The following is a 72,089-nucleotide window of genomic DNA, read 5'->3' on the forward strand; positions in this document are numbered from 1 at the left end:
TGCCATACTGTAGCAAATCGCCCAAATTTTCCGAAAATTCTTACATTTTTGGAAAAATATTATACATAATTGGCCCATGCCACAGGTATGGCGTATCGAAATTTCTATTTCTGACTATAAAAATAACTGGTGGAAAAATGTATAGGGTGTAGCAAATCCCTCAAATGATTAACAAAAATGACATCTTTGTGCCGGTATGGCGGCTATGCGGGCCCGTCGCTGCGGTATGGCAGGTTGATTTTCGTGAATGACTGATTGAGTACTTGATGCTCATAAAAAAATGAGCTTGTAGCAAATCACCCAAAAAAAGAAAAAACAATCGACACGTTCAAATGAGTATGGCGGGGTATAAGGCCCACCGGAAAAGTATGGCGTTTCGTTTCCGTAATTTGTTTTGTCACCGACTACCAGAAAATCCAAAGAATTTTGTGTAGCAAATTGTCCAAAATCATTAAATTTTCCGACATGTTTAAACAATCGTCACGCAATAACGGCCCCACTCCCAGAGAGTGAGCACCATTTTCGTTTTGAGGAGTACTTAATTAAACCTTTGAATGGTCGCCATACTTGTAGCAAATCACACCACAAAAAGTGTCACCATCTCCCGGTCTATGTACCTATACTCGCATTTCATGATATGAAATAAAAAATAGACCAAACAGAATATATCTCTCTCAAGTTCATATTACCTACATTACAACAGAGCATTATCGTCAATGGGTTCTTATGCCAGACGTTTTATTATTTTATTTATTTATTATCTCTCTCTTGTTCTGGGCCCTCAACAGGTTTCCGCCCAATTACAGAGTGACCCGCATAATGCTTTTTAGAGGTGTCTCTGCAGAAGGTCTAATTCTCATCTCTGCCACAGATGAAAAATTCACCTCAACCCAGGTTGGAACACCCGACCTCCGGATTTATAGCCCAACTCTCTACCACTGAACCGCCATTGTAAGCTAAATGCCTAGTTAACGTTTTCTTGGAACGTGCTTAAGTCGTCCACAAACAAATGCCCACTAAAAGGGATTAAATTTCTTTGGGATGCGCTAAATGAGTCAGTACCTTACATACCTAGTTTCTACGACTGGCTTGCAGAGAGTGGAAATGAACCACCACTGAAATTTTGCGTCTTATTCAGTTTCATCAATAAATTTATTTGTTATTTAAAATCTCATCTTTTTAAATTTTTATGTCTTTTTTGCGAAATTTTGTCGTAATTGCATTTTTTATTTTGCATTTTCGCTGATTTTTAACGTCATTAACATTCTAGCACTATTTATAAGTATGTGCTGTATTTAGTTTCTTGCACCATTAATAAATTATTAACACGTTTCTCTTCTGCAATTAAAAAAAACTATATTCTAATTGATTTTCGAGAAACGAATACTATAAAATGAAGCAAAAAAATTGGCCGGTAACCTATGCAATTACACCTGGTCCGTAAGTACCCAGTCCGCCCCTGCGCAAAGGGCACTGTGCATGCTGATCGATTAGGCTCAATTTTTGAAATTGTGTTTTATATGGTTAAAGCTATGCGCATATTGAATTTCATGCAATTCGGTTCATAACTAACGGAGGTGTCAAAAGGGCCTACTTTATTTTTTGGTCTACATACCAATTCACGAACTCCGATCTACAAATTTGATAAAGAATCCACCTGCAAAATTTCATCGTAATCGGTCCATTCGTTTATGACTTATCGTGCTAACGGACGGACGGACAGACGGACAGACACCGCAAAATTATAAACTCGCTAGGAGTTCGTTAATAACTGTTTTACGAGTATAATGACATGATAGTCAATTTAGAAATAGAATATTGGATTTAGATAATACAGAGGCTGATGTAATCCTGCAAAATTTTCGCTAGTTCTTCGATCCTTCATGAGGTTGCAATGAATTATAATTATAGGTCTATAATCTAATTCATTTATTTAATTATAAAGGTTTAAAAATGAAATGGTTAGTACTTTAGTAGGTAGTACAAAAATTTGCTCACGAGCATGAAATGGAATACGCCGCAGCCCGGAATTATTAAAATAAATGCACTGTTGAACGAAATGTTTTTACCAAACTATTTACAGCTTTATTTACAAATTTTTGCTAAGGTGCGCTAAGAACTTATACCATTTTCAAATTTTTGAGATCTAAGTGCATATAGTAGAATTCGGTGCTACATCCTAGTTACTCATATAGGATGTAGCGCATGCCTAAACGAGGGTGCAAAGAAAATTGCGATAATTTTTGACATTCCCTATTCAATTTCGTACAAGGTCAATTTATTATTTTGAGAGAAAATAGGTATTTTTACTTATTTGGGAAGATAAAGCACTTGGTAATACAATTAATTATAACGAAATTAATCGCGGTAAACGTCAGCAACCGAGAAAGCGGAATATGAATTGAATACAAATGCTAAAAACCCAGTTCTATAAATTACAGATATCAAATTACAGCGATCGTCCTCGGTATATTATTATCTCGACAGTTGCGCCTTATCTGTTTATTTTTACGTTCGAATATGGTAGGTAGCGGAATCTTGTGGTGGATAGCGACACTATTCTAATATTGCGGGCGGTGCGGGGAGTGATTTCCAAATTCTTCAATGTAAACACCACCTTAATTAGTAAGTTAGAGAGTTGATGAAGTCGTACTTGAGTAGTAGATCTCAGCAGGTCTATATTGAAAACAGCAATGGTTCTGGAACACTGTCAGAGACATAGTTTAAACAAAGGGGTGCCACAAGGGTCCATTCTTGGCCCATTGCTCTTTTTACTCTTCGTCAATGATCTAAAACCATCACTACAAGTTTCAACACTTATTCAGTATGCCGATGACACATCATGTTTGTTTGCGAGTGAAACTGCTCAGGAATTGTCCGACAGTCTAACATTAATATCAAAAAACATGGTAGAATGGTGCAATAATAACAATTTAATCCTTAACACACAAAAAACTGCTCTTGTAGCTTTCACATACTTTAATGACCAATCCTTACTTGTAAAAATGTCTGGCAAGTCCATTCAACAAACTGAAGTGACTAAATTCTTAGGGGTGCATATTGACCAAAACTTGAAGTGGTGCAAGCAGGTTGACTATGTTGTGGGCAGACTGAATAGTGCATGCTATGCTATCAGATATCTCAAAGAGCGCCTAAGCCTTAACTCAATTCGAGCGTATTACTTCGCAGCTGTCCATTGTGTACTAGCCTACAGCATACTACTTTGGTTCAATGCGTCTGATACACGTCGAGTATTTATAGCACAAAAACGCATTATTAGGGCTATGGTTGGTCTTCCAAGTGCAGCTTCTTGCCGAACTTCATTTCAACAATTGAAAATTTTAACTCTACCCAGTCTTGGTACATACGTGGCGAAACATAAATGATTTCAATAAAAATAGCCATATTTACAGCGCAATGAGTACAAGGAATGGTGACAATTTGAGCATACCCACTCACCGAACAACGCGTTATGAGAGAGGTTATTACTATAATTGCATCAAAGTATTTAATGCTATACCAAAGGCAATAAAACAATCAAGGAATATTCAATTGTTCAAAAAAAACTTATAATTATATCTACTTGAAAAAAATTACTACTCCGTGGGCGAGCTTGATGCGAATTAAACCGGACACACTAACATCTTATTTTCCTCAATGTATAACGTTTGTCCTCTTTATGTTTTTAGTTTGTCTTTTTTTCTATATTATTCTACATTCATGACAATGCCAATGTAAAGGAATTTATTCATGGCAATAAACTATTATTATTATTATTATTATTATCGTAGTTTTGCCAGAAAGATTTTAATTAGTTAGAAATTGAAATTTTGACTCCTGTACCATTTCTTCAGAACGGTTCAGAGTTTTTGAGTTTAACTTTTTTTCTATTTTTCCTTCATTTTTGAGTGGGCGGGGATTCAGCCAAGGCTGCTCTACCAACCCAACCCACTATACATTTACAAATATCCATGCCCTAACCCGGATTCGAACCAGGGACCCTTGGCACCACAGTTCAGCGAACTGCGCCACACGGCCGGCAAACTATAACGTGTAAAACGTTTGCAGGCTCTGAAATATCTTCCTTATTATTCAAAATAAGTTCCCGACAACATCATCGATTGTGTGACCAAATCTTGCTAATTTCCAGCAACGTGAGTAAGTTACAGCATTCGTGAAACGAACAAAAAAATCAACACTGATCCGCATTGCCCTAGATACAAACCACGCACGACTCGAATGTGTTTGGAAATCACTACTTACCTAACTGCATTGTAAAAAAATACTTTCTAATGCCTGTTAGTATTCGGCTGTCTACAGACGCGTTAACTATAGAGTATTATTACCAGATTTATCAGCCTCCCATCATTCCCTCAAGCTCACATAACTATACTATAGTGATATTATCTGCGCATCTGCCCGTGTAAGGAGACGTGTCAATATTTGTACACTTTGAAATTAAGGATTTTCAACAAGAATTGGGAAAACGTTATATGTAAGTGTAAGAACGATATTTTATGCTTGTAAAAACCCGTCGCACATATCCGGACATATTCCTACGAATTCCTTCGAGAGTGGACGAGTCGTCATGGTGTCGACCCAGTACGAAAAATTCAAGGCCTCACTGCTAACAAAAAAAATCGGATTGAGCTTGATCTGCAGGTGTTGGCAGGGAGGACAATGAGAGGCAAAGATCGACGGCGGTTGATCTATTGGCCAAAGGTCCTACTCATAGGGCACATCCCAATCGGAGTGTTCGAAGGGCCAGGAGGCTCAGCATTAGCTCGGGATTCAAAGCTCCTAGGCGAGTTACCGAATTAATTGGCGAATATTGCGGATAAGCGGTCGCAATTTACAGTAAATTTGTCGCATCTTAATAATGAGCTCTGACAAACCCCATTTAATTAGCCGCTTCCCCTATTAAAAATATCACATCTCGTTACATAAGTACAGAGCGATTTGCTTTGCTTTATTCGCATTCGTTCATAGAACTATTAATATAAGAATCTTTTTCCTTCTTTGTCAAATTTGAAATGAATAATGTGTCATTTTTTAAGAGTGGGCTAGATTTGCAATATTGCATCACTTTTTCTCTCCCGCTTCCAAATGTAACGCCAGTTTCCAAATTTAGTGTTGCGCATGCGCAGTGCCAACTTTCTTATTTATGGAAGAAATTAAATGAAATTTCATACATATACACAAATAAAAGGAATACTAACACCAGGTTCGAATTCTGGTTTTGCGCATCTTATAGCCATACCCAGGAGCTCGTTTTCTATATTTGTTTACACGTTTATTTAACCTATATCTTGTATACTCTAACGATATCACTATTAATGTTTTCTATGTAGGTATATTAGATTTTAATGTTTTCTTATGCAAAATTACTTCACATTTTCATTTTTAATGTATTATACTACTTATTTAATCAAGAATTAAAAGACTTATATGTTTTACAACGTGTAAACAGTCCGTATCTTAATTATGGCCAATTTCTTTTGACTTTCTTGATTACCGATCTGGTAATTTTCCTATTTTCGATGAGCGCAACCAAGATAGGTTGATTTTTAAGACAGAAACAGCGCGAGAGGGTAAAGTAATAATAGTAATATGCCGTCACAATAGACGACGTCATTTTGAAATTCACACAATTCATTATCAATTATCGCAAAATACCGCAGTTGATTACAATTTTAATTTAATTTAATCCACGAAATAGGTAATCTCGTAGGTAATGAAATCAAAACGCTAATTGACAGATGCGAAACAAATAACGTAAATAAATTCCTCGATCGATTTCATAAAGGGGACAATCGCGTGGCCACACCCACAAATTCATCCGATTGCCAAAATGAATGTAATTGACCTTGACTGGCCCGACGAATTTAAGGAGTGGGGGAAAAGTGCACTCATTCTATTTATGCATTAATAAACTTGTAACAAATAGCAAAGGAGCTCCTTGGTCACTGAAAATTAAATCAGTTCTTCCTTGGGTGATGATAAACATAATACTGAATTCTGAAAACAGAATTGGAAAATTCAAAACTGTTCGCCAGTTATCATGTAGACCGGCGGACGAATGGACAAAATCATGAACTCGCTTAGGAATTCGTTAATAAATAAACATTCATTAGTAACGAGCGGCAAAGCTCGTACATGATTTTGAACTTTTGTCCGTCCGTCTGTGTACATGATAACTCACGAACGATTTCCAATTATTCTGTTTTCAGTAATAGGTCAAGGGACGAACTGATTAAATGTTAAAATGAAATCATAAGCGTTCTGTGACATCGTTTATTTGAGAGACCGAGTATTACCTATTTTAAACGTTTTACATTAGTAGTACCTTTAGCCGATAGATGGGAATGCTGTCGCTTTATTAAAAATGTTAATTTTTATGTACCAAGTTACAGAACTCGCCCAAAGATCAGAATCTACTACTGCCTACTTTCCTACCGACGCCTTCTAGAAAATGAGGAAAATGTATCACAAAGCAGTTTTGAAATTTATGTATAGCGTGATGTGTAATTAACAAGTAATTGGAATGCAGCTAATGAGCTAATACTGAATTGATAGTCAAATTGTTAGTCGAGTCCTTAAGCTACATTGTCCTCTAAACCCTCCAACACATATACTCGAGTGTTTTAAACCGTTCACAATCGACAGTCTTTAAAAAGCGTGGTAGATTGAGGTGCTTAAACGATGAAGCCGCCGGCATGTAAGTAAAATAGCTCTACAGACGGTGGCGCGTATCGATGGGGGAACTACCCTTCTGTGCATTTAGGATTCAGTAGTAGCATGTGTGCGATCCGGCGGTACAACTAACTACTGAAGTATCCCTCGCACTTTTTTTTTACAGCAGAACGAAATTTTGAAACTCCGTGTAACCTAAATCGATATGGCGATCCCCTATTAACGAAATGAAATACAAGAATTTCTTCGTTACCTACCCGACTAGGGGCGGAAATCTTGCAAAGGGAAACTAAGGTGCCGTAATTCACGTAACATCTGGTCGGTCTCACTTTCAATCGATACTCGACATCCTCGGTTACACCTCAGCTTTAGGCGCGCTTATCCATTCCGCCCTTTACAAAACCGTACGCTTCGGTTAAGGAAGGGTTCGGCGACGGTTTCGCGTCTTTTAGCTCGGATTACAATTCGAGAATGATCAAAAGAGAGGAGACGGCGATCGCTGATGAACCGAAAGGACAATAATCTCGCGTAATCCGCGATAATTATGTTGGGGCGTTAATTAAAAATTAAAAATTTGCCCAGATCATTCATGTCAAATCCAGAACCAGGCCAACATTTTTCATTTTGATTTTCCATTGGTCGAAACTTTCTCGGCATTGTTACAACGAAAAGCGAATTTTACTGGTTAGTTTATCAGGGGGTTTATAAAGTTAGTTGCCGGAGGTTATACACATTTACATTCCCCTCTTGACTATGTTTGGATAATAGATGAGCTTTTTAATCCACCTCTCGCCCTCCTCCGGCTAATTTGTTTGCAATTCTCCATCCCAACAAAACAATTTTTACGACAATTTTTATGGCCGTTTTTATTTTCTGTCCACCGCGATTGTGACCAAAACAGTCACGTAGCGGGAGAATAAAGGCCACTTAACCGTGCCCCAAACAAAGACGAAACCGTCCTTGAACTTTTTTATGCAACTGCCACTTCGATGGCTCGATCTGTTTCTGTTAAAACAAAACGCGCTCTCCTTTTTATATCCAAAAAACAACAAGCAAACGCCCTAAAATCCTAAATTCTCCATAGAGAGATATACCTTTATTACTCGCTTTTATTTTTATTGGGCTGTTAAAATTTTATATACACATGAGAAATGGGGAAAATAAAAGGCCTTACCTAAAACACGTGCACGTCGAACTTGAACACGTGGTCTTGAAATCCTCGCCTAGTAGATCAGATATTCGAGAACCCTTTGCTTAACGCGTATAAGCCAAATCTTTGTTTAATAATCCCCTGTTTAGGAATAGTGAAGAAAACAGTTTGTTACATCTCCGTTACAAACGACGCATTTCCGGTAGGCCCAGGAAGCAAAATCGTCAATCGATAAATACTAGTAGAAGTCACACAAAATTGAACCATAATTGGCTTTTTTTTGTTAAAGTCCTTTTAATCGACGAATTCGACGCGACTTACAAGTCCAATCTTTCCATCAAACTTACAAAACGTCTACAAAATATAGGTGTACTAGCTAGAAGTCCAGGAATTGAGTCTTATGCGTTTGTCATATGTGGGGAATAATTTTCGAGAGGCATGACAATACTCGTGTTTTAATCCGAACAAGTTGTCACAAACTCGACAAACTGCGCATCTCAAAAACAATTCCACATGAAAAATTTTCACCTCACCTTCACCAAGTATTCTTTGCACATTCGTGCCATTTTCTATTTGTGAGTACCCTCTTTCGACACCTCGTTCTCAAGGTATTTGCATCTGAAGTTTTGACTCCACGGACGGATCCATCCCGTCCCTATCCTTCACTTTCCCTTCTTAAAGTACCCTCTTCGCATTTCGAATTTGCAGTTTCAAAAACTATACCTAGAAACTAGAAAAAGTGTAATCGTTAACGATATAAGCTGCAAAGTTTTTTTGTCATTCAATATTTTCCCCAGTTAAATATTCATTTCAGATAGTCACTGTACTTTCAGACACTCGCTACGCCATCTGTATATTTTTTCTGTAAATTCCTTGTATAGATTATTGGTATAGAATTAATTTCGTACTTCATTATTCTGCCACTAGAGGTCACGCAAAGTATCTTTCAGTACAATAATATTGTTCGATTTTCCTTTCCTTGATCTTTCGCTTGTGCAAAGCCGATCCTGTAGAAGAACGAGAGTTGTTGCGGTTGTGACTTGTAAAACATAACGTCACCATATTTTTTTCTTTGGCGGGTTTGTAACGAAACACCCCTTTTCTTTCTTGAAGTTTACATACTTTTATGACCAGCTGGTACGATGGACATTAAGTTGGGCGCTTCGTTACGAAAAGTGTCGCTCCCAAAGTATTGGTGTTGGTTTTCGGAGTTGAAGATAGAAGGTAAAGGTAATTGATTTGATTTCTATAGTTGTGCTTCAGCCGCCGGTACCGTAAGCAAAAACTGTAGTCAATTCGCCGTTTGCAACCGTTTCCGTAAAGATATTTCAATTCACTTTCTTGCGTTCGAAAGCTCTTGCTAGCTATTTACAAGACAAAGGCAAATTCATATTTTAGAATTTCACTCCCGTTAAGAATTAGATGATTTTGGTCTCCAATGGTATATGAAAACCAGTTTAAAACCAGCCGAAGCGTGCAGTGTAGGTGTTTATCAACTTGATATCGCCGACCCCACCGGTTGATCCCAACATTCCAATTAACAATAGGTGTTAATTGAACTACCAACTTCAGATATTTCAATTCGGCCTATTAAGTAAGTGTAATTAACAGTAACTAATGAAATGTGTTGCGGTAAACGTTGTGGAAATCAGTCGTAAGAGGTGTCCCTGGATGCGCTCTAATTTTTCCAGATGTTTACAAGTTGTTTCCGGTTGTTATGATTACCAGAAGTAGAGTAATTAATTAAAGAAGTTTTAATTTCTGGACATTCTTATCCGAATACACTAGGTAGGCTGGAAAACCGTCGATCCCTTCATGAAATGGCTGAATTCTATAAAGGGTAAAGCCGTTGTTTAGAGGGGACCGTGTGCCTTTTGCATTTTCGCACGTGGGTGCTCGTAAGTACCTACCGTATACTTATTTTGTATTCGTACCGTTTAATTTTTGCTTTTACATTAAGTTTACCGCACCGTATCTACAGCTTTTGCTTTTTCTTGGACAGTAATTTCTATCGCTCCGTTTTATTGCAAAGTAAGCTTTTTGCTAATTCGTGTTCTACTAATTATAGGGGGGAGGGGAAGGATGTTGATTCGCTTTCCTGCATTTACTTTCCGGTAGACACCGCTAATTAACTTCTGCCTTGTGTTGCTTTCAGTTGATTTAGTTTTCTGATGCGAGATGTCACTGTCTGGCACTTCGTATTGGTTTTCGTACATTCAATCTACCAGCTTTAATGGACACCCGGTACATGGATGGCATTGAACGAGAAACTGTACGTTCCGGACCTATTTATTTATATTCTAGGAGCGGGAAATAGAAGGTAGAATGAAGGGCTTCAGTGTTCAGTGTCGTTTAACCGCCGATAAGGAAAACAAGATGCCGTATCTAATTGTTCCCGTAGAGCCCCCGAAACCTCTCGTCGTTTGGAAGACGAGAGCAAATTAATATTGTACGATTTCAGTTCCCATCACTCATTAATAACCGATTTTAGTCTCCAAAATTATAAGCGAAAAGGAGTATTATAGCAAGCAAGATCGCCGTAGTACGATAGATAAGCATACGTCTCGCTTGATCCGAGAATTCCAATTACTTACTAAGACTACTGAATTTTGAAATTTTAATCCGGCCAATTAAGTGAGTATAATAACTGTAGTTAATTGTGTTGCAGCAAACGATAAAATTTTACGACACCGCACCATTTAAGTTCGAGGCATTTGTGCGCGGAGTACGGAAGTTCGTCGCATCGTCGCCATTTTGAAACAGTGCGACAGAATCTAAAAAAAAGGAACTTGCTAACTGAAACCTTTCAAATATAATCACAATTAATAAAAATAGTTCCAGTGTACACTAGTCCATAATTGAAATAGTATGTATACCCTTCTTTTACACGTTCCGAAAACTATTAGACAATCGTAGTTTCGGATCACTCCATAATAGCGCCGGTGCGAGCTCCATTTGGTTTTTGTTGTAAATGTCATACCAAAATATATTTCGTGCAATAAATGTCTGTATACCGTTATAAGATTGATTGACAAACGATTTTATGGGTTTCTTATTTACATAGCAATTAGACTCCCGCAGTGTCCCGAAAGAAACACTGCATTCTCGAATTGTTAAAATAATAATGAAGTATAAGTTTAAAACAACGCAAACTTTACAACGAAATTCTTTCGATCACCTAAATTCGTACGTATATTTTTGGATTCGAAATCACTTATCCTCTTTAAACCTACCATCACAATCTTTAACCTAATCCAAATTAATTGCTAATAAAAGTGATTAATGATCAATGCCGTTAAGTAATTGACCTACGGAGTGTCCAACAACGAATGCCGGTAATCTACATCGCGAAAAAGTTTCTAGTTCCGGTACATCAAGCCAATGTGTTTAGCTATTTCCTCCACGAAATTGGAGAATAATTAAAAATGGCCAACGTCCCGAAGTGATTAGGAAAGCTTCATCTCTTGCTTCAAATGAGACATCAACGATGTTCAGTCACGGTATGAGATCAAGTAGATTTGAGGTAGAATGTAAGGTGACACACCGTCACTTCTGCCAAATTGAAGACTGGAAACCTTACACTCCAAATCGTTAAATAGTAATTTATTCCTAATCAGTCTTGAGTTTATATCCAGTATTTTAGAGTGCTCTCGAAAGGTTTTCACTGGTTTCCATATTTAGGCCTCCATTATGGAATTTTTCAAATATTTCTGTAAAAACGTACTTAATAAATACTTTAGGGGTTCTAAAGTATTTCAAACTCTCCATATTCTTCAGATGTCTTCTCGAGATTCTTAGCGAACGTTCAGATTTTTGAAGAATTTATGAAAGAAAAAGAAATTCTGGTGTCACGTTTCAGAGGTTACATAGAGATTACTCGGTGATTCTACTTGTATACTTGATCTCTTCTGATCGGGACCGCTTTACCATGTCAACCCTCTATTCTATTAGAATTTCTCTACTTCACTAGACGAAGCTCGCTCACAAGCAAGCCTGATTTCTTCCTAAAGAATCTCTTAGAATCGTACCGAAAATGTTTAGAAAGATTGCATACCGGTACCGTAAACAAACGCTGTAGGTAATTCGCCGTTTGCGCCCGTTCCCGTGAAGATATTTCAATTATCTTTATTGCGTCCGAAAGCTTTTGCCATTTACAAAACGAAGACACATTAATATTCGAGAATTTCAATATTAGCTGAGTTTGGTTTCCAATGATATATGCAAACAAGCTTAAAACTAGTCGAGACCGTGCAGTTTAGGTATTTATCAGCTTGATATCGCAATTAACAGTAGCTAATAAAATGTGTTGTAGTAACCATTCTCGAAATTAGGCGTAAGACGTGCCCCTGGAACAGTCAATTAACGGGGATCGAGTCGACTTTCAAGCTATAAGTATACAAGAAACTTCGTGTTTTTGAAGTCCAAGATCTTATAGTTTTCATCATTTAAATTCCGCATCCAGCTCAGTTTCATCTACGACATATTATGATAATAGTTTACGATCTGGATAATCGAGCTAAAACTTTTAAGCACACACTACCCACGATAACAGTCTAGATGAGATCATAACACGAGTAACGTACACGAAAAAGTCTTTATTATGGAAATAAAAGTCCCGCAACTGCATTTAAATAAATGAATACCAATGAAGTTTCCACAAATACAAAATAAAATCTCAATAATCGGGCTAAAACGAATTAAAGTCGCATACATTCATTTTCGGATTATGCAAATTGGTGCCCTGAGAAAGTGCAAGATATCTATATTTGGATCTTATTTACGAGCATTACTGCGTTCAGGTGTTGAAAACAACCAATTGGCTGCAAAGTGCATTTTCCAGTAAGTCCATAAAGCTCGCTGAGATATTTCGACAAGGATTGCCTTTTTTTATGTGGCAACATTTAAATTGTCTTATTAAGCTTCCTACCGAGCGGTTAATCCAGTTGTTTAAATAAAAAGGCGAACTTACCCCATTAGTTTTCGTGTCATACACGTCGGAAATGCGCCGTAATGATTTTTAAACGTAGTGCGATCGAGGGAGAGAGAAAGAGTAGAAATTAGAACGAAATTTAAGTTCGCTGCTTGCTTGTGTAATTTAGTTAAAGCGATTATGCAAATGGCGAAGTCACCCCCATTCAATTCTTAATTAAACTGAGACACTTAAAATCTATATCCCGAGGAGCACCTCGGAATATATTGCGTCATTGAAATTGCCTTGAGATAGGGCTTGCAGTCAATTACTGCCGGGCGAAACTTAAATCTTTCCCATGATCTTCTTATTCCCTTCTTGTGCCGAAGGTGTCTGAAACGACGGCGTTTTTATGAAGGTCGTTGAACGCGTTTTCTCGTCTAAAGTTCTGATCGTAAAAAAAGGCAACTTCCTGCAAGGAGAAAAAGTCTACAATTGTTTCTCGGCACTTCATCATGAAAAAGTCCGAATGATTTCCAATTATTCTCGGTAACAGAATGTAAGAAAAATGGAGAAATTATCTCCCGATTCTACGAAGGGGCTGCGTCTGTAGAAATCCGAAACTTTCTCACATGTGGCGTGTTCCGTAAAATCAAAAAAGGAAGTCAAATGAGCTTATTAACATTAGGGTCACCACACTACGAGCCGTCAGCAACAGCACTTTTTGACCAATCTTTGCTGGTAGGAATTAATGTCCTGCGACGATTCAATAACGGCGATCTAAGACGCAGATTGTTTAATTGTCCGATTACTTTGCTTACAGTACCAGAGAAACATCTCTCCGAAGCCAGCAGAAATGACGTTTCTTTCAGTTCCGCAGATGAAGTGCGACAACGCGTCTAAAAGCGCGAGCATCCTGTTTATATGCACCGTCATATTATCCATAATGACCGTAGCGTTCTTATCTTAATACAACTGGAACCATATAAGAAAGATATTCGCAATAAAAGCCAGTTTTCCCTTTTCAGAGTCCTTCGAACATTCTCTCCAGCCGCTTTCCGAAAGGAAGATTTGACATCGGTAGCTCTGTACCAACAAGAGGAAGTATTTCTGGTGGTAGAAAAATCAGTGAAATTTAGTGACTAATAAAATACCGGTGTTTACGATTTGTTGATGCTTAATTTCACATACCCTGGACCAACTGTCGAAATATGATCTCGTACCCTGGGCCAACTGCCAAAATTAGGTGGGCCTCCAGAATTTTCTAACGGTCCCGAGTATTTTCTCGTGGTCAAGTGCTGGAATGCTGACCATACTAGAAAGTACCAAATGAAAGCAGTTTTTGTAAAACAATTTAGATTTAAAAAAAGGGACACTTGTTTAGAGAACAGTGTTCAAATATATTTGACACGTTTTTTTTGCTACAGCAATGTTTACATCCCTATCAAAAAGGACTCGATACTTCTTGATCCGTGTTATGGTTCTCCAGAAAAAAAGAAATTCAATTCTGGGGATTTTTTAAGGGTAGCTTCGAAACGAAGCATTTGAAACTTTTATGAAAAACATTTTGGTACTTTCTATTCTGATTAGTTATTACTTTCTTCTTCGGTTTTTAGTGCTTTCTGCAACGACTAGGTCACATCACTACTACTGCGGGCACTTTTCAACAACAACTTCTGCTTTGAGAATTTTCCTAGTATTGCCAACCCTTTTCGAAGGGTAAGCGTTTACTTGCATCTGCTTCAACCACTCTTAGACATTTTTGCATGTTTCCTCCATAGATATCGGACGGACGGATTGGAGTCAAAGGATGACCTATTTACAAAAAAAAAGGTAAAAGAGTTACCTATACAACACTGTGTAAATACCGTTTAAGTTAAGTACAGAATGTACCGTATCCGGCGTTAGGATCAAAATCGAATATCTTGAAAACGGACTATCAAAGGAGCGTACTATCAAAGAGAAAACGGTAGGTCTAGACGAGACGCCTCAGCTTTAAATCCGAATATCATGGAAATATCGCATATGATTGGTGATTTTTTGGATTTTATTGTTTATAGACTTCCAGCTTGTTTTTCCAGGTATGATCCTCGATAAAAATTTGTTCCAAGAGACTGTTGTATACCTACTTAATTTATTTATTTTTAGTTTATTATTTTTGTTTGACTAATTAAGTGGAATAACGCGACTTACCAATACCAAGTACGAATGCGCTCATTGGTAGTGAAAGTTCTCGATTATAATCAAAGGACTCACCTGAAAAAAAAGAAAAACAGGTTAATTTTGTAACCAAAAACATACTGATTAAGTGGCTAGACACGATAAGCCACATGACAACACATATAATACAATCAAATATGATAATACAAGGGCAGTTGATTAGTAACATCTTTCCTCATCGCGCGGTCGCGCCTCTTGCTGTAATCACACCATAATAATAAATCTCAACTCACAAGTTTTAATGTCAAGCTGAGTGAGAACAACTGTTTTTATTTAGTTGTTATTGGGAATTATTCATTTAACTGTGTTATTTCTTATTTGAATTTAAGCATAATGCCTATGGAAAAAGGGAAAGAAAAGATGAATCAGAAATGAGATAAAATGTATATTGAAAGAAGCCAAATCTAAAGATTGACGTTTACCACATATTTAAGGTTATAACCATTTATATTAGTAGTACGTTCTTAAGAAAAAACTTTTTTAATCTTCAAGCAGCAGGGAGGGTACAATAACGGAGAGAAGAGTAGTGATAAATCAGAAGAAAGTGCGAGCTTCTAAGAGTAAGAAGAGAACTACCGAGATGTTTTGAGACAAGGTGCAAAAACTGATAAATTAGCAGGGAAAGCGCATTTTTTTAAACACCCTTACGAAATTTCTTCCATAAATAAGAAAGTTGGCACTGCACATCTTACACAAAACCAAATTTGGAAACTGGCGTTAAATTTGGTTTTATTCCAACTGGCTATGTATCAAATTTTATTTAAATGCCTCCATAAATAAGAAAGTTGGCACTGCGCATGCGCAAAACCAAATTTAGGAAATGGCGCTACATTTGCTTTTATTCCAAGTGGCTGTGTATCAAATTTCATTTAAATCCCTCCATAAATAAGAAAGTTGGCACTGCGCATGCGCAAAACGAAATTTTGAAACTGGCGTTAAATTTGGTTTTATTCCAAGTGGCTATATATCAAATTTTATTTAAATGCCCAATGGTTATATTTCTTCCAAACGTCCCAATCGCCCATTGTAGGTACTTTCCTTTGACAATTCACTCTTAAGATATAAGGAATTATAACCGATCACGACAAGGGATCGAGGAGGAAGACTATGGTTAGTATAAATTAAATCCTTTCATAGAGGGCTTTCATTAGAGTACCTACTAGTTCCACTCCCCCCCCTTCCCCCTCCCGCTGTACTTTGATAAGAGAACAAAAAGAAGGGCAGTAGTTTGTAGAAAACTGTTCCTTTCGTTGAGACCTTTAATTAGAATACAATGAGAGATAAAATTAGTTTTTAACCCCCTCCCCCAGGCTCCGTCGCTCACTGATCTCGAAAAAGAGTCGCACGGGAAAGTTGTAGTTTGTACAAACCAATTTATTTCGATGAGACCTTTCATTAGAATACTATGAAGGGTAGAACATGTGCTTACCCCCCCCCCCCCCATTTTATAAAGTTTAATTTGGCACCACTAAAGGCATGCGTATGTTACATTTTTTTAATTCTTAAAAAATGCGCTAAAAATGAATAAAGGCATTTGCCATGAATTGATCAGTACCTCCCTAAAGACCATGCAACGCACTATTTATTTGTACAAAAGAAAATGACTTATGGCACAATAAGAAACTTGGCATTGCGCAATCTGAAATGATAGTACAGATAGACAGACAGACCGAACGACTGCACCATCGAGATTTTGTTTGATTCGGATTCCTGGTGCTTCAAAACGTGTATTTTCGTAAAAAAAAGTGGGGGGGGGGTCATTTTTTACCCCAATGCAATACCTACCTCCCTTACTAACGTATAAGGGAGTGTGTAACGTAATTAATAGGTCTGGTGAGAATAATAAATGAATAAACGGAGATCTAACAGATAAAAGAAAATAATATTTAATAATCTGGTCTGGAACATACAGATCTGAAATATTATCCGAAAAATGAGCTACGGTGAACCACAAATTCAGTCTTTTATAGGGGACGAGGTAGAGCCAGTGGCGGATTAAGGGTGTATGAGGCCTGGGGCGATTTTCAGAGTGGGGCCCCACTTGCCCTACTTTTCTAACCCATGAATCACAACAAACGAATAGAAAAATGCTATGAATGTGAATAAGGTTTTATTGATACATAACAAATGATGAAATCTTAAAATTTATGTTTCCGCGCTTTTATTCTGCTGAATACCGACCCGACGCCGTCGCCGACCGCCGCTCGCCTCCCCACCGGCCACCCCGGCCAGCCAATACTAGGTCTTTTTTTTCTCTCTTTGCAGTTGCAACGCATCGGGGGCCTACTCTAGTGACGGGGCCCGGGGCGGACCGCCCCTGCCGCCCCCCCCTTAGTCCGCCACTGGGTAGAGCTGGAACAGGTGGAAACATAAGATGAGAAAGAATTCAGATTGGACGGAAGCAGGCATCTAACGCAGGAATTTTATACCACCCCTTACAGAGATTTACAAACAACAGGGCTTCGTTGCCGATTTTAAGTCAAATTGAAAAACGAAACACACTCATGAGTCATGATGTACCATGCACAGACAGGTATACAACACACGATGCACATAGTAAGTTTAATTTTCAACAGTTAAAACAGATTTTTAGTGAATTGTATTCGAATTTTCATTTAGTAGAGTGTAATTAAATGATTGTGCGTACTACGGCATTATTTCCAGAGAAGTGTTCTGAAGTAATTTTGGTAGCGATCTTTTCGGAGGGTTTTGGGATTTGTGCAATTGCTTTTACACTTTACGTTAATATAATGTTTTGATCACATTAAATTCTGATTAAAATACATTAAAAGTTTGAGGATTTATTTTTTATTTAATTATCCCTCTTTTGTTCTGGGCCCTCAACAGGCTTGAGTCCAATTACAGAAAAAACTTGTCTGGTACTCTGGAGAAACTAGCCTTTTCGGAACTAGATTTTCATAAAAAAACGCAAATGTAGAATTGAATACAGGATCAGGTACATTCGTTCATTTTCGAGCCGCCCATTTGTCTCGGCCAACTTCACGGGAGCAGATTTGGTTACAAGTGTTTAAAGATTCGTAGGTGTAGTAATTCTAAGTAAAAACTTTCCAAACAAAATGCATGAATGTGACTGCGGAAAACAAATATAGAATATAGAGAAGCCCAAACTCTCTGATCTTTAAAAATTGTGCATATACTAGATAAATCTGTAGCGAATTTTCTAGAACGTTATCAAGGCGCCATAAAATCAATAATTTTCGATCATCGGTTAAAAGGCTAAATTAGAGCGGATGTGACTAATCCTTTCTATGACATATGATATGCCGACGTTGGAAAGTGGTCCATAATTGTCGAGAAGCTTTTTGTGTGTTATTAAATTGTGTTTAGACTTAGTCTTAACATCGACGTCGAAGTGATAAATAATCAACTGCGCCCTCGTGTTGAATTTAAGTGTGGTTACAAGAAACTAATCAATTAAGTGTTATAAATCATTCTATTTAAGGGCCGTTTTAAATGTCATTAATAGTCTTAATAAATATATAGGGATTTAAATAAATCACTATCAACTATTTATATAGCATGGGTAGCAGAAAATGCGCAAGAAAAATTACCTTTTTGCACTCATTGTAATATTTTCCCCAAATCCAGGACAGGTTTCAACAAATCTTTCAAAATATTATAAAACCTACTATCGAGAGAAATTATCGCCTTCCGTAGCAATTAGACTTTACAACGTTAGTAGTAATTGGACTATGTCTCAAAACATATTCTGGGAATTCGAGATAAGATTGAATAACGACATGACCCGACAAGGAAAATACCAAAATGAAATAATTCGAGTTACAAGCACTACAAATTACGATAGCTCCATGTTTCGCTCAACTTCACATGAGCTGGGTGTCATTTTTTTACGAAGTCTCTGTTGAGCACTTACGAGGAATACTCTGATGAATTACAAGAATTTAACGTCAATATCTCCATTGTATTGTTTAATATTATTGATTACGGGGTCACTGCGATCCACATTGCATTTTTATTAGTACACAGTTTCCTATTATTTAATGTTATTGCTCTGTGCTTAAGCGAACATGGCGGTCGGTAGCCATTTTGAAGGGCAGCGTGCCAAATTTATCTTGAGCTATCGTGATTTTGGCTTTTATCTAAAGGTAAGGATCATCGCGTGTCGTAGAGTTAATTGCTGTTGTTAAAAAAAAGGGTTGACGCCTTCGTTCGCCATTATCTAAATCTAAACCGACCTTCTTAATCACTACATTGTCGTTTGTCGTTAGAACAAAAGGATCGATTCGGTGCGAGCTGCTGCAATTTTGTTTACAAAACAATGTAGTGGGTACACGTGTTCCATATAGATTGTAAAAGCACGCCATTGTAACATCAATTCCTGACCCGTCCGCACCTACACCCGGTCCCATTACCACTCTTCAATATTAAAACATTTGCCTCTCCCTAAAAACTCGCCGCAGCCGCTCCCTTAAGCGGAGGGATGTGTGCGTATTTTTGTTGCCCAAACGGCGATGTGCGTAGATTTTCATCGGGAAAAATATCAGTATTTTTCAAGCTACCTCTACCCCCTAATGTCGTGGTATAGATGTGCAAACTACGACGTAACGGTGAAATTTTAATACGAACCAGAAAGCGGCGAATGTAAAGGACTTTGTAGGAGGACATATAAGGATGTGTTCTCCGTTACGCCTTGGAAATGCTCTCTCTTGTATGTCTTCGCTGGCACATAACATATTTCATGTTGATTTTGAATTCTGAATGTGCGTGTTTCTTTTTAAATTTTATAATACGGACTCTAATATTTCCTTTGCACCCCATTGTTCTGTACGTTGTAAGAAAATCTATTTTCACCTCACTATTTATGTCAAACTTTATTGCTCTTTGTTGGGGCTCTTTATATTTTGTGCTTAATTAAAATAATGAATGTGTCATAAATGGTTTATTGTTTTATGATCTGGCGTGTTAAGTGTTTGCAAGGACACGAGTTGAGAAACAATGAAATTTGTTCTATAATTTAATGGTAATTGCTCGTCGCTCATGTGCAATTAGATAACATTATTTGTGATTTTGATATGCCAAAGTCAATTATCGAAAAAGGCTTTTGGTCGATTAACTGTTATTTCACATTAAGCACACACTCTACATTATTATTTGTAATGGCCTAGTTACTTATTCACTCAACATTTTTATCCAATGGTCTAGAATAATCCCTCGAAGTGCAACCAAGTTTTCAATATACAGAACATGACGGAATATCAGAAAGACATTTGCATCTCGAGTTTATGTGGCCGTTGGATTGCCTGCATGAATTTTACGGCAAACTTTTTTCCACATTTAAATAAGCATATACATTTTGCAAGTGACCGCCGATTGGATACTTGCGCTGATGGACGTGTTAAGCAGGGTACAGATCAAAACTAGGTGTTATTGCGAACTCGACGTCTACACTAAATAAACATGTTCGTAGCAGTATCACAACAAAGGCTCGCGAATTATCCCTTTGATGTACCGTTTCAAAAGCGATTCCACTGCGAACTCGGAAACTGTCCTAGAACGCCTCGCTAACATATTGAGAACAGTCCGCGAGCCTGATCTGTACCCGGTTTTAGAATTCAGTAGGAAATTCCCGTGAAATTGGCCGCGTCTCAGATTAATCCTATATTTGCCAAACAGAATATATTATCAATAATCCTCTGCAAGAATAAGTTATCCCTGATATTGGATTGCATAATTGCTTATACCTTACAGCTCGTTTATTTCTCGAAGAAGCATGAGAATTTCAGTGTAAGCCCGCCTACTAGATGCGTAGTAAACAATGGGTGGGACCTTCCCAATTACATTGAAGGTATTACGAATTATTAAAGATATCTTCTATAATTATGACAAATCCGCCAATATAATTGGAAATGGTTATTAATAAATGTCAAGTCAATTTGTTTGTTGTCAAGTTGTTTTAAGGCAGTCGTCGCGCGTCGAGGTTATCTTTTTCTTTCCGAATGCTTTCCCACTCGCTAGCTTTGCGCATCGAGTGAAATTCGTCTGCTTCTTCGAGGAATAAACGAGCTCTACTATATTTACCGTTGCTAGTTCAGGAGACCTGTAGGATCAGCCGGAAATATACTGGGTGGTCCAAAATAAACGTTAAACTATTATACGTATGTATTAATAAATTGTCACTTTTATTGATGGTCTTAATGTAAAAAAAAGCAAATGGTGGCGGTTTCCTGCTGCCAAATTTGGCAGAAGCGGTTGCAATTGACCGCCTCGACTATCTACTAATACTTTATTACCAGTCTGGGCCCTATTCTTTAAATAATGAAAAATAAAGATCCGTATCATAACACCTGAAATTTGGTCAATAGTCATGGAAAATGATATGGAGCATAACCTTGTCAAAGAGAAAATGTCCACGATTTGCAAAACAATTACTCGCGTGAAGTCAGCAATAACGATACATCAATAAATATCCAAAAATAGGCATGTTCAAAGGGAAGGTACGGATACCGGTACGTTAGAAGGCGAAAGATGACGCATCCCCACTATTCATATTCTATTAAGTAGTGTGGCAAGGAGCTAAATTTCACGTTTTGAGTTTTTAGGTGATATCTCGGTTATTTTCAAATGCGTTTTTTAGTTACAAAAAGGGGCGACTTTGTCCCCATTTAATCTACACTGCATCTCTCACCGTCATGGAGATCCCAATGATGGGCCACGAACTTGAACCACCCGTACAGATGATTATGCCTTTTTATTATCTTATTAAGTATTTATTTTTATGTATATTCATGTGGGAGTACATTATCAGTGTGATATTGCTCTGTATGTGTCAATTAATCGTTTATTCCTTAGAGGGATTACCTCATACAGTTCCAATTTTTCGCTGTATATGTCGCTTCCTGGCTCGTGGGTACTGCAGGTCTTGTGTCTTAGCAATACAGAAGAGGGGACCCTCTAATTAACATTTTTTCGGTTTAGTATGTGGCTCAACTTGAGATTAATACTTACTGATACATGAATACTTACTGATTGCATTCTCACCTATACTTTTTCATATGAAGCCGATGATGGAGTACAGCCATGCGCATTTCCAAGTTTTTTTATGCGCATGCAATTTATCATTTTACGAGTTGTTTGTCAAAATTGATCGTGTTGTGTTCTTATACTAATTTAATTTATCGTGTTTTTCAGTTGTATTTATGATGTCTCTTGAGTTGCGTTTTTTAAAATTGTTTAACTGCATTTGAATGGATACCTGATTTGTATTGTCCGATTTAAAATGTTTGATTTGTGCATTTTTCTTGCATTTTGTTGTTGTAGTTGACTTATTTCTTTCATTTGGGTTTCTTTTATTTGGCCAGGTTTTTTTCCAAAGAAGGTTTTATTTTATTTACCATTAAATACCAAGTTTCAAGACCTAAAGACCTTCCATTTGAGAGTTATTGTGCGTGCAGATCAACGCACAGACATGCGGGGGGGGGGGGGGGGAACAGATTAACAACCTCATGATTTCAAGAAGAACCTGTGGGTACCCAATAAAGCGTAAAAGTCCTTTCACAAATTCCAAAACCCTCCTTTCTATGAACTGCAATAGAGATTTTTATTACTCTGCTCCGCGAAAATAAATTTTTTATAGTGACGCACTTACTGTTTCGACTTATTCTGAAAATCGACTTCAAATTCAGTTTTCTCAATTGGTCGCTTGCAAAAATAAACCCAAAGTAATCATATAAAAAAAATAAATAAATGCAATTTTTACACTTCCCTTTTACTTACAGGTTTTCTATTTATAATTTCTCTATAAATGTCTAACTCACCAAATTTATTTTCGTGTTGTGAATTACCCCTAACTTAATATCAGTTGTTATTGTGAACTGTAGGGTTAATACGTCCACAGCTCACACGAATGTATCAAAACATTTCTTCCTACTATCCCTGCCTTATAATTTCTTTGCCTACGAAATAGCGAATTTTTAACGTAAACGGCCATCTTTAAATGTTAATTCGTTTGCTTAATTCCCACCCTACGAATCCAACAAGAGCCAGGGCAAATAAATCATATCCCACATACGACCAACATATGCTACGTTGCAGTTTCCGAGATGCTGAGATGACATCATGCCGAATTCGCAGTTGTAATCAAATAGCCCTATGATATGCAATGCCCTTCCTAAAATCTCTAACTTCGCAAAGAAATTTTGAAAAAAATGTAAATGAAAATTAGAGCTACCGTTACGTCAACATGGCTACCGGCTGGATCTGATCCCCCCCCCCCCCCTTCGGAAAAGATTGTATCCCCGACATCACTATCATCGATAATAATCATTGTTCCCATTAGCACCTAGTCGATTCCTGTGTTGTCAAACATTGAGGGCACCAGTCCGCCATTTATTTTTGATCGATCAAATGAAAGCGTATTTAACCTCATCTTTATAACACTGTTGGGGTCAAAGTTGGCAACAGAATGCATGCACAGCTACAGCCAGGAAGAAAACCACAAACTGTAAAGTTGCCTACTACTTACTACACAATATAGGAATGACAATCTTCAACGAAGTTGATGGTTAAATCACGTTTTACAGTAATGACTCATTTAAAGAGGTCGCGAAAAAATATTTGAGAGGAATGAGGGCATTTAGCCGTTTTATTAACAACATATTTTAACTTTTTGAATTTTAGCTATCATTGATCTTAAGTCAACATAGATAATAATATAAAATAGTTTACTTAGGAGTACAATTTGCAACCAAATCCGACATGGGCCTATCGTCACCATTCCTAATAAAAATTATTACGTATGGGAGGCTCTCTTATTTGATGTGTCTATGTGCGAGTGGTTCAACGTGTCTCCGTGGAGTAGGTACCTAATACAGTTCGACCGTTCACTGTATCTGTTACCTGCTCGTCTCATGCAGGCTGCATTTCTGTGTCTCGCAATATGAAAAGGGGCCCTCGAATTAACATTTCTTCTTTTTAAAATATGTTTTGCTTGAGCGATGATCGACTTCCACATGAATACTTGCTATTGGCATTCTCATATGTACTTTTCGTGTTAAATAAAATTAGGGTAATGAAGGTAGAGCCACACCATTTTGATGTTTCTTATATACATACAATTTATTATTTTACAAGTTGTGTTATCTCAATTGATTGTACATGTATTTTGATTTGTTTTTGTACTACATTGATTTATCATGTTGTCCACTGCATTTATGACGTCTCGTGTGTTTTGTTTTTATGAATTTGTTTAATTGCATTTGATTCGATTACCTGAGATTTATCATATACTTTGAGATTATTTATTTACGTGTAGTTTCTCTTGCATTTCGTTGCTGTAGGTGATTAATTTCATGTATTTGTGTGGCCTATACCGGGGTTTTTGTCCCGTAGAAGGTTTCCCTGGTATGGTCTGATTGTGTGCGTAATGTATTTATTTGTTCTTCTCATTTCTTACGCACAAAAGTCACTTATTTAATTCCCTTCCCGATTATGTCTGACGTCCCAACACGTACCTACAAGAACCGATTACACAACGTAGGAGTTCATTCGTGCCACCCATATCGAGCCGACAAATTCAAAAGTGCCGCGAAACGTCCATCATTTCGACTTGAAAGGTAGGCGGCTCTGCTCGTAGGTTTTTCCTATAGTTGCCAACGGTAAGTATAGAGTAAGCCAACGTTTTCAGTGTCGGCTTGATAGACCCCTAGGATCATTACAAAACCTACTGTAAATATATTCCGTAAAAACCAACAGCATTTTATTTAGTGTCGCCCAAAACAAACAAGCAGTGTTGCATTTGTACCTATTTAAGAATTTTTTCTCGCATAAAAAATGGTTCCAACCGGTCATTTTTTATATTCTTCTCTAAAGCACATGCACTTTCTTTCATGGAAAATTAGATTAATAAATCTATCTAATTAATGAAATACCCCAGAGGTAAATTTAATACATAAAAATATTTTAATTAGATTTTACTAAATGAAAATTTCCCTATAATTCACTAGAAATTCTAAATAATAATCTGTTGTAATCCTTATTAAAAAAAACCAAATAAAACATGCTTTTTTTCCTGATTGGATTATATCCTATAATGAAAGTCCTTTACATTTTTAATAAAGAACCCGAAAAACTTTATTGACATTCTTGTAATTAAAAATATGTAAATTGTCAACGTTTTCTTACGCTTCGCAAGACGTTACTCGGGATTATTTTACTTTATTACTTGTACACTAGAATAATTAGCAGGCTATCTTGATAAGTAGTGTGGGCACTAAATACTATTAAAAATTATAAAACTACATTCTTTTTGGGTGAATACAACATTCCTATTTCACATATGATACCTATGCCACAAATCAAAAAAATATACAAGTGTCGAATCTAACTCCCAGATGTATTAATGGAAGGTCGCATAATACGTTACTAAATTGTTTTCACAATCAAAAAGGAACCCGACTCAGTTTTAATTGGTACTACTGAGGTATAAACAAACAGTGCTTGATGACGATCTCAAGAGATGCATTTTCAAGCTCCAAGAAGCCTGTCAGCCACCATCTTTCAATTTGCTATGAAATCATAGCGTTAGATTAATCAGACATTCAACATTGCTTTGTTCGTTTTACCTTCGCGTGCCCTTTATTTACAGGATCGTTTCATATTTGATCTCTGAATTTGGAATGATTTCGGGAAACAACTGCATTTTGGTGAAAATTCTAGGTGGAAGAAATTGAACCTCTCAATTATACATCCATATGGCTGGTTGATGCATAAACGATCGGTAAAACTAATTAGTTTACGTACATTAATATCGTAGAACACCGTGTTCCGCATGATCAATTCAAATTAGCCTCGTGCTGATAGCAAACTGATTTATTTGCCCTATTTTGTAAACGAAATAATTTAGCGTTTTCGATGTTAAAAACGATTTGAAGGCGTCACCGACGAGTGACCCCATTAACAGCCCTTTGCTCGATTATTAGCCGCTCCTATCGGAAATTGCCAATTAGTTTTACATCCATGCACTTCTGTACTGACTTGCATGTGTTTCTTATTACTCGATATAGTCGTGTAACAAAAATTTTATTGCCGTATACGGGAGATGTCGCTATGAGCTGAACTTAAAGACGCATTTTACGACGTTCACTACAATGTAAGAGATTGGAGACCGAGTAATACATTTTCTAGATGAAGCTGTATCAGATACGTCCATGCGATCAATCTTTGTTGTCAAACGCTTCACTAAATTTCTAAAGCGGTAGGAAATTGTGCTGATCGCAACTTTGGTCGTGAAATGGTAATAAGCGTAAACAAACATGGAAGCAATCACCACGTACGAAAATTATTAACAAGTCTTGGAATCGTCGAGAGAACGTGTCCGACCTGTACCGTTATTTCAATGGTTATGTAGTAACAATAACGTAACAATTCTAATCGCTAAGGTTACGTCATACAGAGAATCGAATATAAAAAGCCCAATTACTTTAAATTAAAGATAACGCCATAAAAAAAACCTCTTGATATTAGGTGCAAGATAAATACGGAAATGTCAGCGGGATTGCACAAACAAATCCTAAAACATAAATGTCATGTCAAGTCAAAATGAATTTTAACCACAATAGATGCCAAGATTTATCACGTTCGCAATCGCAGTTTATTCAGAAAACCACTGAATAAGAGGCCATTTTGTAAAACTTTTATGTCAGTAAAATGGACGTATTCAGGAGAAATCAACAGCATTAGTCCAGGCCCCAGAGGGTTTGACCTTGCAAATTTATGAGACAAAGAACCAAGATGCAGGGTTTATGTTTTTTGGGTCGCTGAATCCGAATTTGATATTTGCACAAAAATCCCGATGACGCGGGAAAAATGGCGGAAAATCGGCGGTTTTTCCACAAAACGCGAAATAACTCATTTGATATCGGTTTTTTGGCGAAGAAGCATCAGTAATAAATTAAAGTACATACAATTTCCTTCGAGATTGTTTGTTTTTCGCGTATTGCCGTCAAATTTTGCTGTTGATGGGACATAACGTCCTGCTGTCCAGATTTTGGAATGCTTATGGCCGTTTGCACCGAAAAATTTAACCTGAACTTAGCTTAAGGGTAGCACATCAAACTATTTACTCTTCATTCAGTGGCTACGACACAACCTCGGCAATTTACAGGCAAGGGAAAGTAAAGTTTTTAGCAACCCTAAAAAAACACCCGGATTTAATCAAAGTAGCAGAGACTTTTCAAAAGCCAGACGCAACACCCGACGAGATTTCCAAAGCAGGACATTTCTACTACGTTTGTATGGCTGTAAAGGTGATTTAGAGACAACTTTAAATAAATTGCGGTATGAAAGTTATGTTTGCACCTCTTTTTGCAATATTCAAAATCTTGCAACCTTGCCACATACAGAAAATGCTGCTGGGCTTCATTCATTTCGGGCCTATCATCAGATCCAGCAGTGGCGAGGAATAAAGAAAAACTCTCTTGTTTGGGGTTGGAAACAGCAAAAATGACCTCATAAAAATTACCACCTTGCAAAACTCTGCCCCGGAAAAGATCTTAAACAAAATTTCATGTAAATGTAAAAAGGGATGTGGCAAAGCGCGCGGTTGTAAAAAGGCAGGGCTGCATTGCTCTCTTGTTTGCGCCAACTGTCATGGCTGCTGCGAAAATATGCCAGATGACACGCTGGCCTTAATGGAGGACGGAGTTGACGACGATGATGGTGAATTGACTAGTTTTACAGAAGACGACGTTGAGTCGTCTAGCGATGAAGATGATACATCAAGTACCTCAACAGATAGCCCTTTTGAAACTGAATCAGAATCTGAATCGTCAACCAGCGTCCCCAAAACACTCAAAGAAGATCATGCAGCTGTCCAAACAAGGCCTAGAAATTTCATCTGATGCGACAGAACCTGAGGAGTTTGATCAACCCGGTCCATCAAGTCGGAAGAGATAAAGAACAGTCACTAGATGTCAACACACCAACATCGTGGATGGATTCGGCTTAGATTGCGTCAATTCAGTCACTCTAAAATCATCATTTTGCGACAAAAAATGGCTAAGAGACTTAGTTGACACAACCTGAGCGGCGGGGGTTTTAGTGAGTAAGGCCTTTTGAATCATTCAATGCAGAAATCATGCTGTAAATTGTGAATAAATTTTTAAAACTTGGTATGATCTTGATACTCATTTCACCGTGAATGCGCTAATTTCGGCGAAAGAAGTAGGTTCGGGCGATTAAAGTGGAGAATTCAGCAAATTTTCGATTTTATCGAAAAAACTTTGAGACGATGTTGCGATGTCAATTTTCGTCCGATTTAAACAAACTTGGGTTCATTTTAAAGGTAATTGGATATTCTTCAACAGCTCCTCACGTTCGGAGAGCTTACTGCTTGTGAATGACGTCAGTTCCATTTTTTGAATATTGAAAATTGCGAAAACTTTATTTTTGGGCCGAATTTCGTCTTCTATAGTGACGTTAGTTTTTATCCGATTTTTATCAACAAGGGCTCATCTCAAAGGAAATTTTATGTACTTTAATTTATTACTGAAGTTTTTTCGCCAAAAAACCGATAGCAAATGAGTCATTTCGGGTTTTGTGGAAACACCGCCGATTTTCCGCCATTTTTCCAAGATGGCAGCTCCCGCGTCATGCGGATTTTTGTGCAAATGTCAAATTCGGATTCAGCGACCCAAAAAAACATAAACCCTGCATCTTGGTTCTTTGTCTCAGAAATTTGCAAGGTGGATGATCACTGTTTTGAGCTCAAGGACCTGGACTACATGGCAATTTTGCAAAACAAGTCTTTTTCGAACGAGCACAACTTCTGCCCTTCATTGTACTGGTGTTGTGTTTCATCAAGTGCCCATCATCGACATAATATAATAAATGGACTACGCGTGTCAATGATAAGCGCGGATACTACAGGTCAGAGAGACGGGAAATTTAGGAGGGCAAGCTGCCTCTTACGGTTACGCTTCTGATTGGTTCTTTCAATTTAATTTGAATGCGATCGCGATCATCACCGAGATCATCACTATCGTCGGTGAGGTCTTCAGCTAATAGCTGAAGAACGATTCTGCAAACCAGAAAAACCAAGATATTTTGAGAGATAGGTACAGGACATTATTATCAAAAGTTGAAGGTTTTTGGAGGAGCTAAAAGATGGCAGAAAAATATACAGGGTGTTCCATTTAAAAAAAGTGAGATTTTTAATATGTTTTGCAACTTTGGACCTACCAAAAAAAACACCCTGTAAGCTATTTTTTTTAATGTTTCATAGAGATGTATTTATTTGACTTTTACTTTACCCAGGATAAAAGATATAAAACCTGGAATCAAAACTTAAGTAATAATACAATATACTGACGCTTGCAAATGCCAAATTTTTCTTAAAAATCGAATTATATTGAAAACTACTAGCTTTTCGGATATTAACCACATAATAAATATAGAATTCAAAAATGCATTCAAATACAGAGGGTTCTATTTTAAAAAATGTACCATTTTGGCGACCTACTTTGTGGACGCACTCTGTATAATTCCAAATATTTTTAAAATGTGGAGAATATTCAACCATATCATAATACAAAAGCACTCTATCGGAAAATCTTATCTTCAAGGCATTAAGTTACTCCGCGCAATCGTCGACTCACCCTGTACAGTGACTATAGCACCGAAAATTAAAATTAGGAGTAGGCAACACACAATACACGTATCACATGTGTTGCATACACTGCAATACAATATTATATATACTCGATGGAACATGGCCGCTGATCTCAACAACCAATCAAAAATTAGACACTATTGTCGCCACATATAAAGTTACTGTATTTAGGTGTACTTAAAAGCGCCCTCTACTTAGGGAAGGAAAGATAGAGGACGGATAAAAGATGATTGTAACGTGAAGCAAATTTTACCTCTGTTTGCCACCAAAAAAATAGGCGTCTACAATCCTTTTTCTTAGGTACGCTTACAATCACGCACGGTCGAAAATGCGCGGCATAACCCAAAAGTTAAAAATTGTTTGTCTGCCACCAAGCTATGCGAAAATTTGCTTCAACCCGTAGCATTGCATTTGTTCGAGAATCACGGGTCCTATCTTTCCATAGTAAAGCCCTCTATTGAGCAGCAGTAGAAACTTGTTCAGTAAAATTACGTTCATGGATTTATCCATTAGATGTCACTGCACAAAATTTAAAGCCTTAAAATTTGCACAATTTCTTATCAGTGATGTTGTTGTTTAATTGAACAATGGTAATAATAAAACGTATCGTATTAGTCAAATTTGATGGTGTTTTCTTATGAAAATCACGATCCTGCTTCTTTGTCTTTAAAATTCAACGAAAGAGATAGGAAATTTACAGTGGTAATTTTTCCAAGAGTCTTTATACCCTTAGCAGATCCTGTCATTTTCAGGCCTTCACAAAAATTTTAAACGGTGCCTCGTATGCTATTGGGTGGTGCCAAAATTCAAGATTAGTTACTTTTTAAATTTTCTATTTTACAAGTAACCCCTCGGCTTGCCCCCATCAACAAGAGACTCAAAAGTTGCCGTGTTCATAAACGCATAAACCACCTTGAATCTCCAATTAAACCCTAACGTTCCCCAACACTATCTAAATTAAATCGGCTCGAGACAATTTTAATTCATCACGCGCCACACACGAAAATAGAAAAAAAAGTCACTACTTGTATGATCTTCACGATATGAGAAATGTTTACGCTAGTTTCTTAATTGATATACAGGGTGTCCCTAAAAGGTCTGTACAACGCGCTACCAGGGGTTCTTGGTATTAAAATAGGACGATTTAACCCAACTTACCAAAAAAAAATCCAAAAGTGCTTCGGTAAGGCGCTATCTACCGCCAAAGATTTAAAAAAAAATCGTTATTTTTATTTTATCGGAAAATGGTTTTGCCGATTAAAATGAAATTCGGGATCTGAATGTCTAATGTAAAAAGGGTCTTTGTGGTATCATCGTTTTGATTGTAGTTGCTATGTAGGTGGTAAAATACTGACCATCCACATCTGAAGAGGTCTAAAACTTTTTAACTATTATTTTGACGGTTGTGAATTTTTAGACACTGATAGACAGTTTACTTGCAAGCATTTTTTGTCTCTTGATGAATATCGCTATCTGTGATGGTTTACGAAAAAAAAAAATTTAGGCATGATGAATGGCATGCACCATACATGCGATTGTTCCTCAAAAAATCAGAAGTGGCTGTGAAACCTTAGAGTGGCGTAACGTTTGTTTGTTGTTTCTTAAACTTTAACAATTTACGTTTTTTTTGCGACCATTTCCACGACAGTATCCAAACACTAATAGCATATCAGTTAACTCTGCGTTACTGTATTGAAAGGCCATATTACAATTTTAACAATGAAATTTTAAGTCTTCAAGCAAAATGTAAATTGTTAAAGTTGAAGAAACAACAAACAAACGTTACGTCACTCTGTTTCACAGCCATCTTCTGATTTTTTTAGGAACAATCGCATGTATGGTGCATGCCATTCATCATGCCTAAATTTTTTTTTTTCGTAAACCATCACAGATAGCGATATTCATCAAGAGACAAAAAATGCTTGGAAGTAAACTGTCTATCAGTGTCTAAAAATTCAGAACCGTCAAAATAGTAGTTAAACCTCTTCAGATGTGGATGGTCAGTATTTTACCACCTACATAGCAACTACAATCAAAACGATGATACACAAAGACCCTTTTTACATTAGACATTCAGATCCCGAATTTCATTTTAATCGGCAAAACCATTTTCCGATAAAATAAAAATAACGATTTTTTTAAATCTTTGGCGGTAGATAGCGCCTTACCGAAGCACTTTTGGATAGAGGTAAGTTGGGTTAAATCGTCCTATTTTGATACCAAGAACACCTGGTAGCGCGTTGTACAGACCTTTTAGGGACACCCTGTATAATGATCTTACTTAAAACGGCATAGGTCGACCTTAAATTGTATTGCGAGAACTTTACTGATGCAAAACTGGATACCAGTACAACACAACAACTTTATGAACTTATTTTTAACATACCTGTCAATTTTACACAAAAATAATGCGTAAAAATAATTTCTAAAGGTAAGGAAATTTAACACAAAGAAAAACAAAAGAAAAAATTAGCCAACTAAAGTTCAAAGTGCTTATCGCAAATTTTAACGGCACCATAACCTCGGTACCAACTGAAACATCTTTTTTCTCGTCACAATTTACACGCAAAGAGTATTTCTGTAAACGATTCGTTAATGTTATTTCCGTTTAGCTCTCCCCCCGATTCGAAATAAATCTAAATCCATTAGTGTTTACTTAGTCGTAGATCCTTCGGAATGGTGCAAGAAAGCGGTGAATGATGAACGGGATCTAATTTTCGAAAGGAAACGTCGTTTCTCACGTGTTGAACGCTTTAAAAATAAATACGTATGTAGTTACTAATACACGTGTAATGTGAAGTGTCTAGTGCATCTGCAACGGGACCGTGACAAATCGATGTCCATCGCTTAAAGTTTATCGTTTAAATTTGAGCGTTTGTATAATAAATCAGCGGTTCCTACGTGTGCACTTTTGTCACGTTTGATTTATGCAACGTTCAAACGAGCCCTAATGAAAATTTTATGCAGTTGTGGTTAATTAGTTGTAATTTCGTTTTGGTGTCGGACGTAACGTATTGATTAATGCGATTAACAAATTTTCACCATATGGGCGAATGTTAAACAAAATGCTCCAACTTGTTTTAATTTTAAAAAGAGAACTTGTGCGTTACCATACAGTAAATAAATCGTTTTATTTACAATGGCTGTCATATACAAAGACCGAAATGCACTCTAGCATGTGGGTAGACAACTGCGTTAAATGTCGGTTCAAATCAATAAACTTTTATTTTAATCAAAATGTGCGCTTCATTTTGAACTTTATTGTTGACGCGACCACCGACGATTTCGCTATGATTGCGGTTTAAAACTTTTAGAAAGAAAACAACAACGTTGCATACACAACTTCTAACGTTCTATTGCAATTTTGTTTCCCCACACAATTTTTGCTGACCACTTTTTATTTCCAGTCGTAGTCTTACGCAATCATTTTTTATTTTCTATATTTCTTCTAAATCCCACCCCTCTCAGAATTTTATTTGGTAGAAGTCGAAAATGGTGAGACCAACTGTCGTTCCTTTATCCGGTGCCTTTAATATGTTATAATTGAAATGACCTGTAATTGTGTGAAATGAAATAATTGCGACGAGAACTTGATATAAAAAAATCGAAAGTTATGTACGTTTTCCACTTTCGGTGTAATATTGACTAAGTAGACATGTAAAAATTTTAACAACTGTGTCTTCGTGCACTGAATGGTTCCACCGAGGAACAAGTATAAATTGTGCACAACTTTGTGCAGATAAAGCGCATTTTTTTAAACCGAAATAGCTTTTGTTTTGACATCACCAATGGATATATTTCTTGCAGACGTCTCAATCGCCCTTTGTGAGTACCCTCTTCCGACAATCCGGTCTTGAGGTATAAGGGAATATACCCGATCACGATAAGAGGTCGAGGAGCAGGGCTATGATTGGTAGAAATGAATTCCTATTAGAGTACCATGAAGGAAACTAGTTCCACCCCAGTCAGTGGAAAAGTAATGGTGTAACAAATAAAAATAATTTGCAACGAACCAACACGGTAGAATCTTCACTGAAAAGGAAGACATGCGATGAACGCGTAAGCAGAAAGAAAAGTATGGGTGGGATTAGAAATATCATGGAAAACATCAGCGCGGCCTCCATCGGCAAAACAAAGAACTATTGCAATAAGAATTGGGATGGCCTCTAGTGGCAAAAATAAAGAACTGGGATAATAACAAATTGATTACTGGAATAACTTACATCTTTAAACGGATTCACAAAAGGAATACCTGGTGTAAAAATTAAAAAAAAAAAGTACCAAGACACAATTCAGAACGTTTAAAGTACTCGGTTTGTTTACTATTTTAAATACATGGTTACCTTATTTAAACAGAAAACTAATGGTAGCGTCTGAAGGCCGTCCAACCTCGAAATATTGGTTGATCCACTAAGCTACTCCAAAATGATCCGAAGAAGTGAAAAGGGCAGTATACAAAATCGTAAGTGTCTGTAATGAAGGGGTTCTTTTCAAACACGATCACTCAAAAATTAGGGAACTGGACTGCAAATGTCAATATCATATAAAAAATATTGTTTGCGTACTATCGGCCGTTTCAGAGATGCGAAGAATTAGAAACATTACAAATGTTCGCCTTGAATGATAAAAGCATAATTTCGCGCCGTTGGCCATATTTGCAATAAAGTTCCTGGTTCGCAATTCAACTTTATTTAAGATCATGCCGTTTTTATCTTTATGGGTTAAATTTCCACTATTGTGCGTATTTCGCGTAATAGTTTTTAATGCGCACATTATCCCTTGAAAATGAGGGATACCAAACTTTAATCCAAGTTTAAACATTTGCTTTTACGTGTACTTGCAACAGTAGGCGCAAGCGATTTTTTCGTCAAATAATATACAATCTCGATTACTAGAGTACAATATACATATAAAAAAATACCCTGCGATAAATTAGAGATGGTCGAATTAACTGCGCAGACGGCTCCACGCCAATTTGAATAACAAAATACAATCCAACCTACGGTAATTTGCAGTTGACTTAGCTTCGCTAACCACTTTACGCTAATGTTACACAAAAATAAAAACCACCCTACAGTGGTTCACAGGTGATCAACTTAACTTCTTGGTGCTCCCCGAACTACCAACATCCCACTACTTTAATTTTTGATTGACATCTCTCGTGGCAACTCGAACCTTTTCCATGAATCAAAATAAACTTTCGCGTCTAATCAGATCATTTGACAGGAATAAATAGACTCAATGTGGAGTAATGTTTCGCAAAACTCATGCTACGCAGCAAGTTCGATAACTATATGACTGCAAAATAAACAAACTCTTTCCTGTAATCCGACTCCCATGACTCCCTCGCACCGCCAGGTTTCAAACGCACTTAAAATCGAAAAAAATTTAAAGTTTGAATAATCCAGTAAGTAACGGGATCCCGTTGCAGATGCCCTAAAAAATCTTCAATACGGCCCTGTTAAGTTTCAGCAAAGAATTTTACATCAATTCAAAAGCGATCTTTCCTACACATTCCTCACATACATTTGATTCACACGTCAAATTTATTGGTGATTTACTTTATGATGACAGAATAGAATTTGTTTCTTGATGGTTCTGTTAAACAAAAGTCAACTAATAAAAATTCTATTCTCTGCCATGTACTACCGTTACTTTTCAGTGGAGAACAGACCTTTACCTTATAAAAGACAAGTTAGTTTGAAAATGAATGTTTTAAAAAATTTCGGAAAAAACTCATCTCCAAAACCGTTCGATTGAAGCTTATCATTATGAAATTATTATATATTATATTGTTGTGTAAACCACGTCATGCGGACGTTTTATTTGGTATCAGCACCTACAGTAACGTTTCCATCACCCTGTATATGTCAAATTTCAATTATTTGTACCGTTAAATGTGGTTGTTCATTGGTAATGAAAACGAATTGAAGACGTTCATTAATTTTATTTACAATTATTTATTTATTTATGTATAATTTTTTTGAAATAATCGCTTTGCTTAAGTTCTTTATTTTATTGTAAAACTAAATTAAGTGTGAAAATATTAATTTTAATCATTTTGAAATAATTGCATTGTGTTGTAAAAGTTTATCTCCGGTAGTCCGGTCATTACGATAAGGCTTCGTTATCGCTCCGTGAGATAATTAATTTGGAAGATAAGCAGGTTTCGCGGAAGCAACACAGGTGTCTCGAAGAGGCAAATTCAAATAGAGGAGAGGCGCAACCGTTGAAAAGAAAGGGAAATTGTTTTAAATAGAAGAGACGGACATTAATCGTGGCTTGTTGGGTGGTGGACGTTGTTTTTTAGTGCATTTTTTTTATTCGTCCAAAAAATAATTACCTACATTAACTTTCAAAAAGGAACCCCTAAATTAATTCCAATAATGTAAATTAGATGTGAAAATTTTTTTTTTTGGACATTTCAACAGATGTCAATTAAAAACACTTATTACAGTTGCAGTTTTGTTGAAGCACATTAATTTTACTCTATCTAATAATACATCTTCAGATGAAAATAAATTATTGTTCGTATTCGATCACGTATACATTTTGCGCGAATTCAAATACCTACAAAAAATAGCACTTGGGGAAATTACAATTCATTTCTTTTTCCGCACATTTTTATAAAGTGCGAGAATTCAATACAGGTAATCGCTTCGCTACCCCCTCACCCTACAACCTAACAAATTACACCTTCTCCCCTTTGAGATTTGCATTTTAAATCAGCAACACCCGTAGGATGTTTCAACTAAAATACAGAGAAGTTTTCCGCAGGTTTATATTTATTGTAATTGTACGTTGAGGGGGTGTTTCTGAATAGACCGTGTGTCGACGCAACTGTACAGTATTTGGGATACCTAGAGATACCCTAGGGACTCTCGTTACCATAACGACCTGTCAGACAACTCTCTCTCGAGTTTCATACACACGTAGCAACTTCCCGTCGTGATTTGAAGTGTAGGATTAAAATGCAAGCCGCGTCATTTCGCGTTTAAAGTTCGCGAGTTTTCTTACTCCCCGACAGCTTTTTCGAAATGATTTAATAATGCACTCGCCGGCGCGTATTTTCCACTCGTATGCGCCATATAATTAACACTCACCTTGCGTCGAGCTGTACGCAGCCCGTAGCGAATTAGGGTTAATTTACTTACTGCGAGTAATTACACGTTGCGAACTTTTCTCGCTCGAATCCCCGACAAAATTTTATTTTCAATCCAGATTTTCCGAATGGAAACAAATGACGACGGGGAGTTCCTCCAATTCTCCAACGGCCACTTGCACGAGAAAATCGTGCGCCTTTTCGAAACTGTGGCCAAAAACGAATTTGATGATACGGGCAAACGTTAAAGATAAACCGTGATTTTGATTTCGGTAAAATTAACCCTCCCGCGCGCATAAATTATTCCCCATATCTCTCTCTCCCGTAATAAATTCTAATCAACCCCGCCCAGCGCGATGTCATAATTTAAATCCGACGCGATCATTGTTCGAGTACGTTTTAAAGGCAGATAGCAAACAGGAATCGATAATTTAATTAACCCCATTATTAACTATCGCTTTTTAATAAAAAATAATAATGTTGTTGTTCCTCGTTCTGCGTTTGTACCAATTTAAACTGTCAATTGTCGGCGTTGGGAATATATGAGTACAATTATAATCCTAAATTAGCAATTGACATTACGTCTGGCCCTTGGGTTACGAGTTTAGGGTGAATTTTAGGGTGACTGACAAGCAAACGGTCAAGCTCAATCATCTGCCCTTTTCATTTTACCTCTACCCACACGTCACTTTAATCCCCTTCCCTTTGTACGAGCGTATTAGCTTTTCGACATTTGAGTTAATTCGCTGCACAAATCCCTATTGATTGTACGTAAGCGGCAATTACTGATAAATTAGTTGTATTTGTTGATTAGTGATGTTTCCATCTTCGACGACCTGATTTGGTACTTTCAAGGCTATTAGATAAGCCCTTTGTGCACATGGATTGGCATATTGAATGTTTACAAAAAGTTTACTGTTTCGTGTGTGTCTGGTGTCACCCCCTTGGGTGTCGATTTGAAACTTCGAGGGCGTACCTACCTACTCAAAATCTTTAACGGTTCTTTAGTTATTTGATTGCCAATGAGTTGTCGAACCTGAATCTAACATCCAGGCACCCTAAAGATAAACGATGCTCCCCAATGGATGTCGCTCAATTGGAGCACTGACTCGTCCTCGAAATGGGTGCTGTGGATTGAAATGACAGGCTTTGTGAAACCTCCGGTCTTGTAATGGGACGGCTGATTCTTTTGATTGAAAATACGTTTCCCAATGGTGCGATGGTAGGCCTGAATGTTGTATATGTACGGGACATAAAAAAAATTGGAAACTGTTGGTTTCAACAGGATGGTGCGTGCATCCACGCATAATGTCCTAATCGTACGAGCATATCTATCCCACAAATTTTTGAAAAAACATCGTTTCATTTCAGAGAAATCGTCGTCAACTTTTAACAATTTTTTATACGGCCCTAAAAAAGGTCCCTACTGTATTGAGTATTATTTACGAATACGATAATGTAGAACACACACAAAAAACAAAAGTTGGTTTCAACAGGATGATGCACCCCATCCTGCTGAAACCAGTTGGTGAAGATTTCTCCGAATCGAAACGCTATACTGAACATCTCTCAACCTTGTCTTGTAAACCTCAAGTAGTGGCAATGAGAAAGTGTTTTTTTTGTATTTGTTCAAATATCCAAAACAAAATCGGCAAACTTCGGTTTTTCTGGTGTATCTTCGGGAGTATTCGGAATCTTATTGTTTTCTCTACAGCACGGTACTCTTTTAATTGCGCAACTTTTCTCCAATTTGACCGGTTTCCGAGATCTCCATGAAATAAAATGTAGGTCTTAAATATTTCATATGGGCGCTACACCTCCAAAAGGCTCAAAATTTGCTACTCCTGTTTAATTTATTTTTGGTTTTTGGGTAGGCCCTTTTCTATTTTGCAAAAATTTTAGTAAAATTCCTAGCTCAAGATCTCCAGAACGAGGATGCGCAAAAAATTCGGATCTAAACGAAATTTGGTATCTTGGTATAGGCTTTTTTTAAAAGTCGTCTGCAAAAACTGTTTGACAGTTTTCTTCATAAATACATAAACAGCGTACCTATCAAATCTTCTGAAACTCTAGCCACTTTCGTGGCCCGACCAAGATTTATAGTAGGGATTTTTGATCAAGCAGCAAGTTCCATCCTTCCAGCTGTTATGGTTAATGAGAAAAAAATTATAAAATAAACGCAAATTTGGGGACTTTTTAAACGGCTTTTTTAAATGCTTCATTATATTCTAAATACGGAATCAAAAAGGTGCTTTTTCTGATGATATGCTCTGACTAGGCTCAGTTGAGTTCGTGAGCATACGCACACTATTCACTTGCGAAGAACTTAATTTGAGTCGAAGACATAAAAGCACAAGAATACCATTTAATTGTAAAAGGTCAGTTTTAAACTTCAGGTTGTAGGATAAACAATTTGATTGGTTGGGTCGTGTAAGAGGTGGGCGCTTTACCGTTTCAAAAATTTGGTTTAGAATTTTTATTTTGTTCAACATACATATATACCTACCGCTTCTTATCAAACGTGAACAAAAGTATGTCTGGCGATAACAAAAAATGTATTGGGAAAAGCGTGAACGGTTGCCACGATCTCTTCAGACTTAAAAGTAGCGTTCATACCATTTGATCCGACTGAAAAAGCTAAACTCAGGTTTTCTGTTGGTTGTTAGGGCACTCCAGTCGAGGTCATTGCCTTCAAAAAGCCCGTTTCGGCTTTTCTAGCGGGCGAGTTTGGAATAGTGACAGAAGTGGGACAGCGAGTATTCTAAGATGATTTTCGTGGACAAGCACGTACCAGTTTGGGTACTCTAATTATTATTATTCCTGGTTTATTTCAAGTGAAAACGCAATGTTTTTGTTTAATTTTAGGAGCGATCACGTACACATACCGGTGTGTGAAAAAATTGGTTCGCGGTCGATATTTTTAGCTGCGTTGCGAGAAATATCCTCGCGTAAGTGTGAAGATTTTTTGGGGTTGGAATTCGGGAACCACAACATAAGTGAGCGAAATCTATCCGAATAGTAGTAAAGAATTAGCAGTTCCGGTTAAAAATATTAAATACCGAGAACTATTAAATTTGGAGTACGTCATGGAGGAGCATTTACACAAACTCGGGTTTGTGAGTTACCTACAAGTTTTGTGCGAATAAACGAATTGCAGCAAATTCCGGAACGAAGAAAAACTTTTTAGCAGCGGCAGCCTGATTCGTAGCAAGGCCTTTTATTTAAGAATGGTAAAATATATGCGAAGGAACATTTTCAAGTCGAAGAACCGCTTTTCAAAGAAAGAAGTTTTTTTGGATGGCTAACAGTGACGACTGGGTAAAAGGAAATTCCTTCAAAGTTGAGAGACGTAATTGGAAACGCATTGTGCGATAAATTTCGACAACTGCTTGATACTATATAACGTTTGATTACCTACTGGTTTTCTTTGTAATTACTACCTTTGTTTGATATTCATTTAGCGATTATAGCTCCCTTGTGGAAGCCTGTTTCGATATTAATACTTTTTCGGACTTTTTTTTTACTAAAAATTAATTCAAATGAATGTTGACATTTCAGATCTATATATTACCGTGTTCTATTTTTAAATTTGTTAAATTACCCTCGATTGTGACGTCAATTATTGTTTATGTTCTATCCATATCAAGTATTATCTTTATTGAGCTTATCAAGAGAAGACACTTTTGGTATGTATTCTCTTTTCTTTTGTGAAATTTGCTAGAAACTATTTTGTTACATTTACCCAAAGTGAACGTAACGATGTGTCTCGTCCAGATGTTCAACTTGCTCTTAATGAGTACCGAGATTAGTACTCTCTGTCGACACTTCGTTTTCAAGATTCGCTTCGACTTCATCAATAGATATGTCTCGTCCAGATTTTGGCCGAGTACTCTTCTCGACAGTTTTCGAGATATTCGCTTTTAAAGCTCACCAATGGATATATATTATTTCTTCCAGACGTTCCAATTGCCCTTTATGAGTAGCCTTTAGTTAGAATACTATGGAATATTGGGGGGGGGGGGGCACAAAATTAGGTGACCGTGTGGCACACCTTCAAAGTGTAGGCTATCCATTTCAAACAAATCCGGACAATTCCCCTAAAAGAAGCTAGTTCAAAACCGCAAAAGCGAGTTCGAACAAAACGCAAAAAATAGCACACTTTTTTAGTTTTTAAAAAATGGGCTAAAATGATGGCAATACATGGCTATAGGCACAGATCTACACATACACAGATTGCTAACCTTATGCATTTTTTGGGAAACAAATTTAGGTATACTTAAAAGCGCCCTCTATTGCGGAGCAGTATAAACATGTACCGTTTAAAACTAATATGACGCTTTTGGATTTATGCATTAGATGTCGCTGCAAAAAATTGAAGCGGTAAATTAGGAACCTGTCAAGACTTTTAAAGCCGCAAATAGTTTGCGCCAACTTCAAAAAACCTTCACGATTCCTTAAGAACCTGCCCTATGTTACCTCCTATCATATCATATCACTGTAATAATATGAATATTAAGGAATTCGAATTGTGCAAACTTTAGCGCTTTAATTTTGTTTCAACGACATCTAACGCATAAATCCATAAGCGTCATATTACAGTTTTAAACGTTACATGTTTATGCTGCTCCACAATAGAGGGCGCTTTTAAGTATACCTAAATTTGTTTCCCAAAAAATGCATAAGGTTAGCAATCTGTGTATGTGTAGATCTGTGCTATAGGCAACCAAAATAACACCTGACAAACGAGAGTTGTCCTTAAAATACTTTCTTCAATATTTTAATAATTAAAACTTAAATTCCTAACGTTCTCGAAACTCGTCTCGAAATGTTGAGACCCCTTGCGACCCTTTTACTTTTAAAATAAGCGCAAAATTCATTAAATACGCGTTCGGCAAAGTTCGTGGTGACGTAACATTTCGAATCGCTCACTTGACTTTCGCAGACCGGGAGAAATTTTATTAGGGTGTAGAGTTGGTTGCATTGCCTGTAGCCATCTATTTTCTGTATCGACATTGTTTTTTAACTATAAAATAGCACATCACATATGTATGCATTAAAAAAAATTCCTTGTATAGAAGAAAAGAAACTAAAGACTTTATTTAGGTGCTTTCCGATTTTGTAAAACGTGGTGGGTGAAAAAAGCAAGTAAAGTTCATTTTCCATGCATTTATCCTCGCATTTATCAGTACTTCCCTCCGTAGCTATGTTTTTCTTTACTAGAAAATTGGCATTGCGCAATGTTTGACAATATGCGATATGTTTGCATAATATGTGGTTAAATTTTGAAAAAAATATCCTTATATATAAGAATTGATCACTTAATCGTAAAGATTTGTTTTGGCTCAGGTGCAGAGGAAGGACAGACGGGCCGACAGAGAAGGTGGCTGCAATAGCGCACCCTACTTCACGGGAAAATGCAAAATTAGACAATTCAGAGCAAAATTAAACTGGAATTCATCATCAAAGACGGTCAGATTTAGCAAAGAATTTACTGTTAGTACCTACCGTCTTGAATCGCATTCTTAACGTTGAGAGGGGGGGCGGGGGTTGCGGAAAATTTTTGTATGCGATGTGTATTCTACTCGTACGAGTAACTAGAATTGTATTTTTTTTTAATTTGTACACAATCAACGACTTTTGGACGCGTAGCTGCCATGCCAATTAATGAAACATTTCGTAACCCTAGATTGTCTACTGTTTCAAACTTAACTCAATGTTAATTTCGAACCTGAAATTATAAAAATATTACCTGTATGTATTCATCGTAATTTCTATTTCGGAATCTTTTAGAAATACATCTAATAAAATGATTTATTGTTCATAATTGCCAAGAACACCCTGTAGGTAGATAATAGTTAGCCGTGCTGGTTCATTAGCCTTAAATAATTAATCGTTCGAAATACAAAATTAAAACTTGAAAAAGCTTCCTCTCCTTTCTGAAGTCAATTATAGAAAGCAAAAGTTTTGAAGTGAATAAGATTTATTTTTCCTGTCCCGAAATGGCGTCCCGGCTATAAAACACTTAGGATAGTCAAAACCGCAATGGTCAAAAGTAAAAGTTTCTTGCATAACGAATTTTTATGACGGAAAATTGATGGCTCATTTTCATTCTAATTTGGCCTTGTTATGTAAAACTGCTCCGATCGGATCCGAAATTGAATCTGTCAGAAGCAGATTTTTCGATGTCTTACCTACCTTTAAAAAATATTGTCGAGGCCTACATAATTTGAATGGAGGAAACTCACCTGAAACAAAAACACAGATTAGAAACTTGATTAGCGTATCGTCCACGAATAACAAAAGGAGAAAAATACCTGCAGGTTTTGAAAAAATTCATGGCACGATTTTAAAAGGTAGAATCTTACAAGTTGTCATGAGGCATACTTTTCGCATCGCCCCATAAAAAAACCAGCATAAAAGCTTTCAGAAGAATGGCCACCAACTTTACAGTTACAATAAACTAAGCGAATGTTACAGGTAGAGTAATTTAAAAGTTATGTCCGGCTTTTATCCGTGATCTTGATAGACGTTTCTCTAAAATTCGGTTGCAGGTGTGCGCATCTTAAATGTGGATGTCAAAACAAGTTAACGAAAAAAAAGCGTTGCGAAACAATTAAGTATTTCTTTTTTCATTCATTCGTATGCGCGAATTCAGTTAAATATGCAAGAAAAGAACATCGCATGCACCGGCTATTAAGTTAACTACTGCCGTACGGAAATAAAGAGAGTACGCAATTATTGCTTCCAACAGTTATTTACATGACCGAATATTTAACAGGTAGTTTAAGGAATGTTAAAGAAATATTAACAGAAGAAATCTTACTTCATTAGCATAAACATTAATATCTAATATTAACATCGGTTTGGGTGAATTCGATCCCTCATCTTCGGATTTTCCAAATAGGTAGATAGTAGAAGTAGCCAAGATAACGAAAATGCGAGTCTGCTATTGGTTTAATGGGGACGCTGATCGTGGAAATTTCGTTGGTTCCGTTTTGACTTAGCATAAACAGCAAAATAAAAAGAGAAAAGGGATAGAGCAGTGGCCATAGTGGTAATCACGTAAGGCTATTTTCGAGAGAGCGGCATACGGGTGAATGTTCTATAAACAAATTTGAACCACATTATATTAATTTGGTGTTATCAAACCAAAAAATAAAACATTCGAGAATACTACGTTCGCGCGCCGAAATTCTACGAAGAATTCATTTATTTATCCTGGATTTAAGAAAAGCTGGCGAGTATCAATTCAATAATGAGACCTTTTCAATCTGGGCGAAACGTCAGACAAATCTATCTACTTCATGCGAGCCATTTTTCATTTCTCGATTTCGCATACCACGCAAACAAACCTTGACCTAAGGGGGTCCTGTCTTCAGACAAATTTCTACGACATCGATGCAACGTCAGGAAAAGAATATTTAGAATGTAGTGTAAAACGTTTGCTTGTATTGTTTTTGTTCGCCGTGTCCATTTAATTTTTAAAGAAGTAACCCTTATGTTATACTCTCATTGTATATGTATTTTCATTTAGCCGACTATTTTATGTGCATTACAATAAAACTTAAATGGAAGGTTTAATTGTGAATCAGTCAGGATATTTATAGTATATCATTTTTTGAGTCTTCATCTTCCCATTTACGTGTTCAGATGCGTTTAGATGTAAGGTTATCTAATTCTAAGATTATATTAAGAGGCCAATTTAGCTGCAAAGGTAATCACATAGAATTTTGCATAAGTTGGTAAGGATCACTTGGTTTAGTCCGGCTATAATACGAATGCCAGGGACGTAATGTGGCAAGCACATGTAACGGGAACCCGTTAACTGTTTTATTTAATTCGAATTTTACCTAAAATTGTCGATTTTATGTGGTCGAGTGGTTCCGAAATAGGTTCCTGACGTAAATGCGTTGGAAAGCTTGGAGCGCCAGTGAATCGTGAGAAATGACGCGGTTGGTTCGGATTACAGAGAAGTGTGTTTCTTTTGCAATCGTCGTTATTGAGGGTGCTGGTGAGAATTTCTGATTCGACAGGAAATTACTCCAACTTGAGTTGAGTTATTGTTGTCAAGTTATCTGATTGGACGAGGAAGTTGGTTTTGATTGGAAAATATTTAAGTCACAAAATGGAAGTTAAACATAGCAAGCTTAGCTTGAAGCTTAGGTTCTGACGTCGCGGTGGTTTCCATAGAAACAGGATGATAGTATGTTCTGAACTTTTATTTATTTCACACTCCGCATCCCATTTGAAATAAGAATAGCAGATGTCATTAGAATGCACATCATCTGTTTCACTTTTATCTACCCTTGCGGTTAAAATGATCACTTTATCTATCCTTACGATTAAAGAGTGACTAATTCAAACAAATTAAAATGTCAATTTAACTTTTGCTATAAAATAAAACACATTTATCACAATTCGGCTGTCTCGAAAGCGTTTACGAGAAATGTTAATATCACGGAGCACGACGAAATTAAAATATTAGCTTTGAACTCTGGCGACGGCCGTCTGAAATCAAAAGGGTGCTCTCTGCCAATAATCTGAAATCAGATAAAACACAACAAGAAAACAAGCGCGGCATATAAATGCGAGAAATATCTAACGTTTGTCACGTCGAGCGACTCGAATACTCAAATTGTAATCAACGCTTAATGGAAAGCAATAATTCAATTTACGTTATATAGCAAAAGCAAAATTCTGACTCGACACGAACTGTCTGTACAGAAATCGGCAATATATAAAAGTATAAACGTAACGTTAACTAATTTGCAAAGTGAAGATGACTAAACTTCTATAGGTACAACAAAAGTAATTTGAAGTATTTCTTCGTAACGACACAAGTGACGTAAATAAAAATCGTTGATAACTGTATCAGAGTCGGTCTCGTAACTTACATTGAAGCAATTCGTAATAGCAACATTCTCCAAAAGGGTAATCGGTAGATAACAGTTACAAATCAAGAACAGTAATACACGAGGTAATTCCTGTGTTCAGGTGTAATTAATTTGTATGTAGGTCAATGTAAGAATATATCACGTGATGCCCTTCCACTCGAAACTCAAAATTGCGGTTTCTCGTAAAAATGCGTCATACAAATTCTGCGTAATTATCAAACGCGTCGCAACATTCAGGTAGATAACAACGAAGTAACAGGAAAAAAAGGGAATAAATCGGAAAATAAAAGAATTAATCAGTGTTAAAGCAAACATTGTGTAATTATAATTATAGGAACAAATCCGCAATAGCGTCAGTGAAGCGCAAAAAGCAAATCACAAAAGAACGCAGTATCTTACGCATTGCTGTAATACATGTCTCATTTTCGACACTTATACGGTATCTCTGTAATTGTTAATGCTACCCAAAAATGTATACAGGCTGATTCAAATTCGAGGGCCACAATGGGGATCTCGGAAACTGTAAGAGATAGATTAGGTATAGTTTAAATTTGGCAAAGTTGCGTATTTTGATGCTTAACAAAATGCAGTTTTGAAACTTAAAAAATTCCGACTACTTTCGGAGATATCCGGAAAACACCGAAATCGTTTTTATTTTTTACTGAAGTTATTTAAAAAGATATTTCGAAATGAATAACACATTATTATGGCCTTTTTTTCTCTCTACAAGATGCTAGCTTCTTATGGAAACAATTTTTACTTTTTGGGTCATTTGATAGAGAATTCAAAAGAGAGTTCAAAAATATAATCATAATTTTTCTTAAATTATTAAAATATTTTCTTTTTTGCCTAGAAAACTTTGCCTTAAGATAGTGTACGTACGTAGTCTTGCGTTTTTACGAATTACTTAATAGCGCTATTTCGTATTAAAAGAGTAATGTTTACGTTTTTGAAATCAGAAAAAATTTCTCTATCAAATGACACAAAAAGTAAAAATTACTTCCATAAGAAAAAACAAAGTTGATGATGATTGACTGGAGACGAAACGTCAAGCTTAAAATTTAAAAGTAGCATCTTGTAGAGGGACAAAAGTGGCCATAATAATGTATCATTTATTTCGAAATATCTTCTTAAATAACTTCAGTAAAAAATAAAACCGATTTTGCAAAGTTTCGTCTTTTTCCGAATATCTCCGAAAGTTGTGGAATTTTTTAAGTTTCAAAACTGCATTTTTTAACCATCAAAATACGCAAGTTTGCCAAATTTAAACTATCTACGAGACTACCTACCTACCTCTTACAGTTTCCGAAATCCCCATCGTGACCCTTGAATTTAAATCACCCTGTATAGGCGCCATGTGATCTTTTTGGGTCAAACTTAAAATCAAATCAAATTGTGAAAATTTTAGCACGTTCAAGACATACGGCGAACATTAAAAAAATTTGTCAATTTCGGAATGATCAAATATTTTCACAGTTAAGAGAACAGAAAAATGTTTATTACAAAAGTTTCTTTGTAATGATTATGGAACGATCTGTCGTTTTAAAAATAAGTATATGTGATCAGGTAAAAAAGTTACCGGATCTAATCTCATTTTTTTAATGGAACACCCTGTATATTTCATATAACATAGTAAATTCTCTTTTCAAAAATATAACACTAAATAAAAGGGAATATTGGCTCAAAAAGATTTTAAAAAAATACTTTTACAATTTTTGTGTATTTTTTAAATCATTTGAATATTTTAATTTTTAAATTCTTTTTTGAATCACTTTTTTAAAAAAAAATACTTTTACAATTTTTGTGTATTTTTTAAATCATTTGAATATTTTAATTTTTAAATTCTTTTTTGAATCACTTGAATCTGTTTTTGAATACCATCTCTAGTGTTATATTTTTAAAAAGAGAATTGAATATGTTATCGTTTTAGATTAAAATATACAGAGTGTTCCTTTTAAAAAATGGGGTCAGATCCGATAACTTTTTTACCTGATATGCCGTTTTCAAAATAAGTATACTTGAAAACGGCAGATTATTCAACAATAATTATAAGGACACTTTTGTAGCACACATTTTTGTGTATCTTAAGATAAGATCAATTTAAAATTGACAGCTTGTTTATTTTGTCTCGTATCTCGTAAGCGCACGAATATTGTGGCGTTATTGTGGCGTTCCGCAAGGATCTGTATTGGGACCGTTACTTTTTACAATCTACACGTCGGTAATTCCAGAAAACTTGCTCCACTGTCAATATCACCTATACGCCGATGACACTCAAATATACTATTCGTTTGAACCCAATGATGTAGTGATGGCGTGTGATAGAGTAAATAGAGATTTATCACACCTTGTTCATATTTCTTCTGTACTATCCCTAAGTCTGAACCCGTCTAAATACTATCTAATGCTCTTTGGAAGATAAAATGACAGAGTAAACGTAATGGAAGATATTTCAATTTATATTCAAAATTCAAAATTGCAACTGGTAGACTGTGTCAAAAACCTTGGTTTACATCTGGACTATTCGTTAAAATTCGACACACATATAAATAAGTGTCTTCAGCGTGCTTTTGCTAACTTAAAGCAAATCTTTGTAAATCGTGCATACCTTACTGTTGACTTAAAGAAATTATTATGCGACTCTTTAGTACTATCTGTTTTTAATCATTGTGACGTAGTTTACCATCCATACACAAACCATAACAAAAAGAGAATCCAAAAGCTACAGAACTCTTGTTTAAGGTTAATTTACGGTATTCGTAAGTATGATCGTGGAATATCACAAGCACTTGTGGCGACCGAGTGGTTGAATATGAATAATCGCAGATACGTACATTCTGCTTCATTATACTATACGATCTTAAGATCCAAATCGCCTCCATACCTATTCACGAGGTTAAGATTTAGAACTGACGTGCATAATTTAAATCTACGACATAGGGGATTGCTAGATGTCCCTCTCCACAATACTCTCTTTTTCGAACGGTCATTTATTTATCAGTTTACTACCTGCTACAATAGATATTTTAATATATTCAAAATTTCTCCTTCGTTATCGTCTTTTAAAAAAAACATGAAGTGTAGGTTATTAAGTGAGCAATCATATTAGATTTGTAAAAAAAAAATTATTTTATTTTATATGTATGTGCATAACGCTCGGCATAACGTGTGAATGATACACTAGGTTGAGTGGTAGAGCAACAGTTGTACGTCCAGGTCAACGTGTTGAACTCCGCCTAGATTATTTTCGTTTTAATTTTATTTACATTATATAATTTCGTAATAAAGGCATTATTATTATTATTATTATTTTCAAATTTTGATTTTGCCATTTTAAGTTTGACCCAAAAAGAGCACATAACGCCTATATTACTTTTTTTTATAGCATTAACAATTACGGGGATAGGCTCTATATGTGTCGAAAGTGGGACACCAGGGTGAGTCAACGATTGCGCGGAGTAACATAATGCCTTGAAGATAAGATTTTTCGATAGAGTGCTTTTGTATTATGATATGGTTGAATATTCTCCACATTTTGAAAATATTTGGAATTATACAGGGTGCGCCCACAAAGTAGGGCGCCCAAATGGTACATTTTTTTTAAAAGAACCCCCTGTATTTGAATGCATTTTTGGATTCTACGTGTAAATTGTACGTCTTTTTTATTATATGGTTAATATCAGAAAAACTAGTAGTTTTAAAGATAATTCGATTTGTAAGAAAAATTGGGCATTTGCAAGCTCGTTTGCAAGCGTCAGTCAAAATTATTACTTAAGTTTTGATTCCAGGTTTTATCTTTTATCCTGGGTTAAGTAAAAGTCGAATAAATACATCTACTATGAAACATTAAAAAAATAACTTAAAGGGTGTTTTTTGGTAGGTCCAAGGTTGCAAAACTTCATATTAAAAAATCTCACTTTTTTAAAATGGAACACCCTGTATATTTTTCTGTCATCTTTTAGCTCCTCCAAAAACCTTCAACTTTTGATAATAATGTCCTATTTCGAAACATCTTGGTTTTCCTGGGTTTTATATTACAATTGGAAAAGTTTTGAAAAAACACATTTTTTGATATTGCTATTGAAATTGATTAATAAGGAACAACTTCAAATACTCATTTAATACACCATTGAACTTCAAAATAGTCGTACTTAAGAGGACTATACACCGAAGGTAATTGGATTTTGCAAATAACGAGCGCTTTGAAAGAATTTTCTGAAATTTTTTTACTGTCGTTTCTAATTCATAGTCTATCATGGAAAGTGTTTATTCTGACCATTCCATGCTATAGTAATTTATTTTAGAGATTTTAGTCCATAAAACAATAACTTCAAGGCAGTATATTATTATTATTAATGGAAAAAAGAAATTTTCCTTTCAAGCGACTGAGGTGGCGCCGCCTAACGAAGGTAACCAAAAGTAAGTGCTAAGTGGTCGTCATTAGGGATAGAAAGAGAAACAGTGGTACATGGTTTTCTTGCGTAGGAGCGTGATGGTGTGGTTAGAGCTGCATATCAATTAGTTACGTGCAAGGTCACGTGCTATAGGAATCTCTTAACGTAAAATGAACATAAATAACGATAAATAATCACATACCAAACAAATAAAGTCCACAATGCTGGCTTAAGGGGATTGAATATAAGAATATATAACTGATTGATTTAACTAATAAAATTTGAAAATTGATATGTCTCACCCAAGATGGAGACGACTAAAATAAAATCTTAAAATTAATTGATCATAGACTGATTGATTCATCAATTTGATTAATTAATTAAATGATTAATGAATTATTTGGATAAAATATACGCCACTGGTTATTAAAAATTTCTGCTTTTCTGCGCAAGGGCTAACTTTAGTGAAAATATGCTAACTACATTTCTTGTACGAAATTTTCGTCTCTTTAATTGTGATCACCACATATTCTCTCGTAAAATGCGCAGTTTTGAAGATATCGGCGGAAAACCGCTTTTGACGGCCATCTTCGTAAGATGGCGGCCCCGGCGGCAAGTTTCGAATTGTGCATTTTATGAATTTTAGTTCTACGCACTCAAGCATACAAAATTTCAGTACTTCCCGAGTTATTTCCAGGTAAAAATCCTCAATGACTGGCCTATTAGCAGAACATCTATAAATCGAAATAATTTCCAAACCGTATGTTTTGCTGGCAAACTTTTTACGGCACAAACGTAGCACTAACCAATCCCCACCTAGTCCCGACATTTGTGCCGTCAATGTTCTGCTAACTTCACGGACCCCAAATACAGGGGGTTCTATTTAACACCCTGTATAATTCCAAATATTTTTAAATTGTGGAGAATATTCAACCATATCATAATTCAAAAGCTCTCGGCTTGACCGTTGCTGCGACCTGGAGTCCTTCCCAACCATATAGGTATGACCTGAAGCTCGGCTCGGCCAGATGAAATTCACTTTTCATACCCATACGTGCAATTCATCTGAGGGCAAAGATGTACAGTGCAAGAGCAATAAAAAAAAACAAGTTTGTGTGCGGGAAGGAAGCCAATCGTGAAATAAACTGCAAAAATATAAAACATGCTGCATGAAGATGCTTTTTCCGAGGGTTTTTTTCTATGAAACTTTTTACCAAGTCTACATCTACTCAGTGTAAGCCTAGCCACTATGCCAAATAAAACAAAGGGAACGGGACGGACGGACAAGACCGGACAGTTTTTCTAATCGCAAAGTCCCTCATATTGAGAACATATTTCCTCTTTTATTGATCTAATTGTTCAGTGGTTATTCCAGTGCGTCAAAGAAATCGGATTTCTGCCGTTGGCAATTACACGAAACCAAAGTGTAGATTCCTTTCGCAGAAGTAATAAAAGAAACGTGCACGTTTATCGCGGAAGATGAATTTGCAAACCAAACCAGTACGTAAGTGGTCATCAAGGACATTTAACAAAACCAGCTTATGAAACAAAAGCTGCTCGCTTGCCGAGTCAGGTAGGTAAATAAAGTACGGTACCCCTCAGTTAAGGAGTGAGCCCCTCAGTCTCTATTAAGAATTCCAGGTCCGAGCTGTTTACATAAGCAAAAGACACCTACTTAATTACATCAGAAGACACTGAATACTAAGAACAGCCATAAAACCACACTACTCGGCCGGTTTATTTAAATACGTTTTTTCAGGAGAGACAGTAATGAGATTTCTTTCTCATTACGCGATAAGAAGATCAAAAGTTAAAACCATTCTGTTTATAAACCGGCACAATCGATCATTAATTTTTTAAAGGAGCGTAAATATCATGACGCGCATTTGCGGTTTCGTAAAAGTTCTGCACTTCAGCCGTGGTTTGCGGTTTTCTTGTTCCCCACAAAACCAATCCATCGGGCTGATATTTAGCGCGAAAAGAAAAAAAAATTAATTGAAATCTCACCATGTTTAGCAAGTATAACCATTAGGCGATTGATTGATGTCACATGCACTGACACAGTTCACTTGCACAAAAAAAACTGAATTTCACTGGTAGTGAAACCGAAAATAAGAACAACGAACACACGTGCTAACACCAAGCGTTTATCCTGCATAGACGGTAGTTCAAGAAAGACTGCAAGCTTCTTTCAGCTTCAGCTTAACACGCAAGCCAAGCGAGCGACGCTCGCCCCAACAACAAACTCGTATGACCTAACCGTATAAACTACCTTTAAAAGGTCGTTATTGTTTGGAAACAACAGTCTGAGACTTTAAATATACGAGGGAGTATTAGGCGTAAGAAAGTTGAGTAGATAATAACCTCTTTCGTATGCCCTACGGCGCACTAAACCCATATTAACTTCGTTTACAGAAATTTACGTAAAATGGCACCCTCTGCGATCGACTCGATTACGGTCAATTTGCGAAAGTTGCACACAAGGATGACATTAAACGGTACTGCCAATCATTTATTCTTTCACCTTTCATACTTAAACCACACATTCATCATCGCAAAAAAGGAGGAATAAATGAGAAAAACGTCAATTTCCTAAGTAAGTAAGTCAGTAAAACTCGTTTTCATAAAACAGCGATACGTCAATTATTATTATCGTAATTTTTTGGATGCCAATTTGGATAAATAATTACGAACGGACGACAAGGCATCTAGAAATGCATAAAACCCAAAACCAGAGCTAATTGACACAGCACATTGTCCTTTATTGGTATGTTCGAGATAAATACTGAATGTATTACCAGTATTTCAGGTCAATAACACTTTCTAGTAACAAGTAGCTTAAGACACGAGCAGGTAGATACTTTTTGGTATTATTAGCTTCCTAGCTTGAGCTAAGTGGCTATTGAGATCACCTTTTTTTTGGACATGTCAAAATTTCATAAAATGTCGATGATTTTAAACAATTTTTAAAGAATAACATTTTGTCCGACTGCATGTTTTTTCCTTACCTAACACATGGTTCAATTGATTGCTATCGTATCGTAGAAAAAAATTATTAGATCAGTAGCACTATATCGCAAAAAGTTAAAATGGTGGGACAGGTGGACGGAAATATTTGGTGTGCGAAATCATGTCACAAAATTTTCGATTTATTGCATTTGTCTACGCTTGGGTACTTACTTGCCCCTAAAATCGTGATCAGGGGCACTTAACGAAAGAAGACGTATTCTAGGGGCATTTTTGTATTCTCTGTGCTATTTTCCCCTTTTATCTTGTAGTTCTAACGACCCCCTATTTGTGTTTAGAAAATAGTATTTATGATTTTCTGGGATTTGGGTTGGAAAAAGACTATTCTTAGGTTACTTTCTTGTTTGTTTGTTTCACGAACTTGCCACTACCTGCGCGCGCTCGAAAAAAAATCTTTTTGGCTCTTTAGAGACAATTGGTACACAATACTAAAAAGGTAAAAAAATTAAAAAAACAAAAAACCACGTGTCGTCAACAGAACACAAAATCCAAGCTAAAAAGCAAAAAATTCAATATTTATATTTTTCAATTTACTCTTAAGATCCCAAAACGTTTTCAGCTAAACTGTGTTTCTTTAAAGTTTTTCTAAATTTTTTTATTTTTCTCAATTTAGTATTTTTAGCGCATTTTCGAAAAGGAAAATGAACGCTATTGTCTGCACTTTGTCCGTTTGTACCACTACTAGTCCTCCAATTTACGCTTTTTCGTTATGGTTCCTTTCTTATACGGTGTAGTACAAGCCCAGAAACCAGAACGACAAAAGTTTATTTGGATTGGTCACTTCTTTCCCGAGTTATTACCTCGGTTATTACTGATTCTGGGCGGAGAAAATGCGCTTTTGTCGGTGGCAAGTGACCACGTTTTTAACTTGTTTATAGTTTGCCTTGTAAAGAATACATGATGTTTAATAAACTTTTCATGTAGCAGCACTTAGTTCCCTCTCACACTATTATGGGTTCAGTACACAATTGATTATATAGAAAATAGAGAGCCTACAAAACAAACGTATCTAGAGCAACTGGATTTTTTTAAATTTTCTATTGATGATTTTTATTGATATTTTGTAGTAGTATTAGCTTCTGTATACATTAACGTGTGCAGGATCAGGAAAGAATAACGCTACCGCAGAGGGCACTTCTAACAGTAGAAGCCAGTTTTGTTTTAAATTTTTGTAAATATTCAAATTTTATTTGTAAATGTGATAAATTTTGAGTTCAAGGGTAGATCAGTTTTGAGTTTCGAATATTATTGGAAATTGTAGGGTGTCGAAATTTAGATAGTTAATTTGTCCGTTAAAAAGTCATTTGTGGTGGAATTTCACTAATAATATTTTAAACCTGTTTTTCTGCATCATTCAAGTTTCAATGCCTCTTTTGTCCTCTTAATTAGTTCAGGATATTACGGCGCCGCGATAGCGCGAGTGGATCTCAAATTCAGTCTTTTTTAGTAGTTATATAAAGTTACAAGCCTTAGAAAATCATAAATCTAAAACAACCGTAAAAGTCAGCTTGTTGTGGGAAAGAGATGGGATTAATTCACTACCCTAGAACTAGTTCGGGGTAGGTAGAACTAAAAACCTTAACCAATGTAAATTAATGAATGGCTTGGAAACGTGTTGCGGGGGGACTCGGGATTCTACGATATTTAACTGGGTGCGTGTAGTAAGCTACCGGGAATGCTGAAGATCCTGGCACCGTATGCGAACTGGTAGTTGCTAAAGATTCAGGTGCTGCAGGATAGGGGATTACATTTTATTATGACAGGAGTTGTCGGTTTCCTCTGTAGGTTTTTCAAGCCGTGCCGCCTCTCGGTTATCAGGGTAACAATCGGATTGTTGCTTCCCCGTTTAAAATTTGTCACTTCTTGTCGGGGTATCTAGGGCAGTGGCGTACCTAGGGTACGGCTTTTATGTGCAGCGTCACATCTTTCCAAAGCGCTGTATGTCATTTTTAGCGCATTTTCACAAAAATAAAAAAATGCGTTATTGAGGCCACTTGTCCGCCCGTCCGCTCGTTCGTTGAGATGCTACTAGTTCTTTATCTTAAGAGCTATGGTTCTACTTTTTTCGCTATTTGGTTCGTTATGGTGTCCAGGCTTGCACCAAGGAAGGAATTTTTTCTGTGTTTATTGCTAAAAATGTTATTGTAAAAAAACCAAAAAACCGGTATTTACATGTTCCATAATTTTACCCTTTTGCCGTTTATTAACGATCCTAGAGATCGTTTATAATTTTGTATTGCTTTCTGTCATCTGTCTGTTGGTCTGTCCGTCTGTTCCTTTGTCTGTCTGTCCATGTATCTGTCCGTGTGAACGATAACTTTGTTTAGAAATGTCCCATCGCTTTGACATCTCCGTTAGTTATGAACTGAATTGCATGAAATTCAATATGGGCGTAGCTTCAGCCATTAATACGCAATTCCAAAGTTGAGTCGAATCGATTCAAAATTCACAGTGCTCTTTTCGCATCTCGACCATTTATAAACCGAATTGCAAACTTTTTTATTTATAAAAGTATTTGAATTAAATTTGATACATAGGCACTTGGAATAAATGAAAAACGCTAGTTTCAGAATTTGGTTATGCGCATGCGCAGTGCCAACTTTTTTATTTATGGAAGCATTTAAATGAAATTTGATACATAGGTGCTTGGAACAAAGGAAAATCTAACGTTAGTTTCAAAATTTAGATTTGCGCATGTGCAGTTCCAACTTTCTTATTAAGAAAAGCATTGAAATGAAATTCTTCTTATAAACAAAAATTAAAGTAGCACGTCAAAAATGGATTGCACATGTGCAACGCTATCTTTCATAATTGAGGGCGGATTTTTACGATTTTAACAGAAGTTGCATCTTACAAATGGAAAATGAATGCAAGTGGAAATGCGCTTTTTGTAAATCGTTTACGATTACTTTTTAACTTATTTTCTATTGTAGGGGAACAAATACCGACCATATAGTAAATGTTGAAGTCATTTGGGACGTATCCAGTTCTTTTGTTTTGTGTACTCTCTGAATAAGAGATTAGCATTATTGTGGGTTATAACGTAGTCGTAATTAGGTTACTTTTTAGAGTCTTTGCAAGGGGGTTAATATTCAGCTGAATCTGGGGAAATAATCGGTCTACTACAGATGAGTGTGCTGTAAAACATCCCGTAGAATCATTAAGATCTTACGGACAGCCGAACGTAAATCGTGAGGGAAATATACCTGGAGCACAAGCTCTTTTGGTTACACCAGGAACCTGTGGAATTGCCAACACAATTTATCGTTAGCGGTGACGTACCTTCTACGTTTCTTTTTTTCTTGTTTGTTGTTAAGACCTAAATATCTATGAACAGTTTATTTCACCCACATATGTAAGTAGAAATTTTTACGTGTAATTAGTATGCTTGATGTTTAGGACTGTTTAACTATCAAGTACGAATTACTCTAGAGCAGTAATCACTTGTAGGGTAAAGAGCTCGTTACTCGTTACTTCAACACCTCTAGTTACCGATTATAGTACATCAGTTCAATTTTAATTTCTATTAATTATACTTGTCGTTGCTTAGCGGTACGAGGTGTCACATAACTTCAGGGGTTGTTGGTGGGTTAATTTTTGTGTTAATAGTTCATGGGAAGATTTCATTTTTTTTTGTATTTTGTATACTCTGTGGTTAATAAACAATAATTTTTCTTGTGGGTCAATTGTTGACTCTTTTTATACTGAATCTACCTTTCCTAATATCGGTGGCTGCAGATAAAATTGTTAGCGGAATTAGGTGGCGCCCGAAAGACTTGAATCGAAGCACCATCTAGTATTAGTGGCGGAGATTTACTTGGAACCTTTTATAATAATGTGTGGTCAAAGTTTTTAATTCACTTACCTACTACCCTGAGTAAGAGCATATCTCTTTACGCTGTTAGCTATTTGGCTAACGGAGCTAGCTGGCCGATCAGCGGCGTGTGGTGATTGCAAATTGCACATGGTATTTTATAGTGCCCTGCATTCTAAGCTTGCGCGTTATACCCGACTGCAGAAGTGTATAGATTCCAGTGGAGGACATTTGGCAGATGTCATATTAAAAAAATAATTACTCACTATTCTACACTAAATGGCTACCTTTGGACTTTCTATTTGTAACCATTAAATTCAAAAAATAAATTGTGTTTAACAATTAGGTACTTATTTAGATCTTCCCGTTTCACTGGCTAACCCTGTACTATAATCCAGAATCTGTTTTGCAAATTAATCGAAAAGTACGATCGCGTTGATGTTATTACGGCACCCTGTACGCCAAAAAGCACTCATTAAATCATTACTTTTTATTTGCCGTCTGGCATTTCGTGTTCCTCGGTCTTCGCACATTTAATCTCATCATTCGGCCAGGTTGAAATTGATCTCCCGAAAATCTCCCAGAATGAGTGCTTGTCAACTTTTTCCTTTAGCATGTTGCGGTCAATTGATATCCAATTTATTTAATGAACGTCACTTCAACTTATCACAGAGTGACGTTTTTATAAAGCTTTTAGCCTCGAAGGTAGCCGTCTCTTTTGTTTCGCAATTAGAAGAAAGGAAAAGCAAGTACATAACACGGCATTTTTCTTCTGTTAATATTTTATCGTTAAGTTATGCAAATGAAGGCCTATAAATAAAATTCATGACTTCATTTCATTACGTAAGGGGAATCTAATTTGAAATTTACCTGAAGGGCCATTACATTTTCAAGAAGGTAATCTTGCGGCCTCAATTTTTCTAGACTTCGCGCGGTTTCGGATCGTAACGCAAATGACCATCCATTGTGTAGTACTCAGAACTTGTGAATTTGTAATTTATTGCGAGGCGGGTAATCGTAAAACCGTCATTGCTAATTGTTCAAACCGCTGGTTTCGTTTCGCGTGAAAATCGAGAAGCCGCTCCATAAATAAAGGCGTTTCCGATTTACATCTCAAATTTAAATATTTATTATGCGGCAGCCATCCATCTCGCGTTAAAGCCGTTCGGACGACAAACGCATAAATTTTTTCCAAAAAAAGCAGACCCTTGATAGAGCGAGGGGCTCGAAACTAATTAATCCTTTACGAAGATTGAAAACGCGGCGCGGATTAAAAGTTTGAAATTTAAAATTGAAATAATTAAGAAGTTTTATTAATAGGTCAAACTCATTTGGTACTCTTGAATCAATTTATCATTAATCTTTATTGTATTTGGATGATTGCTAGTTAATAATGAGCGGATGGTTTCATACTGGTAGTAAAATTGAATATAAATTATATTTAATGATCGGTAGTATGTTTCTTGTTTGGATTTTGATAGACGAGACCGATTGGAAGGCTTAGATTATCATCGTCGTTGTGGAGGTATCCCTAATCATGGGTCAGGTGAGTGTAGGAGTTTCATTTGTTTACATAATTTTCGTCGTCTATTAATCATCTCTTACTCATACAAGACTAAAAAAAAACATTATACAGAAAAGAATTTCCGTACGCGAATGGTCCCGAAACATTTTTTTCAGGGCCGACAGAATATTCTCGAGGGGAATATATGAAGGGAGGGAAAATGACAAACGTACATGCACAAAGTAAAACAAAAACACCAATAAACCAAAATAGTATATTAAAACCTCGAATGCGTTCCGACAGCCATCAGCTAAAAACTGAGATTTCAAAGTTATAAAGAAGGGTTTTAAGTTGGGTGCTTCGTTACGAAGGGTGTCGCTCCGAAAATATTTATTTCTGTGTGGAAATATAGAGTAGAAATTAGTAGGTTAAAGCCGCCCGGTAAGGAAAATAAGAGGCCGTACGTAATTTGCCGTTTGCAACCGTTCCCGTAGGAATAGGAATTGCTTTTACAGCCGCCGTAAGCCCAAATTACCCATTTTAGTGTTCTAATGGTATACGAAAGTCAGCATTGAAACCGGTAAGGTCGTGTAGGTCGTGATAGGAGACCCCGCCGTTGACCCAAAATTCCAAGGGAAAAAGGGCATTGCCGGACTGGCGAATGTGGATATATATTTAATCGTAATTAGTTGAATTGGTTACAGCCTCCGACTTAGTCGAGATTACATCCGTTAGGTGTGCCCTTAAAAAACTTGAATTTTGACACCGGTCCCGTATTTTTAAGACCTCTAAGAAGGACGTAAGTAATTAAGGAAGTTGTAATTTTTGAATGTAGGTAACAGAATTAAAGGTCTACTCAAACCGATGCGGGAATGCGGGCACGGGAGCAGGAGCGGTACGGATGCGGGATATATTTCTACAGCGGCATACTTGTGCGAACCGCCGCATCGGTATGCATATCCCGCTGTAGAAATATATCCCGCATCCGTACCGATCCCGCTCCCGTGTCCCGCCTCGGTTTGAGTGAGCCTTAAGCCGACCGATTTGGAAAACCCGTCGTAGTACCGTAATTTTGAGATTTTCCGTCAATTTATTTTGCATCCGTATCATTTAAATTTTGCTGTTACATTAAGTTTGCCACACTAAATCTATAGATTTTTCTTCCACAGTAATTTCTGCCACTCCGTTAATTGCAAGGTAAGCTTTTTTGTTACTTTCCCTTTCATTACTTATAATGTGTGGGGGGGGGGGGGGGGGTAGTCTCCCTTCCTGTATTTGCTTTCCCGTAGAAACCGCTATCGAATCCGGTTATTTATTGTTCCCGCTTAGGGAAATTTCCGTGCGCTTTTTTAAGTTTGTTTTAGCGTTCACCAGTAACCGCCAACCGCTAGCCGCCGTCACAGTCTATGGATTTTGACCTTCATTTCATTACATTTTTGTAATTATATCGTTTACTTTTTTGTTTAAAGGAGAATCTCAATTTTATTTGTCTATATTAACATTTGCATTTTTATCGTGCTCATAAACGTATCAAGTCCATGAGCATTTATTTTTGTGAATTTGGTTTTAATAGTAGGTTAGCGTTAGGGTAAATAGAGATAAAAAAAACGCAGCGCCCAGCAACAGCGGTAGCCATTTTTTCAAAATGGCGGTTTTAGCACAAGGTGATTACTAATTAATGAGAATTATGATACGAAGTCGAAGAGCATTGAGGGGAACATTACGGAACAAGAAATTGAGCAAAACTTGAGCGGAACATGAAAGGAATTTGAGAAATTTATAGCGCGCGAGGAAAACTGTTATAGACAACTGAGATGAAGTTGAATGGATTGAGGGTAACTCTTAATCGATAGAGAAAATTGAAATGACTTTAGACTTGACGAAATTGAGAGAAAGAATTTTGAGGGCAATTCAGAAGAAATTAAAAAAATAAACGTGACATATTCTTAGAAAAATGTTGGAGGAACTTGAGTCAAGTTTAAGAGACATTTAAGAAGAAAGCTTGAAAAAAGTTTGAGAGTTTTAGAAGAATTTGTAAGAAACTGGATGAAGCACAGCAACTTCAGATGCGCTCGAGAAGAACTCCACTGTACCTCCGCACAGCACAGCGCTATTGAAGAATCACCAAAATATATGATGATTAAACTATTCAACCATCTTCCACAAGAAGCCAAGAATCTGTCCTCTCTCCACGCAAATAAAAGATATCTAAAAAAGTTCCTCACTGACTTCCCGTTTTAGAATATCTCACCAATTTTTAAGATGCTCTATGTACAGGGTGAGTCAGCGAATGCGCGGAGTAACTTAATGCCTTGAAGATAAGATTTTTCGATAAAGTGCTTTTGTATTATGATATGGTTGAATATTCTACTCATTTTAAAAATATTTGGAATTATACAGGGTGCGCCCACAAAGTAGGGCGCCCAAATGGTACATTTTTTAAATAGAACCCCCTGTATTTGAATGCATTTTTGAATTCTACGTGTAATTGTACGTCTTTTTTATTATATGGTTAATATCCGAAAAGCTAGTAGTTTTAAAGATAATTCGATTTTTAAGAAAAATTGGGCATTTGCAAGCGTCAGTATATATTGTCAAAATTATTATTTAAATTTTGATTCCAGGTTTTATATCTTATCCTGGGTTAAGTAAAAGTCAAATAAATAGATCTACTATGAAACATTAAAAATATAGCTTACAGGGTGTTTTTTTGGTAGGTCCAAAGTTGCAAAACTTCATATTAAAAAATCTCACTTTTTTTAAATGGAACACCCTGCATATTTTTCTGTCACCATTTAGCTTCTCCAAAAACCTTCAACTTTTGATAATAATGTCCTACGCCTATCTATGATAGTTTTCGAAATATCTTGGTTTTCCTGGGTTTTATATTCTAATCTTAAATAAGTTATATGTAATTTACATAATAGTGAGGTGGACATGCAAAAAAAAGGGAATTTTTATCTGCCTCGTTCAAAAGCTAAAATCATATTTATTAATTCATTTTTCTAATATTTAAGTCTATAAAAACTGGAGAATAAATTTGATAGTAAAAACAAACAAATATCTTGGTTTTTCTACTTTTTATATTTTAATCTGAAATAAGTTCTAATTTACATACCTAATAACGAGGTGAATATAAAAAAAATTAAACTAATATCACTGACTGGATGACATTAGGAGTTAAATTAAATTTGCTTTGTAGTCAGATGTTTTTACTTATTCTCCAGTTTTTGGACTTAAAATAAATCGTTTGAAAAATAAATTAATCGATATGATTTTCGTTTTGGACGAGATAGATAAAAATGATCTTTTTTTGCACGTCCACCTCACTATTATGTAAATTACATATAACTTATTTAAGATTAGAATATAAAAACCAGAAAAACCAAGATATTTTGAAAAATATCAGAGATAGGACATTATTATCAAAAGTTGAAAGTTTTTGGAGAAGCTAAATAATGACAGAAAAATATACAGGGTGTTCCATTTAAAAAAGTGAGATTTTTAATATGAAGTTTTGCAACCTTGGACCTACCAAAAAAACACCCTGTAAGCTATATTTTTAATGTTTCATAGTAGATGTATTTATTTGACTTTTACTTAACCCAGGATAAAAGATATAAAACCTGGAATCAAAGTTTAAATAATAATTTTGACAATATATACTGACGCTTGCAAATCCCCAATTTTTCTTAAAAATCGAATTATCTTTAAATCTACTAGCTTTTCGGATATTCACCATATAATAAAAAACACGTTCAATTACACGTAGAATTCAAAAATGCATTCAAATACAGGGGGTTCTATTTAAAAAATGTACCATTTGGGCGCCCTACTTTGTGGGCGCATCCTGTATAATTCCAAATATTTTTAAAATGTGGAGAATATGCAACCATATCATAATACAAAAGCACTCTATCGAAAAATCTTATCTTCAAGGCATTAAGGCAAGTTACTCCGCGCAATAGTTGACTCACCCTGTACATTCAACTTCCTGTTATTGCATGTATTATTTGTTGTCTACTTATTTATTTATTTTTGTGACGTTCCTATACTCTTATGTAGTCTACATGGAAAATAAAATGAGGAAATCTTCGGAATGGGTTGAGAAAAACTTTAATGGGTTGAACATAAACATTAACTGTAGTCACAGAATAATTGAAATTGATGGTAAAAAATATAAAATAGAAACAATGGTTTCCAAACGTTACAAATAGAAGTTGAAATATATGAGTCTTTGAATCCTGACCACGGCCGTCTGAATTCAGAAAAATGCTGTCAGTCAGATAAAACGCAAAACAGAATAGTAGTAGTATAGAGTGCGAAAATAAACCTAAAGTTTGGCACGTTGGGTAACTCGAACACGAAATATCGAAACTAAATTCCATAGAAAGCAAAAATTCGTTTTGTAGCATCCGACAGCCCTTGGCATGGAGAAAATGACGACGATTTAATATTTTAAGATTTCAACTTCATTAGGCAATTAACAACCGATTTTACATTCATGTGTTAAATATAAATAAAACCAGGATAGAAAGGCTGTTTTGACGACTCGAAGGCCGCTGTACAACACAGATGAGCAGCGTGCTATCTTGCCCTCGCCCATTGTATTTAAATTCCAATTAAAATGGTGTTAATTGGATTTACGAATACTGGGGTTGGGAGTAAGTAAGTAAATCCGTTGCAGAAAATCCGTCCGATTGAGCTTATCTCAAAAGCAGTGCTCTTAATTAACTTGAATTTTGACACCGACCCGTATTTTTAAGACGTCTGGGAAGGACGTAAACAGTGTTAACATTGTAATATTTGGTCTTTGCGTTAAGCTGAAGCACTAGCAGAATGCGCGATGGATCCAGCGGAGCGACAAATTCGAATATATATCCAGTGGCAGCGTTACTTATTATATTTTTCCGGTACTGGTAGACATTTCTTCAAATTTGGCGGGAAAACATGTACACGATGCTTAGTTTTTTCTAGAGTGTTTACCAGCTTAACACGGGTAAACAGACATATTAATAAAATAAAAAATTCATATGAGCGAGAGAAGGAGAAAACCGATTCTGAAGACGAACTTGCCTGGAGCAGAGCTGACCAAATACCACAGATAAATATTTCGAAAGCGAATTTTCTGGGAGCGAACAATAATATAACAGTTTCATAGGACGAATATTCAGGGCGGAGAATTGTTTTGAGCGAATTTTCCTATAAATCCGTGGACAAACAAATATCTTCGTAGTGAAAATACACGGAGCCCGTGAACAAAAACCGTACTTGTGAAAAAGAATATTCCGAAAAAGTTACCGGCAGAGAATATTCCTGGGATGAATATTCCTCGGGCGAATATTCTTTCGGTGAACTTTTCGGGACCAACGAATTTTACTGGGGATTAATTTATTGTGGAATGTCGAAAATGTCACTCTTGTTTTCGATGCTTTCCGAGTTGTCTTGGTTAGTTGATTCTGCAACTCAAACTCTAATTACGGAACTGTTAGTACAGTTTTTGCTTGGAATTTATACAAATTAGCCTGCGCAGCGACCCCCTTAGATTGTATAGCACACATGCTCTGTTGAAACGTCCTTTCACACAGGAAATTAATGAAATAGCAATGCCTGCTTATAGACAAAGTTGATCATGATGTGACAATTGTTTAAATGTAAGAATGTCTTAAAATGTAAAATAACGCATTAACCTTTTAAATGTGAAAGAAAAAATGCACACCTTGTTAACCTTTTGTTCCCCGACGTTTGCATATCCTTAATTGAAATTGCAACATTTAGAAAATTAATAATAAAATCGCCCACGACGATCAGTTTACCTATTTAGCAACGATACCGCGTAAATGATAATTGCACTAAGATCTGTAACACGACGTTTACCGTGAAAGTAAATTGTTCGCCGACGTGTAATTACAGAGAGTGATCTAAATATACTAAAAAAATTGGACAAGATCCCTAATTTTTTCTCCATTGTACTTAATCCATCAATCAGGATTATGTTTATTAGCGTAACGTTAAAAGCATTATCCAAGGAAACGTCTCCGTCAATCCCTTTACAGTTAATTTACATTAATAGAGATCAAATTAGTGCACCCCATTTTAACTTGTTAAGGCGGAATCGTATTTCACGTGATTTCGAAGGCTTTAAAAGCGACGTACAGAAAGAAGAGGAGCGGCTTTTAAAATAGCAAAAGAGGAATCCCTTTGATGCCTTTACTATATTAAAATACAAGTGACACCAAAGAGGTTGTGGAAGTTTCAATTTCGCCCTCTGCTTTTAATTAAACTTTTGGAAAAGCCACTAAATTCGTTCATTAAAGATACTCTTGCTTTAATATAAAAGAAAAAGAGTGATTCGATGGGATGGTGCTCAAAGCGTTTCCTTTCCCGCGCGACTTTGGTTCGGTTTCCGCCAAAACAAACAGCGGAGTTTTAATTAACGGAATACGATTACGAAGCCAATTATAAGAGTATTAATGTAAATAGTCATGTTCGTTACACGCTTTTTTGAATGGCTATTCGGTGTGAGCTATCCTACTTTTGATTGTAGAAGAGCAATAAAGATGAATTGCGCATCATCTGACAAGCGTGCATGTACAGTTGTAGCAAATGTTTTATTTTGCTAGAAATATTTTTTTGTGTCACGGACACACATATAAACAGACAGATAGACCTTAAGGCAGGTTACACACTGGTGTAAGACATAGTGTCTTAAGACATTTGTTTCTTTGCATTGTCTTATGTCACACGTCTGATGCCAAACCGTGGATGCTGTTGTTAGTCGAATGCACTATGTCAATATATAATATGTCATCAGAGGAGGATGAAGTAATGTTATTACTTGCAGTTCTCAGACGAAGGCGTTGTGGACGTCGGATGTACATTCCACCTAGATATTGGACCCACCTCTATTGGATTGCAGATGTTGAGAGTTCAAGCCAATCTGTTACTACTCACGAGCTGGAAAGAGTAGGAAATTTCATACGAGTTCCGCTTCGTAACGAAAGAGAACAGAACTAATATTCGAGAAATAAAGCGCTTTAAGATCAGAAACACGTGTTCAAGCAGGTAAAATTGAAACGTTACAGTATTGTCAACTCGAGAAACCGTCGCGACAGAGTCTGAGAAGGGCAATGTCCACCATACTCACCTATATATAAAAAACCGAGTGAGTGCTGACTTTGCGGTGGGCCCGTTTCAGTATATTCAATCGGCGAATAAACTAGAAAAAATTTGGTGGGAGAGCGGGAATTTACGTTAGTTGCGGGCGCAAATTTTACATCGCGTAAAAATTTATTCGTCGTTGAACTTTGAAAGCAACGCGATACAGTGCGTCTTTTTAGATCGCGAAGTTAAACGAGTTCGTGTCATAAAAGGATACGAAAGACGCGGTATTGGTCGTGGACCGTTACTCAAAATAGAATAGTTACCGAAGTCTGGACACCGGCTGATATAATTTTCAGCCATAAATACATATATTGCGAAGCGTTCCCATATTAATACGTAAACGAGCATTTCTCGTTTAGGCGCATTATTGGATTAATCTGTTCGTATTTAAATAAGTTGTTACTACGAAAGTGTTGGGGTCCAAGGTGCAAAACATTCCGTTGCGGTAGCGTAAATGTGCAAAACCAATATATAATTTTTTAATCAAAGTTGTGCTTCCAATTTGTTTATATGAGGTGTTACGAACAAAACGTCTACCAATTAATTCAAGCTTCTGTTAACTCAATACAAGGGAGCATTTTTGACATTTACACACTGCGGAACATCCGCACGCTTATTTATTTATGAAGACTTTTTTTGAAATTTTAACAAAAGATTCTTCTAGTAAAGACAAGCATATCGCATATTGTAAAACACAGATGTGCGCATGCGCAGACTGCGCAATGTAAAGTTTCTTATTTATGCAGATATTTTTTGAAATTTTAATGATAGATGCTTCTAGTAAAGATAAGCATATCGGATATTGTAAAAATTAGATGTGTCTAGTAAAGACAAACATATCGGGTTTTACATGTTTGATTTGGCATCTAGGAGGTGTGTGCATTTGTTTTGCCGCATTGATACAGCGGCTCTAACGAGATATCGAAGGCATCATGATCGGCCTCATTCAAAATATCCTTTAGAGCCTTGGAGGAAACCTCTCAACCTCTCAACTGTTCCGAAACGATGACCTTTCAAAGGAGTTTCCAAGCGAGGGAACAGAAAAAAGTCGGGGGGAGTCAGGTCAGGACTGTAGGGTGGTTGGGAAATCGTTGGTACCTTTGAATCGGCAAAGAAGCTGGTCACAAGAAAAACGGTTTTTTTCACTACTAGCGTCTGATGACATGATTATTAACCTTTTTTCCACTTGTAAAGTAGGCTTTCTCGGCATTTGTTCAAAGTGGTTAATAATTTTTTATTATTAACTAGTAGTCAATAATGAGAACTGTCATGCTGTCACTTTTAGAAAACACAACCCGAAATTTCGCTCAATGAACGTTTAGACAAGTTCTCTAAAACGAATAATTGCCACCATTCGCAATTTCCAGAGAAATTACATACCTAAAATTATCACATTTTGAAAAAATTCGAACGAAATTACTCTTTGAATAATCTCAATGATAGAACAAAATACGGCCTGTTTGACTTGTACTTCCACGTACTTGATTGACATGTTAAATTAAGAAACAAACAATTCTGTCCAACCGTTAACTCTCTTATCAATATAATATGTTAATTTAGAGGACTTCAAGTGCTAGTAGTGAAAAAAATAGTATATATACCACGGTAGAGGAGAAGTCTATTATTGCCTTCGCACCTTACACCCCTTGGCGCAAGCGCCTCGAGATGTAATCTTGGTGCTCAGGCAATAATAGTGGACTTCTCTACCTTGATATATAATGTACTATTGTCATGGTGGAGTTTCCTATTGGTTGCGATGTCAGGCCGGACGCGATGAATCCTTCGTTTGAGTCTTTTGACCTTCTTGGGGCGAGAATATGCCAATATGTGCCATTCAGCACTTTGTCTTTAGGTTTCGAGATCATATTCGAACCCCCAAAACTCATCACCTGTGATGACATTCTCTCAAAAGTGTGGGCCGTTGTCATACAAATCCATAAGTTCCATTAACATTTTCGGCACTATTTTCTCGCATTTGGAAATTGTTCGGACTGTAACGTTCCGCTGAATGTACTTTTGGTTTGTGTAAATGACTGAATGCGCTCTTAGTGTGATGGGAGTAGTTGGCACCATTGGCATTGACTCTCTTTTGCTTTTGGCGTGGAAAAAAGGTGAATCTTTGCGAAAAATGTTGGTCTGATTGGAAAAATTCCAGAATCATCACACTAAAATTGTTTAATTTCATTATCTAAGCGTCTTTACGCGAATGGGACATCCTCTTTAGGTAAAGTTATTTTCATAAAATTCCTCTTTGTTAACACGTTTCTTTCTGATTTAAATTACCTATCTTTGTTTTACCTATATCGTAATCCTAAACCCATTTATTAATGGGATACGTAGTTTGAATTAATTGGAACTAGATCTGATTTTTTCATTGTAGTTTTTGGATGTATTTTTCGTGTAACGAGCATTATGTCTATGTCTATGTATGTCTGCTTAGCTTGAACTCGGCACTTGGTATTTACGATGAGATGTTCTGCAATATAAGTATGCACTATCGTAGTAGCTGCCTAAGGTGCAAGTAAACTGTAATACTGGTCGTGTCTTGCTCCGTTGCTTTACATTTTTGCTACCATCACCCGTCGTGACGAATTGCTCTGCTTTGTCGTTACTGTTAACGCGAGGTAATTCAGTTAGAGAATTTGTTTATCTTTCTGTCTGTAATGGAGAACCATCATGATCGGCCTCATTCAAAATATCCTTTAGAGCCTTGGAGGAAACCTCTCAACCTCTCAACTGCTGGGCTAAATGTGTACATTTAGTTAAGTGTGTCCTGGCCGACCTGGCCCTAAATTGCTAATTTATTTACTGTTTTATGCAATTAAATATTATTTGTGTATCTGGATTATTCATTGCCAAGACAAAGGGGCCCAAGGAATCACAAAGCTTGTATTCTTATTTCATGTTTATTTTATATTTTTATTTACTTCTTGGCGTGACCTGTACACGCCTGGTACCCAAAATTATATGACCGTTGTCAAACCTCGGTGTGTGTTTCACCAGAAGACCCGTTTCCCCTGGCTAGCCGTGGGCAATTTCCTTTTCCTTCTCGTGGTTGTTCAAGGATAATACTGAGTGACCGCTTGTTGGAAAGCTGTTCTTCCGCTCTATGGAAACAATTCACAATTAATTCAATGACATTACTTTTCGAACAAACTCATAGTCAAACAAGTCAATTTATATTTTATTATTTTATATGAGTATTTACTTGAGAGTCATTAAGCCAGAGGATCAGGTTTTTTAGAGTTTCAAATTATAAGAGGAGATAAAGAACTAATGTTTATTCATTACTGAGCTAGCCGTGGTATTAATTATTTCATTAACTGTTACAGTAAAATTTTTGCCAGTGCCGTAGAAAATAAATTTTATTTTTGGAGTGCAGTCTATTCAACCTCTGTTAGTTACAACTGGTAACTAGATCTTGATTAATCAACATGGCTATGATAGGGATGCATTCAAATGACTTTCTTTTTTGTCCTCTCATTCCGTAAAAATCCAATATCATTTCAATGATTGAAAACGAAAAATGCGTTTTTTTAGTCACACAAAGGGGCAACTTTGCCCCAACTTAACCTACACTGTATCTCTGAACCGTTACGGAAATACCAATGTTGAGCCACCCTGGACAGTTCTGTGAAGTAGCTATGAAAATTTATGTAGGTTTCTCCGAGCATCTCTGACTTTCTGTAGTTTTTGTACTGTCCTCTATTTTTTTAAAATTGTATACGCATTTTTTCAGAATTAACAAAAAATTTCAAGTTTGTCGAAAATTTCGGTAAAGCTTTTTTCAAATTTTCTGATTTAAATCCATATTGTTCTCAATCGCTAAACCATCATCCAGTCGCAAGATCCAACGGAGATTGATTTTGGTATGGTCCGATAGCCAATTAAAAGTTAATATGCGTTTCATTGTAATACTTGATTTGGTTGACCGCTTTCCAAAAAAAACACCATGTACTAATGTGTATGCACTTGTTTCAGTTATTCTATATACAGGGTGAGTTTTTCCGATGTTTAGTATAGGGATCTCGTAAACCGTAAGAGATACAAAGTCGCTTAACAAAGAATTGCAGAATTTTATGTAGATTAAGTTTCCCTGTCAGAGTTTCTTGTAGCTCTACAAACAACGAAGTTACGGTCAAAAAGCCGAAAAATGTTATTTTTCAAAATGAGATGGCGTTGATTTATTTTCAAAGATATCAAAAAATAGTTTTAACAAACCCTTAGTAATTTTTTCACAGTTTTCTGGGAATGCTAAAATAAAATTTTTACCACGTGGGAGTGTCTACTAAATCACATCAACTTTCTTATTTCTTATGGACGCCATATTCGAATTTTCATTCGATAGAGAAAAAAATTACAAAACCAGTGATACTAAACAATTTTGTTTGGGAATCAACTTTGCATTTTTGCCTGGAAGTTTACAACGTATTTCTTATGGAAATTCATTGTTTATCAAACATTTTTCAGAGAAAAATGCTAATAAAAAACTTAAAAAATCCACAAGTAGTTATCCCAGTAACTTAGTTGTCAGTTTGATTTTTTTTCTTAGTGATTTTTCATGAAAAAACCAATTTTTTATTATACCTGAATCACAATGTCCGTTTTAAACACTCAAATGCGTGCGAAAAAGGGCCTTTAAAACACACGTGCTTTAAAGTTGCTAAGTAACGATACTTCAAGTATGACTTTTGAAACTGTCATCTGGGCGAAATAAAAATTCCTCTTAGGTCGCTTGCTGTAAATGCAGAACATTTCTTTGGCTTTTGTACCTATCCTTTGGTTGAAGCTTTCACAAACGCGCGTAATTTAGGGTATGCTTCCAAACCTGTTCCACTTTTTAATCGCAGCATTGCTTTAGTTTTGAATGAATGCACCAAAATATAGAAGATTTAAATACCTTTGACATTTCCTTCATATGCTAGCATTATGGATTCATTTAAGATGTATTCGTAAGTAACTTCCTAGTCCATCCATGGAAACAACTTTTCATATTCTTTATAATAGGCTTTACTGGAGTTGGATTTTACACCTACCAACGTTTGTTTAGATTTTACAACAATCGATTTAATGGGCGGTGAATTATCTTTTTCAACGGAAATCGTTTAATTCACAAAGACGATGATTTTTATAAGCAAACGTCAAGTGACATTTCCATGACAATCGTGAAATTACGAACACCCAGCCCACTTAATTAGACATGTATTCGAGAATAACGTCAATATGACTTCATTGTATTTCCTATTTTTAAATTATACTGCAGGTATAATAAAAAATACTATAAGATACACGTGTATAATTGATCTTTAAAGCACTTGCAACGTTAAAGGCACTCCGCTTTGCGTCGTGCCCTTATACTCGTTGCGCGTGCTTTAAAGACTTGATTATACACTTGTATCTTAATATACTATTTATTTCACTAAAAAAAGTGGTTCTTCAATGTCTTTTTAGCGCATTTTTTAAGAATTAAAAAAAAAGTGCTATTGTCTGCGTTTTGTCCGTCCGTCCGGACCCACTTCTGCGTTTCGAACTACTTCTAAGGGAATAGTCATAGAGTCCTGGGGGGGGGGGCGTAAAAATTAATATTATCTCTCATTATATTCTAATTAAAGGTCTCAACGAAAGGAACCGTTTTCTACCAACTACTGCCCTTCTTTCTGTCCTCTTATCAAATACGAGGTGGAGGGGGAGGGGGGGTGGAACTAGTTTTATCCTTCATGGTACTCTAATGAAAGGTCTCAACGAAAGGAATTAATTTCTACCAACCATTGTCCTCCTCCTCTGCAAGAAATATATCCATTGGTGATGTCAAAACAAAAATTATTTCGGTTAAAAAAAATGCGCTTTCTCTGCACAAGAGTTGTGCACAATTTATACTTTTAAAGTACATAAGTGGAATAAGTAAACGTAACGAAAGTTTCTGGAAAGTTGCAAAGCGACCTTAACCTTCGGTGCCTTCTTGGTAACTGACAAAGATGCGTACAAACAAAACATCTAACAGACTAGAGATTTTGCACTTTCTCGTTATAAATGATCGGGTTAATTAAGTTGTAAAATCAACTGATTAATGTTTTACGCGGTCGATACTCTTTGCCCGCTCATACCAATGATAAACTATTTATTTATACTGCGCGCCGAGAGGCCAGTAGCGACCATTTCGCTTACTAATTGCCGCTTAATTAGCGCTACGAAAACACCGGTAGGTGTTGTAAGCAAATTTAATGTATGCAAGATCTCGTGTACCGGAAGCTAATAAAATGTCGCGATCAGAAATCAATAAAGTAAGTTGCAACTTTGTTTAATTATTTTTTAATTTATATTTATGTTAATGACAAGCTTCTAGTAGTATTTAATTGTGGGGTCTCAAACAATAGATTTTCGAATATTTCGAATTTTAATATTTTATTGTTCCGCCGTTTTAAATTTAAAATTTTAGAGTCGAAATGGAAAATATTCAAATTTAAAAAAAAATTTGAAAATTCAAGTGTCGATTTGTAAGAGTGCAATATTAGGCAATTAAAAATGTAGATTTCAAAAAAAAGAACACACATTGCGGAATTAAACATGTTTA

General features: G+C 36.3%; 1 long non-coding RNA gene across 6 annotated transcripts; it reads right to left on the reverse strand.

The window, feature by feature from the left end:
- Positions 1 to 7,801: 7,801 nt before the first annotated feature.
- On the reverse strand, positions 7,802 to 52,504 carry LOC116173304. 6 transcript variants are annotated; one of them, XR_004145912.1, is made up of 6 exons: positions 52,017 to 52,504; positions 14,621 to 15,008; positions 13,579 to 14,567; positions 8,752 to 13,532; positions 8,377 to 8,705; positions 7,802 to 8,197 (listed from the first exon to the last, which is right to left on the reverse strand). It is a non-coding gene; the product is annotated as an uncharacterized LOC116173304 (long non-coding RNA). The 6 variants fall into 6 exon arrangements; XR_004145910.1 differs by having other exon boundaries at positions 8,377 to 13,532; positions 13,579 to 13,894; positions 13,944 to 14,567; positions 52,017 to 52,503; XR_004145911.1 differs by having other exon boundaries at positions 8,377 to 8,850; positions 8,903 to 13,532; positions 52,017 to 52,503.
- Between the last annotated feature and the right edge of the window lie 19,585 nt (positions 52,505 to 72,089).

This window comes from Photinus pyralis, unplaced genomic scaffold, assembly GCF_008802855.1.
Source record: "Photinus pyralis isolate 1611_PpyrPB1 unplaced genomic scaffold, Ppyr1.3 Ppyr1.4_LG6, whole genome shotgun sequence".
NCBI lineage: Eukaryota > Metazoa > Arthropoda > Insecta > Coleoptera > Lampyridae > Photinus > Photinus pyralis.